The sequence below is a fragment of the Panicum virgatum genome, unplaced genomic scaffold (assembly GCF_016808335.1).
Source record: "Panicum virgatum strain AP13 unplaced genomic scaffold, P.virgatum_v5 scaffold_2465, whole genome shotgun sequence".
Taxonomy (NCBI): domain Eukaryota; kingdom Viridiplantae; phylum Streptophyta; class Magnoliopsida; order Poales; family Poaceae; genus Panicum; species Panicum virgatum.
In genome coordinates, this window is record NW_024376287.1 from 44,610 (window position 1) to 116,698 (window position 72,089).

At 46.8% G+C, this 72,089-nt stretch overlaps 1 protein-coding gene, 3 long non-coding RNA genes and 3 pseudogenes across 4 annotated transcripts; 1 reads left to right on the forward strand and 6 right to left on the reverse strand.

Moving 5' to 3' along the window:
• Positions 1-1,937: 1,937 nt before the first annotated feature.
• On the reverse strand, positions 1,938-3,339 carry LOC120694052 (annotated as a pseudogene).
• Positions 3,340-27,082: 23,743 nt separating this feature from the next.
• On the reverse strand, positions 27,083-28,257 carry LOC120694053. The gene is made up of 2 exons (XR_005683315.1): positions 28,117-28,257; positions 27,083-27,454 (listed from the first exon to the last, which is right to left on the reverse strand). It is a non-coding gene; the product is annotated as an uncharacterized LOC120694053 (long non-coding RNA).
• Positions 28,258-31,889: 3,632 nt separating this feature from the next.
• On the reverse strand, positions 31,890-33,203 carry LOC120694057 (aspartic proteinase nepenthesin-1-like). The gene has a single exon (XM_039977231.1). The coding sequence runs from the start codon at positions 33,201-33,203 to the stop codon at positions 31,890-31,892; it is 1,314 nt and encodes a 437-aa protein (XP_039833165.1).
• Positions 33,204-38,620: 5,417 nt separating this feature from the next.
• On the reverse strand, positions 38,621-40,022 carry LOC120694055 (annotated as a pseudogene).
• A 22,981-nt stretch (positions 40,023-63,003) lies between these two features.
• LOC120694054 lies at positions 63,004-64,179 on the reverse strand. Its single transcript, XR_005683316.1, has 2 exons — positions 64,039-64,179; positions 63,004-63,374 (listed from the first exon to the last, which is right to left on the reverse strand). It is a non-coding gene; the product is annotated as an uncharacterized LOC120694054 (long non-coding RNA).
• A 552-nt stretch (positions 64,180-64,731) lies between these two features.
• Positions 64,732-65,199, forward strand: LOC120694059. Its single transcript, XR_005683317.1, has 2 exons — positions 64,732-64,831; positions 64,920-65,199. It is a non-coding gene; the product is annotated as an uncharacterized LOC120694059 (long non-coding RNA).
• A 2,904-nt stretch (positions 65,200-68,103) lies between these two features.
• LOC120694058 lies at positions 68,104-69,414 on the reverse strand (annotated as a pseudogene).
• Positions 69,415-72,089: the final 2,675 nt, after the last annotated feature.

Here is a 72,089-nt window from a genome sequence, read left to right on the forward strand (position 1 = left end):
GACTTGGGTTCGGAGATGATTTTTGACCCATGGTTTTCGGGTTCGGGGCCCCGAAACTTATCGGGTTTGGTTTTGGGATTGGTTTTTCACCCGTGGATACCCAATGAATAACTGTTTGGAGTAAAAACTCATATTTTATAATATACTTAGCAATAAGTTTATTTACTTAGACTACAAAATTTATTTTAAATTGACTTAGAAAATTATTTACTATTTATTGCCTCTTGTTTATATATGTAAATATTATATATATCTTGTATATGTTTATAAGAAGTACTTATTTCTCTTACTATGTTGTCATACAAAGCGGGTTTCGGTATCCAATCGGATTTCGGGTATCTGCAAGTTTCGGTTTTGGGGATGAATGACCCGAATCGATCTTCGGGTCGGGTTCGGGTTTTAAGTTCGGATTTCAGTTTTGGGTGCCTAGACACTCCACCCAACCCAAACACGACCTGTTGCCATCCTGACTAACGCTAGCCCTCTGAATGGTGCGGGTAGGAGGTGATCCCGTATGTTGAGTAGATTATTGCTCAGGAATATACTGAAACTTCCTGAGTAATAAAAGACATATAATGTTATTAGCTATAGCTAGTTTGCTATCTTGAGACACAACTGGAAACTCGTTGGTTCCCGTGTGCTAGAACCTTTGCCGTGTGCACTATCTCGGGCACACGACAAAGAGAATGTTTGCCGTGTGCCACGAAAGGGACACACGGCAAACTTAACGGCACACGTCAAAGGTCATGTTTGCCGTGTGCCACGAAGAAGACACACGGCAAAGCAGTGGACACATGGCAGTGCATGATGTTTGCCGTGTGCCATGATTTACAACACACGACAAAAAAAAACACACAGCAAAATGCCTTCTTTGATGTGTGCTACGAAGGACACACGGCAAAATGTGGTCTTTGCCGTGTGTTTATTTCTGGCACACGGCAAATTTGTTTAAAAAATTCATTCTGCTTTTGAAACTTTTTTTCTTATCTTTATATTGTATGTGGGACTCTATACTAGGTTTTGGTACTTTTCTCGGTCATTTTGCTATATTTAACATTGTTATTTGATGTAAAGAAATATTAGAGAATAAGTAAATTTTGAACTGCAATAATTCTAAATAAAGTAATAATGAAGCAAAAAAATGATGTTAACATCATGAAGTCCCATGTGAGCCCTTATCTAAAAAATTGATGCAAAATTTGAAAAATTTGCTCATGAGCCATCCCATGAACCATGTGGCCCAACTGTTTTAAAATTCTATAAAAGGCAAACTTTCTCTGAAAAATATAAGATTTGTTATGGTATCATGATTTTATAAGTGGAGGCTATGGAAAAAATTTAAAAATGTTTAGCACAAGTTATCACTTGTACTCCTTATAAACCGAAGTATCTTCAAAGAAGATCTATAGAGTTGAGAATGAGATGTTGATATTTGAAGTGAAAGTGATAGTCGAATTGGGTGTTGACTTCAAAAAATTTTGTACATACAATACACAATCTTAGAATCTTTCGTGCCAAAATTTCATTATTTTTTAGATTCATTTGTTATTTTTTATATTTTTTCCCCATTAAATAATAACATGTGATATACATTGCAATGGAGATGTAACTGCATGAAATAATGATTTTTTCAGTGCAATCATAGAACAAAAAAGGTTGAGTGATTTTTTTTTGTGATATTTATATTGTTGTGAACAAATTTTAGTTAAACACGTAATGGTGATTCAGTTGGTACATATCGGATTCAAATAGCATGAAATAGTACATTTAATCCGCATGTGATAATGAAACAAGAAATATTTATTCTTGCACGAAATGAACGATATATTTTTTAATTATTACTTATTGACTACACTAGTTGAAACACTAATTAAACAATATTTGAAACACTAATTAAACAAAAATTTCGAAGCAAAAAAATAAAATGAGGCTGGTTGCTGTGTGCCATTTGCCGTGTGTGGCACACGGCAAACCTTTTGCTGTCGGTTTTAAGGGCTTCGCCGTGTGCCCCTGGCACACGGCAAAAGGGCGGTGTCCCGTAGTGAGACGATAAACTCTTCCCCTCGCACATATATGATATGCATGGGCAGTTGGGCACACATAAACACGTACGTTCGTGCACAATAATGCACGAATTACATGGAGCTGCAGTCCGCCGGCTGGAAGGAGAGCACGCCATTGCCGAGGTCGTAGAGCAGGTGCATGTCCTGCTGCATGTAGTTGCCGATGATGGTCGTCTCGTTCATCGGCAGTGTCGCGCCCGGCCGCGCCGCGGCGTTGAACAGCACCATGCATTCCGTGGCCGTGTCCACGGGCACCCAGTAGTTCTCCGGCGGCACCACCGTGCCGGCGTCTCCCCGCGCGACGCTCGTTCTGAATGGTAGGCTTCGTCGACGAGGCTCGTGAACGGGGTGCCGGAGTCGATCACCACGCCGCCGGCCCATACCCCCGTCGCGACCTGGCGGAGGCCGAACGCCGCCGCGGCGATGGCGAGCCTGGCGCTGCCCACGCTCATCCCGACCAGGGGCAGGTAGTAGAACGAGCTGAAGGGGTACTCCTTGGGGTTCTTGGCGAACGGCACGGATGTCACCGGCGCGTCGCCGTTCAGGCCGGCGGACGCGGCGACGAACAGGTGGCTCGGGTGGACGGCGTCGCGGAAGTAGGGCGTGAGGCAGTAAGAGAACTTGGTGTCGCCGACCTGGGGACCAGCGAGAGCGCGCCGCGGCCGAGCCCGATGATGCCGGACGCGCCGTCCAGGGAGCCCGGCGTGAGCCTCGACGCGGTGACGCACCCGAACGCGAGGCTCACCTTCTCCGACCGGAACGTGAACACCTCGGTTCCCAGGAGCCCCACGATGTCGCCGGCGCCGTAGCTGACGGCGACGGTGCACGCCCCGCTGCCGCCGAGCGTGCTGCACCGGGTCTCCGGGCTGACGACGGCGCACGCGGCGCCGTCGCACGGCACGGCCTGGGCGGTGCGCGAGCGGGAGGTGTTGTAATGGGGGAGGTACTGGCCGAAGCAGCCGGGGCGGCAGGCGGCGCACTGCGTCCAGATGAGGTCGCTGCCGGTGTCGACGATGGCCTCGGCGCGCTGCGGCGGGTCCCCGATGAGGTACTCGGTGATGTACTGCGTCTCCGACCAGCGGACGGGCGCGGCCACCACGCCCATGGACGCCAGGCGGCGGTGGGTGCGCTCGATGGCGCGGCGCACGCGCTCCTCGCCGGTGCGGCTGTCCTTGGCGTCGATGTGGACGAGCTCGAGACGGAGGCCGGCCGCGGAGGCGGCGAACCAGCACAGGGAGGCGCAGAAGAACGCGAGACAGAGCAAAGGCTTCGCCATTCTTACCTCAAGTGAAAAATGCAGCCAGTCCATAACATATGCTAAGGATATCGGTGGGGGGAATGCAGATTTTTATATATACTAATGCCACTGCAAATATGAGCAATTTCGTTTACTCACGCCCAATTCTACTCCCATGTTCTTTTTGCCATCAAGGTAAGTGTCCGTGAGTTTATTGTGATTTTACCTACTTCCTTTGACTAGAAATTGCTGCAGGCCTCAAGATTTTTGAGAAAGACCATGCTACCCCGAATTGGGATAGTGCATAGTGGTCTTGTGGGATTACGTGGACTTGTGGAGGGATGGTATTCATTCCTCGTTCGACCAAGAGAAATTGACAAAGCTCAGAGTTTTGAATTATGGTCAGGTCCCAATCCTTACTTCTGCTGTACAAGGGCATTCCCAACCATCTGTATGTAATAGTATTCATATTATTAATTAAAAACTTTCATGAACTTTTTAGCCTATGTGGCACTATGATAAATGAAAGAGAATGGAGAGAGAGAGATCGGATCATCCAGTTTCAACATGAAAATCTATGGGCTGGACACTGTCAAATTATGCATTGGGAAAGGATGCACTACTAGAAAACAGGCCAAAGGTCCTGGCCAAAGGTACCAGCTGCTGTTGCAATCGGTACTAATGCCACGCATCAGTACCGGCTGCAAAAACAGCTGGTACCTTTGGCCAGCGGCGATCAAAGGTAAGGTGTTTGGTACCGGGTTAAAGCATCACCCGGTACCAAAACTTCAATATAGAAACCGGTTAGTGCCACCAACCGGTACCAAAAGCACATGGAGGAATAGGTACCGGTTGGTGGAACCAACCGGTGCCTAAAGGGTGGACAATGGCACCGGATTTTGCCATGGCCGGTGCCGCCACCTGCCCACAACAAAGGCATCGGTTAGTAACATCAACCGGTGCCTATGCCTTTTGTTTGGCACCGGTTGTTGAGCACCAACCGGTGCCTTTGAGCCACGCCTATAAATACCCCAACCCCTCCCCCCTCCAAGCTGCCGTGAACTCACTGTTCATGGCAGCTGAGTGAGGGGAGGGGAGGCGATTTTTTTTCTTCAAAAAAGGTTAGTTATTTTTCTCCATAACTTAGCAATTGGTTTTTAGAAGCAGTTATCATTTAATTTATTTGATAAGTGAATAGTATCTATTTATTATAGTTATAAGCATTATCAATTATATATTTGAATTCAAATTTAATATAGTATGAATGTATTATTTGTACACTACAATGATGTATATAAATATATTGTGGACCTAGATGAGTCGGCAATGGATGTACATGGCCGATCGGCGTTCAAAGGAGTTCATTGATGGCGTGCATGAATTCATAGAAGCGGCCGAGAAACACAAGTATGACGGTTTCGTTCATTGTCCATGCAAATTCTGTAAGAATGAGAAGGATTACTCATCATCAAGAACCATCCATAGTCACTTGTTCAATAGTAGTTTCATGCTGAACTACTATGTTTGGACCAAGCATGGCGAAAGAGGAATTGAGCTGGATAATAATGTAGAAGAAGAGGACAGGATTCCTGACTTTGCAGCCAATTATAATTCCTTTTTCAACGACACTGCAATGGGTGAGCCTGAAGAAGATACTGAAGGATACGTTGTAGAAGATGATCTTGGTCAGATGCTGCGCGAAGCTGAGGAAGGTTGCGAAACAGAAAAGGAATCGAGAGATCTGAAGCGTATGTTGGAGGACTACAGAATATTGTTGTACCCTGATTGCAAACAAGACCAAAAGAAGTTGGGTACCACATTGGAATTATTGCAATGGAAGGCATCAAATGGTTTGTCTGACAAGGGATTCGAGGAGTTGCAGAAACTTATTAAAAACTTACTCCATGAGGGTAACACCTTGCCGGAGATAACATACGAGGCAAAAAAAGTTGTTTGTCCTTTAGGATTAGAGGCACAGAAGATACATGCTTGTCCTAATGACTGCATCCTATATCGAGGTGAGTATGAAAATTTGGATTCATGCCCTGTATGCAACGCATGCCGGTATAAGATCCCTCGAGATGATCCAGGCGACGTTGAGGGGATGCGTGTCAAGAAGAGGGTGCCTGCCAAGGTGATGTGGTATTTTCCTCTAATACCACGTCTGAAATGTTTGTTCATGAACAAAACGAATGCTAAATTGATGCGATGGCACAAAGAAGAACGTAAGCAAGACAATATGTTGAGACACCCCGCTGATGGGTCGCAGTGGAGAAAAGTGGACAGAACATTCCCAACATTTGCAAATGAAGTGAGGAATATAAGGTTCGGCTTAAGTACGGATGGCATGAATCCTTTCGGTGAGCAGAGCAGTGGTCATAGTACCTGGCCTGTAACACTCTGTATATACAACCTTCCTCTCTGGTTGTGTATGAAGCGGAAATTCATTATGATGCCGGTGCTTATCCCCGGCCCGAAGCAACCCGGTAACGATATAGATGTGTATCTGAAACCACTGATTGAGGATCTTCTATTGTTGTGGAAAGATGAGGGTGTTCGTATGTGGGATGCGCACGCAGAGGATCATTTTAACATGTGTGCATTGCTTTTCGTAACCACCAACGATTGGCCAGCACTAAGTAACCTCTCCGGATAATCCAATAAGGGTTATAGGGCATGCACCCATTGTTTAGAAGAAACCGACAGCATGTACCTCAAGCACTGTAGGAAGATCGTGTATATGGGTCATCGTCGATTTCTTCCGATCAAGCACCCATTAAGGAGGAGGCATGCTCACTACGATGGAAAGGCAGATCATCGTACCAAGCCTAGGCACCGTTGTGGGAAAATGGTGTTTGAAATTGTCAAGGATATAAAAGTAGTATTCGGAAAAGGACCCAACAGCAAATCAGTGCAGAGTGATGACGGACGTGCACCTATGTGGAAGAAGAAGAGTATTTTTTGGGAGTTACCTTATTGGGAAGTCTTAGACGTCCGCCACGCAATTGATGTGATGCACCTAACAAAAAATCTTTGTGTGACCCTTCTAGGTTTCCTTGGTGTCTACGGTAAGGCAAAGGATACATTGGAAGCGCGGCAAGATCTTCAACGTATGAAACAACGGGCCGCCCTACATCCAGAAAAAAGGGATAAAGGACGTCATTATCTAGGTCCTGCGTGCTACACTCTTAGTAAGGAAGAGAAGCAAAGTATGTTCGACTGTTTGAACAGTATCAAGGTCCCATCAGGCTACTCTTCGAATATAAAGAGGCTACTGAACTTGAAAGAGAAGAAATTCGCACACGTAAAGTCCCATAACTGTCACGTGTTGATGACGCAATTGATTCCAATTGCACTTAGAGGTATTCTACCATCTAATGTTCGAGCAACAATCATAAAGCTATGCGCATTTCTCAACACAATTTCTCAGAAGGCAATCGATCCATCGAGTTTAAGCAGGCTACAAGAGGATGTTGTCCAAAGTTTAGTCAGTCTTGAAATGATATTTCCTCCATCATTCTTCAATATTATGACGTATCTTCTAGTTCACCTGGTCAAAGAGATTGGTATTCTCGGTCCTGTTTTCCTTCATAATATGTTCCCTTTTGAACGATACTTTGCAGTACTAAAGAAATACGTTCGTAATCGGGCTCGTCCAGAAGGAAGCATTGCGAAGGGTTACGTCACAGAGGAGGTCATTGAATTTTGTGTTGACTATGTGGAAGAACTCTGCCCAATTGGGATTCCAGTATCACGTCATGAGGGGCGGCTGATTGGAAAGGGCACACTTGGAAGAAAATCAGTAAATGCCACAGATCATGCCACGTTGAGCAAAGCACATCTCACAGTTCTGCAACAATCAGCCTTTGTGGCTCCATACATGGAGGAGCACATGCAAATTGTGCGAAGTATATACCCTTTGAAGTCTGAGACATGGATTACAAAACATCATAACGATACATTCGCCACCTGGTTGCAGAAGGAAGTCATGGCCAACGATCAAATTCATGAGCAGCTAGCTTGGCTGGCCAGGGGTCCGGCAAATTCAATCCTGATATACCAAGGATATGAAATTAATGGTTACACATTTTATACAAGAGCCCAAGATAACAAGAGCACCAATCAAAATAGTGGTGTCCGTATAGATGCCACCAACTCTAGTGGCCAAACGAACTCATATTTTGGTTACATTGAAGAGATCTGGGAACTCGACTATGGGCCGTTGAAGATACCTCTATTTCGTTGTCAATGGGTTAAACTCACATGAAAAGGTGTCGATATCGACGAGTACGGAATGACAACGGTAGACCTCAAAGAGCTTGGCTATCGAGACGAACCATTCGTCCTAGCTAAAGATGTCACTCAAGTTTTCTATGTGCAGGACATGTCTAGCAAAACGAGAAAGGACAAGTCTAGGAATAAATCAAGTTTTGTAGGTGCCGGAGATGAGGCAAAGCGCCATATTGTTCTGGCAGGAAAAAGAAAAATTGTGGGAGTCGACGATGTCACAGATGAAGAAGAATACAATAAGGTTGAAGATATGACTCCGTTCGCAGTGGAGGTTGACACAAGTATTCTTTTAGCCGAAGAGGAGGCTCCGTACGCACGTCATGATCATAATGAAGGGACGATTGTAAAGCGAACCATTGTTAATATTCCCTTAGTTGAATGATTATGTTTTGTGATATTTTCTGTGAACATTATTAGATTTCTTATGCAATTATTTGATTTATTATGTAATTAAAATAATTAGTTATGCACCTAAATGATTTATTATGTAGTAATTAAAATTAGTGTACATTTAAATGATTTATTATTGTACACCTAAAACCATAGTTAATATTTTCTTAGTTGAATGATTTACTAGGCAGTTAATAAATTTATTGAGCAAATAACAAATTTATTAGACAATTATTTTAACTATTAGACAATTATTTAAATTATTAGATAATTATCTGATTTTCTAGGCAATTATCAGATTTATTATGCAAATATCAGATTTATTACGAATTATGAGGCAATTAATAGATTTACAAAAGAAAAAGAAAGGGGAAAAGAAAAGATAACCTTTGGTACCGGTTGGAAAATCCAACCGGTACCTTAGGGTCCTATTTGGGTAAAAAAAAAGTGGGGCGTCGCGCGGGAGTCGAACCGTGGCCGCGAAGCCCAAATTTCCGCGAGTTACCATTGAGATACTGACGAATTCCGTTCAAAGGGGGTCAAAGAAGATTGAAAAGTGAACTGCAAAAGGCCTAAGGTACCGGTTTTGTTAATCCACCCGGTACCATAGGGGCTTTTCATTTCCCGCCCGTTGGGCCCTAAGGCACCGGGTGTGCGGAGAACCGGTACCTAAGTCTCGCCTAAGGCACCGGTTGGAGATACAACCGGTACCTAAGGCGTACATAGGTACCGGCTGAATTTTTGACCCGGTACCTTTGGCCAGGGGTATAAACCCGTTGCCTTCTTCCTCCCAATTCTCCACTGCTCCTCCATTCCTCCGGTCGACCGCCGCCACCCTCCATCTCCGCGCGCGCACCATCGCATAGTCGTGCCGCCGCTGCCACATTGTCACGCCGCCGCCTCTTCCTCTCTGCACTCGGTCTGGCGTCGTCCGCCCGCGCTGGTGGCCCCCACCCCTCCTCCGCTCTAGCCGCCGGTAAGTGCTCCGCCCGTGAAATTCAACGTCGCCGGCGCGATTCCGACCTCCCTGACCCCTCCACCGGCTTCGCAGCTCGACCCCGAAGCTTCCCGTGGAGCCAAGAGTCCTAGAGGACCCCTGCATCGACTCGTCCACGGGCACCGCACCGCCCTCGCCGCTCGCCTTCGACGCCACCGCCCCTGCACGGCCGCCTTGCTCGATTTCGAGCCTCGGTAAGTCCCCCAAGCCCCCGCCATCCTTTTGCGCCCGGATCCGAGCGCCAAAGCCGCCCAGCGCGTACGCCCCGGCGAGCGCCGCCGCGCAAAGCTGCCACCGCCGTCGAACCCGCCGCCCCGAGCCTTCCCTAGCCCCGCACAGGCCATAGGTGGATCACGCATGCCACGTAGTCCATCATAGACACAAAGCCCGGTCGATTTGACCCCCGGAGGGCCGAGTTCGGCCATCTCCGGTGAGCCTCTGCCGCGGCAGCGTCGTCTCCGGTGACTCGCGCCGCCGCCCCGTGCGCCCAACCGATCTCAGCCGCCCGATCTTGATCCAACGGCAGGAAACACCCGTGCCCGAGTCAATCCAGGCGGATAACGGTCAGCGCCCACGTGTTTTGCTAAAGATCTCCTCAGCTTCTTCAAAATAAACCCGCAGTCCATGCTAGTTGAAAAGTATTTCCAAATCCGCCCCTGCTTTTACGTTTTAGACCCTGATCTTCTTTAAAATTTAACCCACGGTCCACCCAACCGTGGCCCCTGGTCTTTTTGCATCCTAACCCCCGTGTCTACCCTTTAATTATGTATAGGTCCCTGGTTTTGCAGAAAAAACCCCTAGAAACTTAGTTTTTCTTGCAGAAAATCCCCTAGACCTTGTTTTAAGCGAAGTTTTCACGTTCTAGCTCCATTTTAGGCGTTCTTTGTGTCCACGCGATCGTTGTAACGCGTAGAATAGTTCTAGCATAGTTTTGGTTGCTGTTTTCATGTATTGTTGTACTGTTTCTTAGTTTTTGCTATTGTTTGCATGTATGTTTATGTTGTGTATTGTTTTTGGCCATGTGTTCGTGAGAAGACGTTGATCCATCTGATCAGTAGCCCCAGTACCAGTACCCGGAGCAGCCATCTTCTGAGCAGTTTGAGCAGCAGGAGCAGTTTGAGGAAGGCAAGTATAACATGTATTTAAATAGAGAGTGAATAATGCTTGTATTTATGTATTTATCATGTATTTTTGTAACTCATGTATTTATCATGTAACTCGTGTAACGACGACGAGTAACGACGATGAGTAACGACGATGAGTAATTTCGTATTCGCTCTCTAACTCACGCATTCGCCATCCCTCGACCCTCAACTCTAGACCTCGACCCTCAACCCGGTTCCTCGACCCTCAACTCTCAACCCCGTTCCTCGAACCGGTTCCTCGACCCCATTCCACGACACACACACACACACACACTCACACTAACACACACACACACACACACACACACACACACACACACTCACACTAACACACACAGACACACACACACACACTAACTCTCTCTCTCTTTCTCTATCCCTCTAACATACACACACACTCTCTCTCTCAAACACGCATATTCGTTCAAAGAATTGAATTCTCCTACTTCATTTAAGGATGGACACATACTCTAACACATTGTTACGGTTTCAGTTAAGGATGGACCCCTTCGGTGATGAGCAGGCCGCCGGGCAATACATGTTGGACGCAATAGACAAAGATACGAGGACCAACACCACCCAGCCAATCGCTGAAGAAGATGCTCGGACAGCTGATTCGTTCCTGAATATGTCTGGAGATGCCGATGAAGAAGATGATGACTTTGCGCCGCCGCCCAATCAACAGCAGCATGTTCTAGTGCGAATCTTAAAACTATATGCATGGTGTCTTTAGTAGATTAGTTTTGCGATTAACATATCTTTTCTGTAATTTAGTCGACCTCCGCATCGACTTCGTTGAGCCAGTCAAAAGGGAGACGCCGGCCAACCAAGAAAATGGAGGGAAGACAGGTCGTCAGAGAAGTGGACGCAGAGGGCTGTCCAAGTGCTCCAGAGGATGCTAACACAAAATTTGTCAACCAATGTGGGGTTATTGTTCGGGCAAGAATTCCGATCACCACAAGACTATGGAAAACGACCAAACCCGAAGAACAGCAACACGCCGTGCCTACACATCAGAAGGAAATGCTATGGGTAGAACTCAAGGATATGTTCACTCTTTCTGAAGGAGTTGACCAAGAACTTGTGAAGAAATGTGCCTTGAGAAAGATGGCCCTTGCCTTTGCAACTTTCAAGAAGAAGTTGTACACCAATTACATCAAGAAGGATAAGGAGCCGAACTGGGACGATCTTCCTCAGGTTAAACCATACTGGGAGGAGTTCAAACAATACAAACTATCAGAGGAAGCCCAAAAAAAATCCGAACAAGCCAAGGTGAATGCTGCAAATAAGAAGTACAGCCACCACCTTGGGGCTGGCGGGTACAAGAAGTCAGTTAAAAAATGGCAGAAGATGGAGCAGGACCTTATAGATAGAGGCATCAGGCCGACGACTTGGGATTGGCTGGATAGATCCAAGTGGTGGTTATTTGCTAATGGCGTGACACTAAACTAGTTGGATGGAAGTTTGGTCGTGCCCGAGCATATGCAAGAAGTGTCCCGCGAACTAGTCGCTGCAATAGATGAGACTCAACAAGGAACATTCCATGCTCAAAGGGAGAATGATGAGCTAACAAGGGCATTAAAGAATCCGGAACACCCTGGACGAGCCCGCGGCATCGGCGTGGTCCCATGAAAAGTTGCTTGGGCCGGAGATCCCTCTTACAAGACTCACCGAAAGAGCAAAGCCGAACAGGAAGAGAAACTTCGTGCCATAGAAGAAAAGATGAACGAGAAGGTTGCGTCCTTGGAATCTCAGATGGACGCCAGGGTCAATGAGGCAGTGCAGCTAGCTCTGAGCCAAAGGGGCACTGCTCGGTCGCACCCGGATGTTGTGATAAGCCCGGCCTCTCAGCGACGCAGCAGCTGTGCATCCACGGCGGCGCCCGATGTACAAGCGGAACATCAACCCCAGATTGAGCCAATGGCGGTAGATGACCAGAGGTATCCAGTGGATGATGTCACCATGCCGACACCGTGCGAGCTTCATGTGCGAGCAAGAAATATATCCATTCATGTCGCATACGGGTCAGCCATGCCCCTGAATCCTTCTACTACAATTCATGGAAGGCCGATACCTCCTGGCTACACCTCCGTCACAGTCGAGCAGATAGTTGGAAACAATGAGGATCTTAAGCTCGACTTCGTTGGAGGGGATGGAGAGAAGACATTGGGAGACGCACTGCACGGGGTCGTTCTATGGCACAAGGCCGACATCAAACTTACTGCAAGCACAACGGCTCCCGTGCAGACCGATCGCCCGTCTCCGCGGCCTACCTCACCGCCGTCCCCACTACCACCTCCTTCACCACCGTCTCCGCCGGCGCAAAGGGCCACGAGTACTCCAACTCCTCCTACACTAGAAAAGGGAAAGAAAAAGACAGCATCCCTCCCAGCGGCTGGACCCTCAAAGAAGAAGCAGAAAATGGTCGAAAGACAATTAACCTACGAGAAAACCGCTGAGGAGTTGGAAGAGGAGACTGCTCGATATATAAAAGAATAATTGAAGCCTAAAGTCCCCCCGCCGAGGGAAAATGTACCTCTAGAACTAGGGAAAAAGCTTCTCGCAAACCTAGACAACCCACCAAAACCGAAAAGCTTACCCTCGGACTATGATCGTACTCTGACAAAGGCACACAAGGTGAGAAATCTGAAGAAAAAATGTGGCAAGACCATTCCTCAGCTTGGCACACAACAAAAAGAACTCGAGCCCCTCCGGGTGCTAGGGTTGCCACTCCTACACCTGACGGACGTACAACTCCAGGCGGACCTACAGGCCGCAATATTTCTTTCTGAAACTGGATTAACGCTAGAGGAGGCAACGGGGCATGTGGAGGCAAAAATCCCTATCGCTCGCACTATTACTCCATTCCAGCATGGAAAACCGTTTGTCACTGAGGAAGAGGAGAAAAGTCTAGGCACGTTGATGTTCAATTTGCATAGATGGTACCTGCGAATGGCAAAAGACGAAGGAAAAATGTTTGGAGTCAAGTATCGTGACCATGATTTCTTCCGCGGGGAGGACGACTTCTGGGTGTACTTCCAAAATTTATATCACATTTACCATCGACAAGCCCTCGACGCCTCTATCATCACCATTTGGGTTTTGTAAGTATCACTTACCTCTACATTAATACTTTTTGTTAACAAGAACATAATTATATGTGTGCATTATAAAATTTGTATTGCATCGTTTAGACAGGAGATCCAAAGAAGCCGAAAACATGGATGGCACCATCAGATCGGCTTCATGTCTCCTTTGCTAGTCAACCAGAAATTGATCAACGAAAGTTACAAGGAAACGTGCGAAAACATGTACGATTCGTTGACTAGGCAAAGTTACAAATCCTATATATTCATACCATACAACTTTGGGTAAGCCTTGATCGACTCAAACCTCTGTTATATTACTAAATAAATTCTAAGTTGTCTAATACAGTTATGTATATATCCTATCTATATCTGCAGTTATCATTGGATTTTACTCATACTTTCCGTAGAGACCGGCAATCTTATAGTCTTTGACTCAATGAGAAATCCATATTCCGCAATCCAACATATCATAGACCCCTTGAACAGGTAAGTTCAGTTTGCACAATCAAATCTTTTTTCTGTTAATAACAATTCCTGAATATCAAACTTAACTTTGAGCGTAGGGTTTGGAAAAAATTTGTGAAAAATAACAAAGGATGTGGTCAATGGAGGCCCGAACTGAACGTCAACATGGATTATCCGGTATGGTCATTCATAAAGATTTGTCTAGTTAAGTATATAATCCCAAATTGTTCTAAATTGAGTAATTTATTTGTTTCTCCTTAAGTGTGCGAGACAACAACAAGGAACTGATTGGTGCGGGTACTACGTATGCGACTACTTGCACATCATGACTCCATGCAGGAAGGCTACTGATGAAGAAACGAGAGTACGTCCAAACCGTTCACTAGTATATTTTCATAATTGTACTAACGCACAGAATGTTAATGCTTTTTTCCTAAATGATAGATGTCTCAAATGGGGGATGAATGTTACTCTACTGATCGGATCAACGCCGTGTGCGATCAGCTCGCCGGATTCATTTTGAACGAGATCTTGGATCCTAGAGGCGAGTTCTACCACGACGGTCAAATCGATAGAGAACTTTCATCGACATCCTGAGGGGACTAGTAGTTGGACGGCTAACATGACTTGTACATTTGTAAATATTTTTAAACATTATGCCTTGATGTTTGTAAATTTGTAAATATATTAGTTCATGTAATTAGCTTAATTATATGCTCGCATTTCACTTTTAGTTAGTTTCAAATATTCTCTGAAAACGAACACGAACAACCAATGAACGTAGAGTACTGTAGAGCTTGAGTGCGTTTAGCAATTATAAAAGAATAAACAGTAATAAATAGAACAAACAAAACTGGATTTGGGAAAAAAAAGGGAAAATGTCATTGGTACCGGTTGGAAATACCAACCGGTACCAAAGGGGCTGCCACCTTACGTCAGCGAGGCAGCTTCTTTGGTACCGGCTGGTATTTCCAACCGGTACCAATGGAGGCCTAAGGCACCGGTTGAAAAACCCGGTGTCTTAAGTAGAGGCCAATGGTCGCGGTTGCGGGGCACCGGTTGGGAAACCGGTGCCTTTGGCCTTTCTCAGCCGGTGCCCAAGGCCCATTTTCTAGTAGTGATGGTGTCTTTACGATAGAAGTACAACAAATATGATAGGTGGAGGAGAGAGAGTGGGTATAATAGAGATCCACATAGAGATATCATGAGTTGTATAGTGTAGTTTATAAAGGTGGTGCCTTCATGATATGGCAGCATAAACACTACCTATAAATATTATAGATTGGTGGCTGCGCTAACTTGTAAGATGCTATCGCGCTAAGCCCAAGGCAGGGGCATAATTGTCAACTGCCAGGCTCCACCGGGTCAAGCAGTGCCAAAAAGAAAATCCGGTGTACACTTCAAGCTTTATCCAAAAATTCAATTTCAACAAGACTACAATAATTTTTGGATACCATAAATGCAAGATTCTATAAAATGGGTGATGGTTTTCCTTGATCATCCAAGTTGGCATAGCATAGACTTATTCATCTCTTCACGAATGAATCAAGTTGAACAGAACTGAGTTTACCTATATTGATGTTTGTTAAATCTAAAAAACTAAATAGCCTTTAGAGCAGATGTCATTTATTTCATTATTGATATTTATGTAAGTTAACTTTTTCACATATTAGTTGACTTAATGCTGTATCTTTGTGGCAACTAGCAATTGTTGACACGGCTAGGATGATCATGTATATTCTTCTCATCACAAATATAAGTTTATTCAAAGGAGTTCTATATGTGCTTCTGAAACTTTTAAGATGCCTAGCTCGCTTTGAAACAAATTAAGCTTTCTACGGCTATGAGTGGCTTGATGATCCACCTCAATAAAATAACTCAGGATTACTACGTAATACTACGCTTGATGTCAGAACAACCTATAGCAAAATCGAAAAGGCTTCGCTGGAAGGGCCTTTGGGATAATAAATAGAACCGTCTCTAGCTGTGAAATGTAGTTGCATTGTTGCTCTTTACCCACCACGTACGAGTTTGCTCATACCATCTCCGATTTGCTCATGCATGGGATCATTCTTTGTCACGATCATGGCCACTTCAGAAATCCTTCTTCACTGAGCACCCAATTCCAATGAATCGTTACACATTATATTATTCTTAATAAGAAAAATCAAATGTGTAAGCGCTTAAACTAGTTATCCTTAAAATGTGCCTATGATGTTTGTAGTATTCAGCATAAGGGAGTTGTAACAATTGTTAAATGATGTACATGCATAGGCTAATTTTTTCTAGCAACTATCAATTTGATTGGAAGTTTAGCAATCTTGATCTATCTAGTCTTATAAATGTAATAAAAGGATTAGATTAAGTGGGTCGTGGGGTTTAGTTTTGATTTTGGTTTGGATTTGGGTTAATTTTCAATCCAATATCGAGTTTTATACATTTCCACCTCATGTGTAGCGCACCTTGAGCTATGTGATGAGTGTACTTCATATGTGTGTACGAATCAAGTACCAAAAAAGAATCAAGGGCCAATCCACTTTGGAGGCAGGGTGCTCATGCCCCCCTTCCCTCTAACCCAATGGGGCCACCCTATGAAAAATGCCATGATAGTTTTGTAAAATTAACTACTCAAAATATTATGCATTTGTATAGCTCCTATACCAATTCATTTTTTCTATTTTGTAAGGTCTTCAAGTTTCGTGCACCAATAGATTGGAACAAGGGTCTCACCATCCTGTAAGTTGCTAGAAGATTTTTTTCTTCATATACATTGGAGACGACATGCTGGATGAGGATGCCTTCAAAGTATTTCTTCTTAATAACGTGTGTCTTCAATGAGTTTTGACATAATTTTCTCTAATATATCTTTGTAGTTTACATTCTCCGTGAAAGGAACAATGTAATTGTGATTCTCATTTCAAAAACCAGTAGGATGGGCGTCTTCTTCTCACTGAAGGACCCTCCTCAGGTGATTTTTCTAATCCACACATAGCGATGGCAAACCCAAGAATTCACAAATTGAAGATAAAAGATTCCGAAACAAGTAAACATGATTTTCAACCATCTCAACAATAGAATTTCGTATGTGTGTACGAATCAAGGGTCAATCCACTTTGGAGGCAGGGGGCTCATGCCCCCCTTCCCTCTAACCCATTGGGGCCACCCTATGAAGAATGCCATGGTAGTTTTGTAAATTAACTACTCAAAATATTAAGCATTTGTATAGCTTCTATACCAATTCATTTTTTCTATTTTGTAAGGTCTTCAAGTTTCGTGCACCAATAGATTGGAATAAGGGTCTCACTGTTCTATATGTTGCTAGGAGATTTTTTTTCTTCATATACATTTGAGACGACATGCTGGATGAGGATGCCTTCAAGGTATTTCTTCTTAGTAACATGTGCCTTCAATGAGTTTTGACATAATTTTCTCTAATATATCTTTGTAGTTTAGGTTCTCCGTGAAAGGAACAATGGAATTGTGATTCTCATTTCAAAAACCAGTAGGACGGTCGTCTTCTCACTGAAGGACCCTCCTCAGGTGATTTTTTCTCACTGAAGGACCCTCCTCAGATGATTTTTCTAATCCACACATAGCGAAGTCAAACCCAAGAATTCACAAATTAAAGATAAAAGATTCCGGAACAAGTAAACATGATTTTCAACCATCTCAATAATAGAATTTTGTATGTGTGTACGAATCAAGTACCAAAAAAGAATACTTTGGAGGCAAGGGGCTCATGCCCCCATTCCCTCTAACCCAATGGGGCCACCCTATGAAGAAATCCATGGTAGTTTTGTAAAATTAACTACTCAAAATATTATGCATTTGTATAGCTTCTATAACAATTCATTTTTTTCTATTTTGTAAGGTCTTCAAGTTTCGTGCACCAATAGGTTGGAATAAGGGTCTCACCGTTCTATAAGTTGCTAGAAGATTTTTTTTTCTTCATATACATTTGAGACGACATGCCGGATGAGGATGCCTTCAAGGTATTTCTTCTTAATAACATGTGTCTTCAATGAGTTTTGACATAATTTTCTCTAATATATCATTGTAGTTTAGGTTCTTCGTGAAAGGAACAATGGAATTGTGATTCTCATTTCAAAAACCATTAGGACGAGCGTCTTCTTCTCACTGAAGGACCCTCCTTAAGTGATTTTTGTAATCCACACATAGTGATGGCAAACCCAAGAATTCACAAATTAAAGATAAAATATTTCGGAACAAGTAAACATGATTTTCAACCATCTCAACAATAGAATTAGATTAGAATACGGAATAAAAGTAAATTTGTTCGAGATAAGATGAAAAAATAGTTTAGAGATGACTTAAAAAGTTCGAAGGTTTTTATTTTGAAGTCTATTAGTCAAAATTAGCCAACTTGAGTTATGATTATAAATAAAATTTATTTTTATTTTCTTTAAGAAAATTAATGCAATTCATAATCTTAGAAATTGGAACCTGATGAATGAGGGTATAGGAGAGAAAAGAGAAATAGGGGCCAATTCACTATGGGTGCGGGCGAGGGGGGTGTGCTCATGTCCTATCCCATTTGACCCAATGGGGCACCCTGAGTTTAAGGAGCACCCTATCTAATTATTTTTTCCTATAATTTGGGCCATAAAAATAATGATCTAACAAATTAGAATTATTTTGTTTAGTCAATTACCGACTAACTCTATAGTATATAGCATTCTTTATGCTTCATATTCAGGATTTCCATATTAATTTATGAGGATACTTGATTGTATTTATTATAATGAATAGATTGAATTGTTAGTTCAATAATAATGTGATCCCAACAACATTGACAAAAGGCAATTAATTTTAAAATGCATCTGAATACCTATTAGAAATTGTGAAATAAACATCCCAAAAATGTTGTTTCCTTTAAATAATGGAAAAACCTAGTTGGCAGCCTAGAACAATTGAACAAACAAGCAAGGGGAAATTGATCAAAAGTCGGTGTTCTCCAAATATGATTCCCCTAATTCATTTAGGTAGAACCATGATATAAAGTAACTAGTGCTACAAGTACAGCAAAAATAAAAACAAAGACAAAGCAATATTTTTGTTTCTAATTCTTTTAAGAGTAAATTTCACCGGCGGTCCTCTAATTTGCCGCGTGTTCTCATGCAGGTCCCGATACTTGCAAAATGTCCATTCAGCACCTTAAACTTGCTATATCGTGTCACTGCCGGTCCAAACTGCCTCCCCGAGCCGAGCGCCTCTCTCGCTCATCCCCTCCCACCCGCTGTTGGCCATCCTCGATCCACGCACGCGGGAGCAGGCGCTGAGGTGAGCAGTGGCCACCAGCCTCTGCTCCGCGGCGGCGACGGCCTCGGACAGCAGCTACCACGGCCCGGAGCAGAAGCACCACCATCCGGCGGCGGCGCGGTTCATGTCGGCGGCGCCAGTGGAGCAGATCCTGGCGGCGCTAGAGGGGGCCGGCCTGGTGGTGCGCGAGCTGGACGACGGGTCGGTCAACATGGAAGGGACGCGTGAGGGAGAGCACGGCGCGCTGGTGGTGGCCGTGGAGATCTACGAGCTCACGCCGAAGCTGGTAGTCGTGGAGGTGCAGGGCAAGTCCGGCGGCGCCGCCGAGTACGAGGAGTTCTTCCGGGCTATTCATGCATGTTCGCCCGCAGCATCAAGGCATGCCCATGCGTGCACGTTCATCGTCGACCATCGTATGTGGCGTAGTGCCTCGGACAGCAGCGGGTTCGCGGCCAGAGGAGCTTGCCGTCGCCGCTGGCTGCCCGCCCGCCCAACATGGCCGCGCAGCTTCGGTTCCGCCCGACCGGCGCTGGCCTCCTCCGCCCGCAATAGCGCTAGCGCCGGCCTCCGCACGCCCCGCACTGGCACCTGGGAGTAGCAGCGGCGGCGGCGGCGGCGATGGGGCTGCCTGAGAGTAGCAGCAGCAGGCAGAAGTGGTAGAATCGCTTGCTGGTTGTGGATGGCGCAGCGGTGACATGGTCCTCCGGACCTCAATCGACCAAGCCAAGATTTCATGCTCAAATCGACATCCGCTGCGATTGAATTGAAGTCCCGCATGGTGGAATCGAGCTCTGTTGCAACGAATTGGGCCAGCCGCGACCATAGGTAGGAGCAGCGCGAGATGCCGGTGGCCGCGAGCGAGGGAGCGCTCTGCCGGTGGCGTGCAGGGAAGCGTTGCGGGCCACGCCGAGCCGGCTGCGTCGGCGAGCTCCTCCGGCCGCGCGGGCGTGCTCCGCCGGCGTGCGGGCTAGTGCCACCGGACACGCCGCGCTGGCCGCGTGGGCAAGCTCTGCAGCTGGCGGGTGAGGGCTGACGGCCGCGCGGGGCTTTCCATCTGCGCTGAGCCCGCTCTGCCGGCGTGCGGGAGAGTGCCGCTGGCCGCGCCATGCCGGCCGCGTGGGCAAGCTCTGCAGCTGGCCGGTGAGGGCCGCTGGCCGCGCGGGGGAGAGCTCAGCCGGCGTACAGGAGACCGCCGCCGGCCGCGAACCAGCTGCTGTCCGAGGCCATCACCGCCGTGGAGCAGAGGCTGGTGGCTGCTGCTCACCTCGGCGCCTGCTCCCGCGCGCGTGGATCGAGTATGGCCGGCGGCAGGAGGGAGGAGATGAGCGAGAGAGGCGCTCGGCTCGGGGAGGCAGTTTGGACCGGCGGTGACACGATATAGCAAGTTTAAGGTGCTGAATGGATGTTTTGCAAGTACCGGGATCGGGATGAGAACGCGGAACAAGTTCGAGGCCCGCCGGTGAAATTTACTCTTCTTTTAACCCCCATCATCTCTAAAAATGATTTCCAAAAGTAATGGATGACCACGGATGCCGCTTGCACACAAGTTTTCTGGAGGGCTAGTGTCTCTTAGTTGATCCCCCCCCCCCACTCTATACAATTGACAATTGTATGGTGTACATGGTACATATACTTTCTATTTGCTCGTACTCATACACCCTTTGTTGGATCATCTGTATTATCGGGTGCTCTCCTTTAATTCAAGATTAACTATCAAAATTCTGATGCATGAAGTATTCATACTTATGGTGCTATGCATATGTAAGCTCATGGTAGTGTCACCGATTGAATCAAAAATTCTTGGTCCTTCAGCAATCAAATAGGCACATAAACTTTGCTGGTAGTGTAAGGTGAATGCATCTCCACTTGTATGGTGACTTAAAACTATATTCGCCCTTTCAGAAAGATCATAATTTTTTTTAAAAGTTTCGGATCATTTGGTTGAGGATCACATGTGCTCAATTGGAATGTGGGGCTCACATGGCGAATGAATCTGCACCATTCACACTCACGTCAATAGCGTAGGTTCATTCTCTGTTCGCCTGGCCTCCGGCGGCTCTACACGATGACGGGAAAATTCAGGAAACAACATTGGTTCTCAGTAGCGTTGAGCAAATATTACTTCAAATCCATATATTCACAAAAGAACACTGGTTTCACAAAATAGATTAGTAAAATAGCACTCCACATATTCTTTTCCATTCTTTTCTTCTCTTTTGTCATTTCTTCATAGGCAAACTTTGTCATTTCTTCATAGGCAAACTGACTAAATTATTGAAAGATATCTAGGCCCCTAAGTGGCTTTTGGTTTTTGACAACAAAACACATGTACATTTAATATGGTTATCAAGCATGTGTGTAGGTGCTAAGATTGAACAGGTGACACAAATGATGAAGCATGTCCCCCTAAAAAGGAAATAAAAAAGCGGTGTTTGGAATTGACTCAAGGATTAGTGTTTTATTTTGAATTTGAGTATAGGAATGCCGTACTATAAATAGGGATTTTGATCTGCAGGTTGTGACTTGGATCTAGTGCTAAAGAAATCCATGCAAACTCAGTGAGCCACAAAAACCACTCCAAAATCTTACAAGAGTTAGTTTTGAGTGAGCCTGCTGCTAAATCCGGAGTGTCCAGGTTTCAGCCTGAAATGTCCGAGCTCTAGGCCCGAAGTATCCGGAGTTTTACCCAGAGTATCTGGATAACTGTTGGACAACGGCTAGTTTATGTGTGTGGAGTATAAATACCCCCTATACCCCTTAATTTACACCTCATTTTCGCTCATTTTCGAACTGAACAGCCCTAGTGTAGGATCAAGAACACCGACTAGAGGGGGGGTGAATAGGCAGTTTAAAATCTAAAACCAACAACACTAGAGAAATTTAATTAGTAACAAAGGAAAGCCCTATGTCCTGCTACTACTATCTCTAGATGGGTTTGCAACCTAGGGTGACAAGATACAAATTAAGCTCTAGTAAAGTAAATTGCTCAAAGTAAAAACAAAAATTAAAGTGAGCAGGAGAGGTAACCAAGCTTGACACACAAATTTATCCCGTGGTGTCGATGACTTGCCGGTCACCCCTAATCCACGTTGAGGTGGATTCCAAGAATCAACCGCTCCTCTATCAAGAACCTCTTGATCTTGAGCCGGCTTGAATCAAGGAACCGCTCCACACCTCGATTCCACTAGAGTTGCTCTTCACCACTCCGGTGAGGTGAGCACAAGATCTCTCACAATCGAAATCGGGGCTCCTCAACAATCTCCTTGGAGGAGCTCTACGAAATCCTCTTCTCCAAACCGTCTAGGGAGCGGCAACTCCCAAGAGTAACAAGTCGATGACGCTTGCTTGAAGTTTCCCTAGTGCCACAAAGCTCAAACTCTTGATGCAATGCACTAGGAAGCCCTCACACTCTCAAGAATGCAATCTCTAAGCAAGTGTGTGTGAGAGAGGGATGCCTTAGCTCTATAGTATCAAGTATGTAGTCCAAATGGCCAAGAGAGAGACCCAATGGCCGGGCATTGGGTATATATAGACATCCCCTCAAAAACTAGCCGTTACACCCTTTTCTGCGAAGTCGCGGACCGTCCGCTGTTCAAAAACCGGACCGTCCGCCGGTATAAGCCAGTGAGTCAGAGTGCATTTAATGCGTGTCAGAACTAGCCGTTACAGCCCTTGCGGACCGTCCACGCCCCAGGGGCGAACCATCCGCAGTTAAGTGTTCCACACCACCAGAGACGAACATCGTCTCTGGTACAACTTTGAAATTAGCCGGCGGACCGTCCGCACTCCAAGAGCGGACCGTCCTCCATTCATCCTTAGAAATCCACTAGAGACAACAATGTCTCTGGTACAAATTGTCAAATAGTCAGCGGACCGTCCGCGCCCCAGGGGCGGACCGTCCGCAGCACAGATCATTAGCCCAACCAGAGAAAACACCCTCTCTGGTATATTTTGAGTTAGATCGACGGACCGTCCACCCACCTAGGCCGGACTGTCCGCCAGTCACATCTAATTTCCACCAGAGCCAAACATGCTCTCTGGTACGGGTGAGGACCGTCCGCACTCCAGGGAGCGGACTGTCCGCGCTTGTGCAGTCAGCTCTCAAACATGTTCTTTTTCAAATCTTGTCAAAGCGTCGTTAGCCCTCATGTATGCACCTAGACATTTTGAGCAAAATGGCACTAAAGACCCGTCAACCACGAGTACACAACCCCTCTTGATAGTACGGCTATCTATCCAACAAATCCGGTCACTTTTCATCCACTAAACGCCTTGTGACCGGTAAAATACAAAAGCCCTATTTTATACCATTGTCTTGAGCCCGAGCTTTGCATATCATCTCCAAACTTCACACGTTCACAACCAAATCTCTTTCATCCGTGGATCAACCTATCCAACAAATCCGGTCACTTACTCATTTTTCATGAAAATTTCAGAATATGGTATGAATAAATTCACCAAGTTCGATGAGTAGAGAGAACTCCCCCTTGATATGTGCATATAAATTTGAATGAATACCAACAGCACATATATATGAAATTTGAAAATTTTGACGGAGTTTCCCCTATAAGTGGAAATCGAGGCATACAAGATACAAGATATATATATATATATGATATGAATTTTTGCTTAGTTAGCACAACCTCACAACCACAAGATGAACATAAGTAGATAAGAGTAACACAAATCAACATAATTCATCACACATTACAAACCAAATGTTCAAATCCAACCACAAATCACAAACCGAGTTCATGCAAGACACAAATCATAAACATGTAATGCAATAGTTCAACACAAATAAACACGAGTAGCAAGTGGAAGCCGAAAGCGAATGATTTCCATGTGAAGTCCATGAGCTCCCCCTAGATCCAAGCACTCCAAAGCTCCTTCTCCCCCTTTGGCATCAATTTCCAAAAGCGTCAATCCATCGGCGGTGGAGGAGGTGGCGGTGGGTAGAACGGCTGGTGCGAGTAGAACTCTGGAGGCGGCACTGGAGCCGGAAACACTGAGTAGAAGTGGTCAGAAAACCCGGTGAAGGCTGTGTTGAAAGTATCAAAGCGCTGCTCTAGATGCTGCTGCCTCTGCTCAAGCTGCTCAAAAGAAGGCAAATCCTCAAAGCGTGAGTCAAGAGCTGCTATGTCTGAGTGTAAACTCTGATGAACCCCCTACATCTGAGCCATCATGGGCTAGAACATCTGCTGCTGCATGTTCTGGAAGTTGAAGTTCATCTGACTCTGCATCTGGCTAGCCAACCCCGCAATCTAAGAGGACATGCTCTCCTGCATGGATGCAAAGTAAGGGTCAAAGTAGCCAGCTGGAGGAGCCCACTGCTGCTGTACTAGAGACTGTGGTGGTGGCATGGCATGCTGAGCTACAGCTGCTCCCATGTGAGCATCATTATCACTATCATCATCACCATCCTGCCCATGTGCTTCAGCATCCATATCATTTCCAGGGAAAGGAGTCAAAGGCCTCAAAAGAAAAGCATTGTCATTCTTGAATGGCCTGAAAGGAGTGTGCTTGCTCTCACATATCCCTCTGAAGTTAGACTTGACCTTGATGATGGACATAATATATGGAGCAAAATATAAGTTCATCTCCATGTTAAGCCTTAAATCTGCAAGCTGATCCATAATAAGAGCAATGACATTTATTCTATTTCCGTTCATGATATGAGATATCACATTCCAATAGAGCCCTCTAATCTTGTCTTTGTTGCCACTCTTAGGCATGAATGTGACTTTGACAATTTTATTAATCACAGCATGATGATGCCTCATACCATGAATGTCCCAAAGCTTGTAGCAATACCAAGATGTGCAGGCTCATAGTACATGGGGTAGTCATTCTCATCTAGAGGGTTTTCTAACACAACATTCATACTTTGCTCACTAGTGATGAAATCATAATCCTACTGATTAGCCTCAGCAAACTGAGCAAATGTAGCATAATAGGTTCTCTTGCCAGTTGTCCACCAAAATGTTTCCTCAACCATGTTGATCTCTAGGGTGGCATAGAACTGACGTATGACTGTTTCATTCCAATCACACTTATGCTGCAGAAAATTTACTAACCCCATTTGCTCAAATCTATCAACTAGATCAGACATGACTTGTTGTGATCTCATATAGCATAGGTCAATGGTCTGATGTTTGAATACATTCTTCTTAACTAGATGACCAAAGTAAGCATCTTTTTGTACCTCAGTTTTGAAGAAGAGGATATTGATGTCCCGAGGCAAGTTGAACTGATTCACTGCTCTAGCATTGGCATAGCTCACATCACTCCACTGTCGGCTAGGAAGATCCAGCCCCATGAGATCTGTAACATCATCCTCAACTTCCTCAGTCTCTTCCTCTGAAGATTCATCACCAACATCACCCACTGAAGATGCTGCATCCATCTCACTGAGATTGGGAGCGTAGTCCACATCATAAGAGTCATCACTGTCTCTTTGTCTTTTGGAAGACACAACCCTCTTGATTTTGGAAGTAGTGGCCTTGAGGGTCTTCCGGGGTGGCCTGAGATCAATAATCAATCATAAGATTCATATATTCAAGTATAATATCCAAGCCAAGTAAGATCATCACAAGAGAACAAGAATCAGCCATTCTGTGCACTGGCGGACCGTCCGCATGAAGGCCGCGGACTGTCCGTCCATGTGCTGATTCTGCCTAACGGCGGACCGTCCGCCAACCAGGCGCGGACCGTCCGCGATGCATCTATTCATGCGTAGAGAGCCCAAAATCGCCCCAAACTTTGATTCATCCATATTATGAGTTCTAGATCAAATCCACCAACCAAAATTTAACCATAGTACCTCCTCATCACTAGGAACAAGACCCCCCAAATATTATGAGTTTGCCAATGATTTCAGGACCCACGTCACAACACAACCAGCAGGTACCCTGGGGTACCTGGACGCTGAATATTATAACACATCCCGGCTTAGTGAGAAGAGTGACGTGTACAGCTTCGGAGTTGTGCTACTGGAGCTCATCACAGGCCAGCCACCAGCAGTCCCTGTTACTGGCACTGAGAGCATTCACATTGCACATTGGGTGCGCCAGAAGCTCTCAATGGGTAACATTGAGAGCATTGTTGACCCGGCGATGGGAGGAGAGTATGATGTCAACTCTGTCTGGAAAGTTGCAGAATTGGCACTGCAATGCAAAGAGTGGCCATCACGGGAACGGCCAACAATGACTGACGTTGTGGTGGAACTCAAGGAGTGCATGGAGCTGAATGTGCTGCACGTATTGGGATATTACAGCTCGGCGCCGAGCAACACAATTAATCTCAGTGCTGCAAGTGTTGACTTACAGAGTGATGCACCAGGAAGTGATGCAAGACAGGAAACTGTGCTTGAGCTGGAACAGTTAGACAATAGATCATCAACTCAACTAGGTCCTGCACCACGATGAGATGATGGTCTAGAATTCGTGGAGTAAGTCAGATGCATCAGAAAATTGTATTTCATCATGTCGTTTGAGCTGTTAAATCAAGTAACTAGTTCGCAACCCTCCATCTATGAATGGTGTATACTTATGATAGAAACTGAATATGTGATTTCCAAGTGGAGCTAGATATATAGAGAACTTGTTTGATAATAGCTGAAACATTGAAACAGAAAATTTAATGGGTCTGAATCAAGACTCAAAACCCAATCTCATGATTGCTATGGTTCTTGGGTATGTCAACAGCATCTGATGTGAACAAGTTTGCCTATATTATACTTGTTAAGAGCTTTGTTGAGATAGAATCTTATGGAGTGAGTAGCCAAATGTAAATATGGAGGGTGAAATTTAGCTAGTCTGCAGCGAACTAGAGAGCACTCTATACAAGATTGATAAGTATTTTCAACAGTACCCGATATAGAGGGAGTTCATTACCTAATGACACCAACAATTTGCGAATTGTGACCTTGTTACATCGTCCACTCTTTCTATAGCCCATAGTATAGAGTCTCAGAAGTTCTTTGTTGTCACAACCTATAAACTGAATGTAGATCAGATGCTGTTGTCCAATGCTTGCATTATACATACATATTTCTATATTATTGGGCAGCTTTCATATATTGGAGATACAAGAAAGGGCCTGAACTCCCTCATAATCCTCGGTGCTTGGACCATCTAGAAACTTAGAAATGATTGTGTGTTCAACGGTGCTGCCCCTAGCATTCCTGTGGCTCTTGCCCGTGCTAGGGAGGAAGCCCATTTGTGGAGTTTAGCTGGTGCTAAGGGGCTGCCCTTACACACAGCTAGTGTTGTTGTGCCTTAGTGGATGGTGTGGTCAGGTCTTCCTTGAAAAGCACAGGTGATTAAGTTCTTGCAGGGATAGAGTGTGGGTGTGTATTCGGGTCTGTGTATGACTCTCTTCTTCTATTAATACGATGATACGCAGCTCTCCTGCGTGTTCGAGAGGAAAAAAAAAGAACCACAGAGTTGAATCCTTTGACAGAATTGAACTTTCCCTGTCAGAGATATCAGATTACCCTGCAAGACAGAACTCTAGGTATATAATTGTGTCTACACAAAAGGGATTAATCTGACGAAGTATACAATTGAATAAAAATTAAACAGATTGTTTCAACCATTTTGGTTCCTGTTCATATACTGCAACCTCTTCTTTATAAAGGTGAATAACAAAATAATTACTGCAAGGCAATCAAGGTAATGCACCATATGCAGAAGAAACACCAACGAAACTATCGCTACCTAACATTACACCGACCGCACTGCTGAAAATTACAGTAGATCATTAGTCATTACTGACTACATACAACAAACACCTGATCTGATGATGCTATATTATAGCCCTAGAAATTAATTCCTTTCAGATGAAGGGAGCCCTAACCATTAGCAAAAGCATCTTAAGCGAGCAGCCTCTATGAGCCCATAGTAATAAAAATAAGGGGGGGGGGACCGGATAACCAACATGAGATTCCCATAAAAGAGTCAAGCCAATAATGCGGGTGCGACATGACTGATGAAGCAATATCCTAGAGAATTATTAGTTCAACGCACCAGGAAATCATCCTGCTCGCATCACAACATGATATGACGTGACAGTTGTGAAGTTTTCTTTCTTTGTATTCGCAAAGGTTGAGCCGCATGGGGCGGCGAATATCTCTGAGAGGGAGAAAATCAGGGCTCACCGGCGGTGGTGCGGCGCGAGATCGACGAGGAGGCCGACCGCACGGAGGAGCCAGCGCTCCCCGTCCCACGGAGGCGCCGACGAGCACCGGCGCCCGGCGACGAGCCTCCTGGCACAGATCGAGCAAGTGGATCCAGGTCGGGCTGAGCAAGGCCTAGAGATGACCATATTTTCTTCACGGCCCACTCGATGTCACTTGGCCCAAAAGACCAACATGCATGATCCTTAGCATTGCACCGAAATAAAACCAACCGGGAACGAGCCGTAGCTCGTTTGGCAAGTGCTCCGGGTGGTGGAGCTGCTGGTCGTGGGTTCGAGTACTGCTCAACTCACTATTCCCATAGGGGCTTTCCCCCATTTTCTTCTCCTGCAGGTACTGTAGCTGTTGCCTCACGCGTGGATGCACCACAATGGTCAGGGTGACGTGCCCATCACGTTCGAAGCCTGGTGTCGACTTCGGATACCTCTCAGCCACGTGAAGTTTCCTAGGTATAGGTTGTAGGTCTAGCTTACACACAGCATGTGTGCGTGTGGGCGTGAGTGTGGTGGTGTGAGTTTGTGTGTGAGTTCAGATACTACAGCTTGTACTTGAAGGGTTGAGGCATAAAAAAAAGAAATAAAAACCAACCGTGTGCCGCCTTGCTTGCTTTCATCCGACTCCGAGAACCCTTTCCGCGGCTTAGCAATTGCTCGTTTGGCAAGTGCTCCGGGTGGTGGAGCTGCTGGTCGTGGGTTCGAGTACTGCTCAACTCACTATTCCCATAGGGGTTTTCCCCCATTTTCTTCTCCTACAGGTACTGTAGCTGTTGCCTCACGCGTGGATGCACCACAATGGTCACTCACTATTTCCATAGGGGTTTTCCCCCATTTCTTCTCATGCAGGTACTGTAGCTGTTGCCTCACGTGTGGATGCACCACAATGGTCAGGGTGACGTGCCCGTCACGTTCGAAGCCTGGTGTCGACTTTGGATACCTCTCGGCCACGTGAAGTTTCCTAGGTATAGGTTGTAGGTCTAGCTTACACACAGCGTGTGTGCATGGGGCGTGAGTGTGGTGGTGTGAGTTTGTGTGTGAGTTCAGATACTACAGCTTGTACTTGAAGGGTTGAGGCATAAAAAAAAAGAAATAAAAACCAACCGTGCGCCGCCTTGCTTGCTTTCATCCAACTCCGAGAACCCTTTCCGCGGCTTAGCAATTGGCCCGGCGCGTCACGTTTCTTCTGCCTTCCTCTCGAAGCGCCCCCAACAGTGCCCCGAGGCGAAAGAGGGTGACTTCGAGGCGGACGCCGTTCTCCGGCGGGGATTCCGCTGGTCTTCTTCTTCCTCGACGGCCGGTCGGTCGTTGATGAGGGAGATGGACTGCGGAGTCCCCATGCTGTTGTGAATAGGTTAGATACTTACATATCTAGACCTAGATGCTGCTCGTCGCCGTCGAGCGATGGAGCTAGGTTTTGCCGGGGGCCACTTTCCATAGATTTCTTTTGTTGTCGGTTGGAGATGATGGAGGTGGATCCGCTGCGGCTTGTGTTCCTCTTGCTGATGGTTGCCATCGGCGCATCGGCGAGGTGGATTTTGCTTGGGAGTTGGTTGCTGGCAGCGCGTCGCCCTCGGTGGTGGCGGCTTCAGTCGGCCTCGTGTTCTCAGGATGTGGAAGAGGCTGCGGGTGCTGCGGTAGCGAGGAGGATGGATCGAGCTCGAGCTTCCCCTGGCGGCGGTTGTCGTCGGTGGCGAGCTTGGATCCATGGCCGAGGGAACTCGGGGTGCAGCCCCGACCGATGCTTGTTCGGCATTGCCCTCAGCTCGTCCATGGAGGTGAGCGTCTTCTGCGGTTCGTCAAAGCCTTCGTGCGATGGGGTTCTCGTCGGCCTCGGGTTCGGCAGCGACGGCCAGAGCCGGCGTTGTCCGACGGTGGTGGAGAAAGGGTCCAGGGACCTAGTTGTAATTTCTATTTTTAGGGGGCCTTTCTGTTAGTAGAGAAGGACAGTTGTCATCCGTATTCCTGTACGGCATACTCGTATGCGGTTGTGTATTTGTATGCTTCCTTAACTCTTAAAACATGTATGCTTGAATAAAAAAAACTCCGAGAACCCTAAGACGACGCATGACACCATGCTTGAATAAAAAAAACTCGCCTTCGCGCGCGGGCTCTAGCGCTATATGCACTATCAACATATACTTCATGGTGGATTTGATAAAACAAATTTGGTATTGTAGTGTTACTATTTCTTTCTATATGTTTGGTCGAAACTTGTCAAGTTTGATTTATAACAAATCTAATATGACATGTATATAAGAATAGGAGTACAAGTAAATCCAATCACATATAGCCACATATGCATATTACCAATTTGATCAGTATTGGATCGACCACGTTTCCGTGCTTTCATCTGGTTAGTAACGTCGGCAAGGAGAGTTGATCGGATCCATATTGTTAACACAAGGCAGGAACTACTACGTACACAAATCCTACAACAACAAAGAAACCCAAAAACTTTAACTCTAAGCAAAAGAACAACGAACATAATGACGACGAGCGGCAGCGCCAGGGTGAGATTGATGCCGACGGTGTCGGCGACCCTGACCGATCATAGTGAGGCCACCTCCTATAGCTGAGGTGCGCGCCGACGCAGAGCGTGCGAGAGACATTGGCAAGGAGGCCGAAGGCGTCGACCTTTGGACTTTGGAGACCCTGACGACGTCTCATCCCCGGAAAGGCTGACGAGGCCCTGGACGTCGAGCAGATCGTTGGCAGAGTACTTGTCCCCGCAGCGGTCCAGCATTGACATGGAGCATGGCGACGCCGCCTTGAACTCGGCGGCGAATCAGTAGCAGTAGCGATGGACGACGATGGTGTGTGGGAGGAAAATACGTGGATGATTGGAGGCGGGAGGCCGACAATGCAGCGCGAGTGGAGCACGGCGACACCGCCGGGGCGCAGCGTGCGCTCCAACTCGGCGGCGAATCGGTATCAGCTGCGGTGGACGATCGTGCGGTGGATGATTGGATGGAAAGCAACAAATATGGAAAGGAGCATCAACGTCGCTTGTATCAAGATGATTGGATGGAAATAAGCAGCAAAAATATGGAAAGCAGCATTAGTGTCGCTTGCTGATGAGCTCGGAACTAAACAAGGAAACAATTTTGGGTATAGGTGGGCGGGTAAGAAAAAGTTTGATGCAAAAAAAAAGCGCCAAAAAGGCAGAACCGTTTTAGATGTGGTTGTTTTCATCAACGTCTCAAAACTTTTACAATCACCCGCCTAACAAGCAGACCTAGCTGTGAGGGGTATGAGGTAATATTTGAAGTGGATGTGAAATTCAATTGTTTCGGATCCTTATATACTAGATACTAGATAGATAAAGTAGATATGGTATAGATAATGAGTAAAAAGGGCATGTGACCATCTTTTAACCCTAAACCATTCAGTTTCTTTTATTCCGACATGCATGCCTCCTACTGTCTATTTCCTTTTATTTTATTATGTTATTCTGTGTAGTTTCTTTAGGTTATATGGTTTGAAAAAAATCTACATTTCACTTTGATCTTGCCTAAAAGTTGTTATATTTTGAGACGGATAGTATGATATTTTGTAAGAAGATAGATCAAGTACATTGGAAGCATCTATTTTAATTTTATTTAGTTTTGCAGGGAAAAATACATATTTCTTTGTTGAATTCGTATACAACGAATAGAGACAAATACAAATTAGGTAGCATATATATATCAAGTTCCACAAAATGCCTCCATCTGGACGTACGGCGTCATATGCACGTCATCACATGGCGCTGCAGTCCGCCGGCTGGAAGGAGAGCACGCCATTGCCGAGGTCGTAGAGCAGGTGCATGTTCTGCTGCATGTAGTTGCCGATGATGGTCGTCTCGTTAATCGGCAGCGTCGCGTTCGGCCCCGCCGAGTTGAACACCACCATGCACGCCGTGGTGTCGTCCACGGGCGCCCAGTAGTTCTCCGCCGGCACCACCACGTCCGACGAAGCTCCGCCGCCGCCGCTTCCAAAGTGGAGCACCAGCGGCGGTACCAGCTTTCCGGCGTCCCCCTGCGCCACGCACAGGTCCAAGCCGCTTCTTGCCGGCGGCGGCACGAGGCTGGCGCCGAGCTGCCGCACCAGCTCCGCCTTCAGCGCCTGGTACGCCACGTCGACGAGGCTCGTGAACGGGGAGCCGGAGTCGATGAGCGTGCCCGCCCACTGCCCCGGCGCCACCTGCCGGAGGTCGAACGCCGCCGCGGGGACGTCGAGCTTGGCTTTCCCCACCGTGATCCCGGCCAGGGGCAGGAAGTAGAACGTGCCGAACAGGTCATCGCTCGGGTTCTTGACGAACGGCACGGAGGCCGCCGGCGTGTTGCCGCTAAGGCCGGCGGACGCGCCGACGAACAGGCGGCTCGTGTTGACAGCGTCGCTGAAGTAGGGCGTGAGGCAGTAGGAGAACTTGGTGTCGCCGAGCTGGGAGACCAGCGAGAGCGCGCCGCGGCCGAGCCCGATGATGCCGGACGCGCCGTCCAGGGAGCCCTTGGTGAGCCTCGACGCGGTGACGCACCCGAACGCGAGGCTCGCGTTCTGCGACCCGAACGTGAAGACCTCCGTGCCGAGGACCCCGGCGATGGCGCCGGCGCCGTAGCCGGTGAGGACGTCGCACGCCGACCTGTTGCGCGAGCATAGGGTCTCGGAGCCGAGGGCGCACGCCCTGGCGTTGCACGCCACGGGCTGGACGGTGCGTGACCGGGACGGGTCGTAGAAGGAGAGGTTCTGGCTGAAGCAGCCGGGGCGGCAGCCGGCGCACTGCGTCCAGATGAGGTTGCTGCCGGTGTCGATGATGGCCTCGGCCCGCTGTGGCGGGTCGCCGATGAGGTACTCGGCGATGTACTGCGTCTCCACCCAGCGGACGGGCGCGGTCACCTCGCCCATGGACGCCAGCCGGCGGTGGGTGCGCTCGGTGGCGCGGCGCATGCGCTCCGCCACGGTGCGGTTCGCCCTGGCGTCGACGTGGATGAGCTCGAGACGGATGCCGGCGCAGGCGGCGGTGAACGTCAGGGAGGCGCACAAGAGCGCCAGCCAGAGCAAGGGTCTCGCCATTTTTGTCTTGTGGGAGCACTCCTTAGCGTGTATTGTTCGTGTGTGTGCATGGAGAAAGAGAGCGAGGGTGAGTGTATATATAACAGATGGGATTATTGGATGGAAATGAAGCGATGGAGTGCCCAACGATATGTTGACAACGTCATTGCAATTCGCAAGTGGATGTATTATTTGAGAATAATAAAACATTAAAAATTTCAACAAAGAATTGGATAGGATAAGCAACAGATTTTATAAGGATTGATAAAGCTCTAGATACATGATCAACGGGTTGATAATCATATATCAGGCAGATTAAGTCATGCATCATTTCATTTGGTAAATAATCAAATTGACGAGACCTTATAACTGATCTTCTATATACTTTGCTAAATTGTTCAAATAATGGGACAAATTCGGATAGATGATGTATTCTTTTAGTACATGACGTACAGCTGCTATAGACAAATATTGTGGAGCATTGGACATTGGTATCAACGAGTAGGTAGCATTTTATTAGCTGGTATGTTGACTTAGTCATCTATACCTAATGTATGACAAATCTTTGCCAAATAGATCGATGGGGCCAAATGGATCGATGGCAAAACAATTTTGACCTCCAGAGCTTCAAAACAATCTACTTACTCCGTCCGTCCCATATTATTAGTCATTTTGGCTTCTCTAGATACACAAATTTTGTTATACACTTAGACATAATATATATCTAGATGCATAGTAAAAACTATGTATCTAGAAAAGCCAAACTAACTAATAATTTAGGATGGAGGGAGTATATATATCCCAATATTTTTTCCCTTCTCATCACCCGAATTTTGGGCCATTAGATCAAGATCTAACGGTCCCTGCTCACCTTCAACCTTGAGTCATCTTCTTCCTCACGCCCACGCCCCCACCCCCGCCCCCACCCCCGCCTCCGCCCCGCCTCCGACGCGGGGCTCTGGAGAGATCCTCCTTCGCTCGTGGCTCCTCCGCGCGCCCTTCCCGACCCGCGCGCCACCACCGCCATGGCAGTCGTCGCCCCCGCCCCGGCCTGGCCCAACCGCCCTCCTCCACCACCAGCCTAGCGCCGCCACCGCCGCCGGCCTCATCGCCCCCGTGCCCGCTGCCACCATCGGGCCGGCCTGCCACCCCCAACCTTCCTTCTAAGCCTAGCAATGGACATTACCAAAGCCCAACCCCAAACCCTAACCTCGCCGGAGGTGGAAAAGAAGCTAGCTGGGATTGAGGAAGATGAGGTCGGGTGGCGTCTCCTCATTTGTTACAAATTTGAGTGTGGGAAGACTTGAAAATGCTCGGGCATCATATAGCTTTCCCAAAATGTAATGTTCTGTGGTTGGATGGGTATGGCCTGGCAAGTTACAATAACAATTAGGGAAGTGGATACAATAACGAACAAGTCATAAATCTTGAGGGTTGCTTGCATGAGTCGCAATTCTTGTTTGTGGTGCAATACCAACTCTCGTTCTGTGGCACAAACTACCAAATGCTGAAGCTCAAGCTTGCCTGGCAGCTTTAACAGCAATATCGAATCAAGGGATGACAAGAATCCAGCTGGAATGCGACTCGTGTAACTTAGTCTCTGCCCTGAAATCATTTGCCTTTGATCAATCACCGGCTGTTGGTCTGCTTAGGGAGGCAAGACAACTGATCCAATTAGATTTTGTTGATGTTGAGATTTTGTTTACCCCTGATCTTGTAATTTATGTGCTCATGGGTTAGCTTACATGAGTTTTAGTTGGGACTCGGTTCAACCATATGTTTGGCTTGATCCCCTCCCAGAGTTTGTAATCTCCTTAACAGCTTGTGACTTTTCTGAACCCCAAATTGGGAATGAATAAAGCGAGCACTTTAAGTAAAAAAAACTACCAAATGTGGTGACATTTTCAAAAATACTGGATGGAACGGTGTGCCTTCCGGCATCAGCAGGATGCTTTCTATCCTAAAGCAGGTAAGAAACCAGCTTATGACTCTTTGCTTGGTTTCAGGGGAAGAACAAGCTAAGAAAAGGCAGGTAGAAAAAAACCAGCAGACGGATGGACGAAGATGAATGCGGGTGGAGCTATTGACAGTAGAACTGCTGCCCCGGATGACACTATTGTTTTACATTGCTGGGCAAGTGTATGGGGCCATGTAACTCTCTCTTCAACAAACACCCCCCCCCCCCCCCCCTCTTTCTAGAATGATTGTATGCAAAACCTCAAAACAATAAAATTGCTCAGGCTGGCTTCTGGCCCGCCCCAGTTTTCCCTAAAAAAGAACAGTAGACTAGCGATGAAGGCATTATTATTGGTGTGGCTATCAAAGACCATCGGGGATGATTCAACGCACGCTGTGGAAATATCTATTTATGCAAACAACCAACCGTGAGGAGCTGGAAGCAATAGCCTGTACGTAGGGGTTAAGAGCAACTCCAGCAATGACTCCTACTCAAGATCTCTACTTTCTTGAGCAGGGGCTATCCAAACTTTCTGGGGCTTCAAATTTTGCTCTCAACTCCAACAATAGTTTCTACTTTGCAGCCCCTACTTTCATCATAAAAATAGGACCACCTGTCATAGACTATATTATTTTCTCCTATTATTTTCTTCTTTTCATTTCTATTGTCAGCTTCCTCTCTTTTCCCTCTCACTGCACTCGCCGGAGTTGCCGGGGTACATCTATGCACAAGGCCAGAGCGTCTCGTCGTCGTCGAACTCGCTGAGGTAGACGACACACTCGAGCTCCTAAAGTGCGATGCGCACGGCGTGGTCCAGCCCGCGGTCCAGCAGCGTGTCGTGCAGTCGTCCTCACTACTGCAATAATCGTTTCTGAGGCGGTTGAGAAATATTTTCCGAGGCGGGCAAGGGCAACCGCCTTTGAGCAAACACCTCTATAAATGAAGCATTTTCAAAGGCGGTTGCATGCCCGCCTCTATTAATTGAACAAAAAAATAAAAAAGGGATGAGCCTGTCGAGGCCATCACGGCCTCGCCGAGCCCATCCGCACCGCCGCTGCCGCCGCCCCTGCCTGCCGCGTCCACCTCTGCACGCCCCGTCCGCCGTGGCCCGCCGCCGCTCGCACCAATTTGACGAGCCATGGGCTCATCATCCCCCTCCACCCCCTAGGCCTAGGGGCCTCCAGGGAGCCCTCCATTCGTGGGCCCCACTCACCAGCCCCTCTAGATTTGGATGAGAGCTGAAATATGAAGGCTCCTACTGGACTTTGATGCATTATTTGGAGGCTATAAGATGGGGACCAGCCCCTAAAATCTATATGAGGACTATGATTTGGGGGCTATTGCTGGAGATGCTCTCAGTCTATGGGATAAAGGGATCGGGAGAGGAATTTAGGGGCCTTCCTAGAATAGGGACCGGAATAGGGTCTCTGCTCCTATTTTTTGAGTAGGGAATCAGGTAGAAATTTTGTTGGAGATGCTCTAACGCTTAGGGATGGCAATGGTTAGGTTTCGGGTCGGATATCCGCGGGTTTCGGGTCTAGCAGACTTGGGTTCGGAGATGATTTTTGACCCATGGTTTTCGGGTTCGGGGCCCCGAAACTTATCGGGTTTGGTTTTGGGATTGGTTTTTCACCCGTGGATACCCAATGAATAACTGTTTGGAGTAAAAACTCATATTTTATAATATACTTAGCAATAAGTTTATTTACTTAGACTACAAAATTTATTTTAAATTGACTTAGAAAATTATTTACTATTTATTGCCTCTTGTTTATATATGTAAATATTATATATATCTTGTATATGTTTATAAGAAGTACTTATTTCTCTTACTATGTTGTCATACAAAGCGGGTTTCGGTATCCAATCGGATTTCGGGTATCTGCAAGTTTCGGTTTTGGGGATGAATGACCCGAATCGATCTTCGGGTCGGGTTCGGGTTTTAAGTTCGGATTTCAGTTTTGGGTGCCTAGACACTCCACCCAACCCAAACACGACCTGTTGCCATCCTGACTAACGCTAGCCCTCTGAATGGTGCGGGTAGGAGGTGATCCCGTATGTTGAGTAGATTATTGCTCAGGAATATACTGAAACTTCCTGAGTAATAAAAGACATATAATGTTATTAGCTATAGCTAGTTTGCTATCTTGAGACACAACTGGAAACTCGTTGGTTCCCGTGTGCTAGAACCTTTGCCGTGTGCACTATCTCGGGCACACGACAAAGAGCATGTTTGCCGTGTGCCACGAAAGGGACACACGGCAAACTTAACGGCACACGTCAAAGGTCATGTTTGCCGTGTGCCACGAAGAAGACACACGGCAAAGCAGTGGACACATGGCAGTGCATGATGTTTGCCGTGTGCCATGATTTACAACACACGACAAAAAAAAAACACACAGCAAAATGCCTTCTTTGATGTGTGCTACGAAGGACACACGGCAAAATGTGGTCTTTGCCGTGTGTTTATTTCTGGCACACGGCAAATTTGTTTAAAAAATTCATTCTGCTTTTGAAACTTTTTTTCTTATCTTTATATTGTATGTGGGACTCTATACTAGGTTTTGGTACTTTTCTCGGTCATTTTGCTATATTTAACATTGTTATTTGATGTAAAGAAATATTAGAGAATAAGTAAATTTTGAACTGTAATAATTCTAAATAAAGTAATAATGAAGCAAAAAAATGATGTTAACATCATGAAGTCCCATGTGAGCCCTTATCTAAAAAATTGATGCAAAATTTGAAAAATTTGCTCATGAGCCATCCCATGAACCATGTGGCCCAACTGTTTTAAAATTCTATAAAAGGCAAACTTTCTCTGAAAAATATAAGATTTGTTATGGTATCATGATTTTATAAGTGGAGGCTATGGAAAAAATTTAAAAATGTTTAGCACAAGTTATCACTTGTACTCCTTATAAACCGAAGTATCTTCAAAGAAGATCTATAGAGTTGAGAATGAGATGTTGATATTTGAAGTGAAAGTGATAGTCGAATTGGGTGTTGACTTCAAAAAATTTTGTACATACAATACACAATCTTAGAATCTTTCGTGCCAAAATTTCATTATTTTTTAGATTCATTTGTTATTTTTTATATTTTTTCCCCATTAAATAATAACATGTGATATACATTGCAATGGAGATGTAACTGCATGAAATAATGATTTTTTCAGTGCAATCATAGAACAAAAAAGGTTGAGTGATTTTTTTTTGTGATATTTATATTGTTGTGAACAAATTTTAGTTAAACACGTAATGGTGATTCAGTTGGTACATATCGGATTCAAATAGCATGAAATAGTACATTTAATCCGCATGTGATAATGAAACAAGAAATATTTATTCTTGCACGAAATGAACGATATATTTTTTAATTATTACTTATTGACTACACTAGTTGAAACACTAATTAAACAATATTTGAAACACTAATTAAACAAAAATTTCGAAGCAAAAAAATAAAATGAGGCTGGTTGCTGTGTGCCATTTGCCGTGTGTGGCACACGGCAAACCTTTTGCTGTCGGTTTTAAGGGCTTCGCCGTGTGCCCCTGGCACACGGCAAAAGGGCGGTGTCCCGTAGTGAGACGATAAACTCTTCCCCTCGCACATATATGATATGCATGGGCAGTTGGGCACACATAAACACGTACGTTCGTGCACAATAATGCACGAATTACATGGAGCTGCAGTCCGCCGGCTGGAAGGAGAGCACGCCATTGCCGAGGTCGTAGAGCAGGTGCATGTCCTGCTGCATGTAGTTGCCGATGATGGTCGTCTCGTTCATCGGCAGTGTCGCGCCCGGCCGCGCCGCGGCGTTGAACAGCACCATGCATTCCGTGGCCGTGTCCACGGGCACCCAGTAGTTCTCCGGCGGCACCACCGTGCCGGCGTCTCCCCGCGCGACGCTCGTTCTGAATGGTAGGCTTCGTCGACGAGGCTCGTGAACGGGGTGCCGGAGTCGATCACCACGCCGCCGGCCCATACCCCCGTCGCGACCTGGCGGAGGCCGAACGCCGCCGCGGCGATGGCGAGCCTGGCGCTGCCCACGCTCATCCCGACCAGGGGCAGGTAGTAGAACGAGCTGAAGGGGTACTCCTTGGGGTTCTTGGCGAACGGCACGGATGTCACCGGCGCGTCGCCGTTCAGGCCGGCGGACGCGGCGACGAACAGGTGGCTCGGGTGGACGGCGTCGCGGAAGTAGGGCGTGAGGCAGTAAGAGAACTTGGTGTCGCCGACCTGGGGACCAGCGAGAGCGCGCCGCGGCCGAGCCCGATGATGCCGGACGCGCCGTCCAGGGAGCCCGGCGTGAGCCTCGACGCGGTGACGCACCCGAACGCGAGGCTCACCTTCTCCGACCGGAACGTGAACACCTCGGTTCCCAGGAGCCCCACGATGTCGCCGGCGCCGTAGCTGACGGCGACGGTGCACGCCCCGCTGCCGCCGAGCGTGCTGCACCGGGTCTCCGGGCTGACGACGGCGCACGCGGCGCCGTCGCACGGCACGGCCTGGGCGGTGCGCGAGCGGGAGGTGTTGTAATGGGGGAGGTACTGGCCGAAGCAGCCGGGGCGGCAGGCGGCGCACTGCGTCCAGATGAGGTCGCTGCCGGTGTCGACGATGGCCTCGGCGCGCTGCGGCGGGTCCCCGATGAGGTACTCGGTGATGTACTGCGTCTCCGACCAGCGGACGGGCGCGGCCACCACGCCCATGGACGCCAGGCGGCGGTGGGTGCGCTCGATGGCGCGGCGCACGCGCTCCTCGCCGGTGCGGCTGTCCTTGGCGTCGATGTGGACGAGCTCGAGACGGAGGCCGGCCGCGGAGGCGGCGAACCAGCACAGGGAGGCGCAGAAGAACGCGAGACAGAGCAAAGGCTTCGCCATTCTTACCTCAAGTGAAAAATGCAGCCAGTCCATAACATATGCTAAGGATATCGGTGGGGGGAATGCAGATTTTTATATATACTAATGCCACTGCAAATATGAGCAATTTCGTTTACTCACGCCCAATTCTACTCCCATGTTCTTTTTGCCATCAAGGTAAGTGTCCGTGAGTTTATTGTGATTTTACCTACTTCCTTTGACTAGAAATTGCTGCAGGCCTCAAGATTTTTGAGAAAGACCATGCTACCCCGAATTGGGATAGTGCATAGTGGTCTTGTGGGATTACGTGGACTTGTGGAGGGATGGTATTCATTCCTCGTTCGACCAAGAGAAATTGACAAAGCTCAGAGTTTTGAATTATGGTCAGGTCCCAATCCTTACTTCTGCTGTACAAGGGCATTCCCAACCATCTGTATGTAATAGTATTCATATTATTAATTAAAAACTTTCATGAACTTTTTAGCCTATGTGGCACTATGATAAATGAAAGAGAATGGAGAGAGAGAGAGATCGGATCATCCAGTTTCAACATGAAAATCTATGGGCTGGACACTGTCAAATTATGCATTGGGAAAGGATGCACTACTAGAAAACAGGCCAAAGGTCCTGGCCAAAGGTACCAGCTGCTGTTGCAACCGGTACTAATGCCACGCATCAGTACCGGCTGCAAAAACAGCTGGTACCTTTGGCCAGCGGCGATCAAAGGTAAGGTGTTTGGTACCGGGTTAAAGCATCACCCGGTACCAAAACTTCAATATAGAAACCGGTTAGTGCCACCAACCGGTACCAAAAGCACATGGAGGAATAGGTACCGGTTGGTGGAACCAACCGGTGCCTAAAGGGTGGACAATGGCACCGGATTTTGCCATGGCCGGTGCCGCCACCTGCCCACAACAAAGGCATCGGTTAGTAACATCAACCGGTGCCTATGCCTTTTGTTTGGCACCGGTTGTTGAGCACCAACCGGTGCCTTTGAGCCACGCCTATAAATACCCCAACCCCTCCCCCCTCCAAGCTGCCGTGAACTCACTGTTCATGGCAGCTGAGTGAGGGGAGGGGAGGCGATTTTTTTCTTCAAAAAAGGTTAGTTATTTTTCTCCATAACTTAGCAATTGGTTTTTAGAAGCAGTTATCATTTAATTTATTTGATAAGTGAATAGTATCTATTTATTATAGTTATAAGCATTATCAATTATATATTTGAATTCAAATTTAATATAGTATGAATGTATTATTTGTACACTACAATGATGTATATAAATATATTGTGGACCTAGATGAGTCGGCAATGGATGTACATGGCCGATCGGCGTTCAAAGGAGTTCATTGATGGCGTGCATGAATTCATAGAAGCGGCCGAGAAACACAAGTATGACGGTTTCGTTCATTGTCCATGCAAATTCTGTAAGAATGAGAAGGATTACTCATCATCAAGAACCATCCATAGTCACTTGTTCAATAGTAGTTTCATGCTGAACTACTATGTTTGGACCAAGCATGGCGAAAGAGGAATTGAGCTGGATAATAATGTAGAAGAAGAGGACAGGATTCCTGACTTTGCAGCCAATTATAATTCCTTTTTCAACGACACTGCAATGGGTGAGCCTGAAGAAGATACTGAAGGATACGTTGTAGAAGATGATCTTGGTCAGATGCTGCGCGAAGCTGAGGAAGGTTGCGAAACAGAAAAGGAATCGAGAGATCTGAAGCGTATGTTGGAGGACTACAGAATATTGTTGTACCCTGATTGCAAACAAGACCAAAAGAAGTTGGGTACCACATTGGAATTATTGCAATGGAAGGCATCAAATGGTTTGTCTGACAAGGGATTCGAGGAGTTGCAGAAACTTATTAAAAACTTACTCCATGAGGGTAACACCTTGCCGGAGATAACATACGAGGCAAAAAAAGTTGTTTGTCCTTTAGGATTAGAGGCACAGAAGATACATGCTTGTCCTAATGACTGCATCCTATATCGAGGTGAGTATGAAAATTTGGATTCATGCCCTGTATGCAACGCATGCCGGTATAAGATCCCTCGAGATGATCCAGGCGACGTTGAGGGGATGCGTGTCAAGAAGAGGGTGCCTGCCAAGGTGATGTGGTATTTTCCTCTAATACCACGTCTGAAATGTTTGTTCATGAACAAAACGAATGCTAAATTGATGCGATGGCACAAAGAAGAACGTAAGCAAGACAATATGTTGAGACACCCCGCTGATGGGTCGCAGTGGAGAAAAGTGGACAGAACATTCCCAACATTTGCAAATGAAGTGAGGAATATAAGGTTCGGCTTAAGTACGGATGGCATGAATCCTTTCGGTGAGCAGAGCAGTGGTCATAGTACCTGGCCTGTAACACTCTGTATATACAACCTTCCTCTCTGGTTGTGTATGAAGCGGAAATTCATTATGATGCCGGTGCTTATCCCCGGCCCGAAGCAACCCGGTAACGATATAGATGTGTATCTGAAACCACTGATTGAGGATCTTCTATTGTTGTGGAAAGATGAGGGTGTTCGTATGTGGGATGCGCACGCAGAGGATCATTTTAACATGTGTGCATTGCTTTTCGTAACCACCAACGATTGGCCAGCACTAAGTAACCTCTCCGGATAATCCAATAAGGGTTATAGGGCATGCACCCATTGTTTAGAAGAAACCGACAGCATGTACCTCAAGCACTGTAGGAAGATCGTGTATATGGGTCATCGTCGATTTCTTCCGATCAAGCACCCATTAAGGAGGAGGCATGCTCACTACGATGGAAAGGCAGATCATCGTACCAAGCCTAGGCACCGTTGTGGGAAAATGGTGTTTGAAATTGTCAAAGATATAAAAGTAGTATTCGGAAAAGGACCCAACAGCAAATCAGTGCAGAGTGATGACGGACGTGCACCTATGTGGAAGAAGAAGAGTATTTTTTGGGAGTTACCTTATTGGGAAGTCTTAGACGTCCGCCACGCAATTGATGTGATGCACCTAACAAAAAATCTTTGTGTGACCCTTCTAGGTTTCCTTGGTGTCTACGGTAAGGCAAAGGATACATTGGAAGCGCGGCAAGATCTTCAACGTATGAAACAACGGGCCGCCCTACATCCAGAAAAAAGGGATAAAGGACGTCATTATCTAGGTCCTGCGTGCTACACTCTTAGTAAGGAAGAGAAGCAAAGTATGTTCGACTGTTTGAACAGTATCAAGGTCCCATCAGGCTACTCTTCGAATATAAAGAGGCTACTGAACTTGAAAGAGAAGAAATTCGCACACGTAAAGTCCCATAACTGTCACGTGTTGATGACGCAATTGATTCCAATTGCACTTAGAGGTATTCTACCATCTAATGTTCGAGCAACAATCATAAAGCTATGCGCATTTCTCAACACAATTTCTCAGAAGGCAATCGATCCATCGAGTTTAAGCAGGCTACAAGAGGATGTTGTCCAAAGTTTAGTCAGTCTTGAAATGATATTTCCTCCATCATTCTTCAATATTATGACGTATCTTCTAGTTCACCTGGTCAAAGAGATTGGTATTCTCGGTCCTGTTTTCCTTCATAATATGTTCCCTTTTGAACGATACTTTGCAGTACTAAAGAAATACGTTCGTAATCGGGCTCGTCCAGAAGGAAGCATTGCGAAGGGTTACGTCACAGTGGAGGTCATTGAATTTTGTGTTGACTATGTGGAAGAACTCTGCCCAATTGGGATTCCAGTATCACGTCATGAGGGGCGGCTGATTGGAAAGGGCACACTTGGAAGAAAATCAGTAAATGCCACAGATCATGCCACGTTGAGCAAAGCACATCTCACAGTTCTGCAACAATCAGCCTTTGTGGCTCCATACATGGAGGAGCACATGCAAATTGTGCGAAGTATATACCCTTTGAAGTCTGAGACATGGATTACAAAACATCATAACGATACATTCGCCACCTGGTTGCAGAAGGAAGTCATGGCCAACGATCAAATTCATGAGCAGCTAGCTTGGCTGGCCAGGGGTCCGGCAAATTCAATCCTGATATACCAAGGATATGAAATTAATGGTTACACATTTTATACAAGAGCCCAAGATAACAAGAGCACCAATCAAAATAGTGGTGTCCGTATAGATGCCACCAACTCTAGTGGCCAAACGAACTCATATTTTGGTTACATTGAAGAGATCTGGGAACTCGACTATGGGCCGTTGAAGATACCTCTATTTCGTTGTCAATGGGTTAAACTCACATGAAAAGGTGTCGATATCGACGAGTACGGAATGACAACGGTAGACCTCAAAGAGCTTGGCTATCGAGACGAACCATTCGTCCTAGCTAAAGATGTCACTCAAGTTTTCTATGTGCAGGACATGTCTAGCAAAACGAGAAAGGACAAGTCTAGGAATAAATCAAGTTTTGTAGGTGCCGGAGATGAGGCAAAGCGCCATATTGTTCTGGCAGGAAAAAGAAAAATTGTGGGAGTCGACGATGTCACAGATGAAGAAGAATACAATAAGGTTGAAGATATGACTCTGTTCGCAGTGGAGGTTGACACAAGTATTCTTTTAGCCGAAGAGGAGGCTCCGTACGCACGTCATGATCATAATGAAGGGACGATTGTAAAGCGAACCATTGTTAATATTCCCTTAGTTGAATGATTATGTTTTGTGATATTTTCTGTGAACATTATTAGATTTCTTATGCAATTATTTGATTTATTATGTAATTAAAATAATTAGTTATGCACCTAAATGATTTATTATGTAGTAATTAAAATTAGTGTACATTTAAATGATTTATTATTGTACACCTAAAACCATAGTTAATATTTTCTTAGTTGAATGATTTACTAGGCAGTTAATAAATTTATTGAGCAAATAACAAATTTATTAGACAATTATTTTAACTATTAGACAATTATTTAAATTATTAGATAATTATCTGATTTTCTAGGCAATTATCAGATTTATTTTGCAAATATCAGATTTATTACGAATTATGAGGCAATTAATAGATTTACAAAAGAAAAAGAAAGGGGAAAAGAAAAGATAACCTTTGGTACCGGTTGGAAAATCCAACCGGTACCTTAGGGTCCTATTTGGGTAAAAAAAAGTGGGGCGTCGCGCGGGAGTCGAACCGTGGCCGCGAAGCCCAAATTTCCGCGAGTTAACATTGAGATACTGACGAATTCCGTTCAAAGGGGGTCAAAGAAGATTGAAAAGTGAACTGCAAAAGGCCTAAGGTACCGGTTTTGTTAATCCACCCGGTACCATAGGGGCTTTTCATTTCCCGCCCGTTGGGCCCTAAGGCACCGGGTGTGCGGAGAACCAGTACCTAAGTCTCGCCTAAGGCACCGGTTGGAGATACAACCGGTACCTAAGGCGTACATAGGTACCGGCTGAATTTTTGACCCGGTACCTTTGGCCAGGGGTATAAACCCGTTGCCTTCTTCCTCCCAATTCTCCACTGCTCCTCCATTCCTCCGGTCGACCGCCGCCACCCTCCATCTCCGCGCGCGCACCATCGCATAGTCGTGCCGCCGCTGCCACATTGTCACGCCGCCGCCTCTTCCTCTCTGCACTCGGTCTGGCGTCGTCCGCCCGCGCTGGTGGCCCCCACCCCTCCTCCGCTCTAGCCGCCGGTAAGTGCTCCGCCCGTGAAATTCAACGTCGCCGGCGCGATTCCGACCTCCCTGACCCCTCCACCGGCTTCGCAGCTCGACCCCGAAGCTTCCCGTGGAGCCAAGAGTCCCAGAGGACCCCTGCATCGACTCGTCCACGGGCACCGCACCGCCCTCGCCGCTCGCCTTCGACGCCACCGCCCCTGCACGGCCGCCTTGCTCGATTTCGAGCCTCGGTAAGTCCCCCAAGCCCCCGCCATCCTTTTGCGCCCGGATCCGAGCGCCAAAGCCGCCCAGCGCGTACGCCCCGGCGAGCGCCGCCGCGCAGAGCTGCCACCGCCGTCGAACCCGCCGCCCCGAGCCTTCCCTAGCCCCGCACAGGCCATAGGTGGATCACGCATGCCACGTAGTCCATCATAGACCCAAAGCCCGGTCGATTTGACCCCCGGAGGGCTGAGTTCGGCCATCTCCGGTGAGCCTCCGCCGCGGCAGCGTCGTCTCCGGTGACTCGCGCCGCCGCCCCGTGCGCCCAACCGATCTCAGCCGCCCGATCTTGATCCAACGGCCGGAAACACCCGAGCCCGAGTCAATCCAGGCGGATAACGGTCAGCGCCCACGTGTTTTGCTAAAGATCTCCTCAGCTTCTTCAAAATAAACCCGCAGTCCATGCTAGTTGAAAAGTATTTCCAAATCCGCCCCTGCTTTTACGTTTTAGACCCTGATCTTCTTTAAAATTTAACCCACGGTCCACCCAACCGTGGCCCCTGGTCTTTTTGCATCCTAACCCCCGTGTCTACCCTTTAATTATGTATAGGTCCCTGGTTTTGCAGAAAAAACCCCTAGAAACTTAGTTTTTCTTGCAGAAAAGCCCCTAGACCTTGTTTTAAGCGAAGTTTTCACGTTCTAGCTCCATTTTAGGCGTTCTTTGTGTCCACGCGATCGTTGTAACGCGTAGAATAGTTCTAGCATAGTTTTGATTTCTGTTTTCATGTATTGTTGTACTGTTTCTTAGTTTTTGCTATTGTTTGCATGTATGTTTATGTTGTGTATTGTTTTTGGCCATGTGTTCGTGAGAAGACGTTGATCCATCTGATCAGTAGCCCCAGTACCAGTACCCGGAGCAGCCATCTTCTGAGCAGTTTGAGCAGCAGGAGCAGTTTGAGGAAGGCAAGTATAACATGTATTTAAATAGAGAGTGAATAATGCTTGTATTTATGTATTTATCATGTATTTTTGTAACTCATGTATTTATCATGTAAGTCATGTAACGACGATGAGTAACGACGATGAGTAATTTCGTATTCGCTCTCTAACTCACGCATTCGCCATCCCTCGACCCTCAACCCGGTTCCTCGACCCGGTTCCTCGACCCTCAACTCTCAACCCCGTTCCTCGAACCGGTTCCTCGACCCCATTCCATGACACACACACACACACACACACACACACACACACACACACTCACACTAACACACACACACACTCACACTAACACACACAGACACACACACACACACTAACTCTCTCTCTCTCTCTTTCTCTATCCCTCTAACATACACACACACTCTCTCTCTCAAACACGCATATTCGTTCAAAGAATTGAATTCTCCTACTTCATTTAAGGATGGACACATACTCTAACACATTGTTACGGTTTCAGTTAAGGATGGACCCCTTCGGTGATGAGCAGGCCGCCGGGCAATACATGTTGGACGCAATAAACAAAGATACGAGGACCAACACCACCCAGCCAATCGCTGAAGAAGATACTCGGACAGCTGATTCGTTCCTGAATATGTCTGGAGATGCCGATGAAGAAGATGATGACTTTGCGCCGCCGCCCAATCAACAGCAGCATGTTCTAGTACGAATCTTAAAACTATATGCATGGTGTCTTTAGTAGATTAGTTTTGCGATTAACATATCTTTTCTGTAATTTAGTCGACCTCCGCATCGACTTCGTTGAGCCAGTCAAAAGGGAGACGCCGGCCAACCAAGAAAATGGAGGGAAGACAGGTCGTCAGAGAAGTGGACGCAGAGGGCTGTCCAAGTGCTCCAGAGGATGCTAGCACAAAATTTGTCAACCAATGTGGGGTTATTGTTCGGGCAAGAATTCCGATCACCACAAGACTATGGAAAACGACCAAACCCGAAGAACAGCAACACGCCGTGCCTACACATCAGAAGGAAATGCTATGGGTAGAACTCAAGGATATGTTCACTCTTTCTGAAGGAGTTGACCAAGAACTTGTGAAGAAATGTGCCTTGAGAAAGATGGCCCTTGCCTTTGCAACTTTCAAGAAGAAGTTGTACACCAATTACATCAAGAAGGATAAAGAGCCGAACTGGGACGATCTTCCTCAGGTTAAACCATACTGGGAGGAGTTCAAACAATACAAACTATCAGAGGAAGCCCAAAAAAATCCGAACAAGCCAAGGTGAATGCTGCAAATAAGAAGTACAGCCACCACCTTGGGGCTGGCGGGTACAAGAAGTCAGTTAAAAAATGGCAGAAGATGGAGCAGGACCTTATAGATAGAGGTATCAGGCCGACGACTTGGGATTGGCCGGATAGATCCAAGTGGTGGTTATTTGCTAATGGCGTGACACTAAACTAGTTGGATGGAAGTTTGGTCGTGCCCGAGCATATGCAAGAAGTGTCCCGCGATCTAGTCGCTGCAATAGATGAGACTCAACAAGGAACATTCCATGCTCAAAGGGAGAATGATGAGCTAACAAGGGCATTAAAGAATCCGGAACACCCTGGACGAGCCCGCGGCATCGGCGTGGTCCCATGAAAAGTTGCTTGGGCCGGAGATCCCTCTTACAAGACTCACCGAAAGAGCAAAGCCGAACAGGAAGAGAAACTTCGTGCCATAGAAGAAAAGATGAACGAGAAGGTTGCGTCCTTGGAATCTCAGATGGACGCCAGGGTCAATGAGGCGGTGCAGCTAGCTCTGAGCCAAAGGGGCACTGCTCGGTCGCACTCGGATGTTGTGATAAGCCCGGCCTCTCAGCGACGCAGCAGCTGTGCATCCACGGCGGCGCCCGATGTACAAGCGGAACATCAACCCCAGATTGAGCCAACGGCGGTAGATGACCAGAGGTATCCAGTGGATGATGTCACCATGCCGACACCGTGCGAGCTTCATGTGCAAGCAAGAAATATATCCATTCATGTCGCATACGGGTCAGCCCTGCCCCTGAATCCTTCTACTACAATTCATGGAAGGCCGATACCTCCTGGCTACACCTCCGTCACAGTCGAGCAGATAGTTGGAAACAATGAGGATCTTGAGCTCGACTTCGTTGGAGGGGATGGAGAGAAGACATTGGGAGACGCACTGCACGGGGTCGTTCTATGGCGCAAGGCCGACATCAAACTTACTGCAAGCACAACGGCTCCCGTGCAAACCGATCGCCCGTCTCCGCGGCCTACCTCACCGCCGTCCCCACTACCACCTCCTTCACCACCGTCTCCGCCGGTGCAAAGGGCCACGAGTACTCCAACTCCTCCTACACTAGAAAAGGGAAAGAAAAAGACAGCATCCCTCCCAGCGGCTGGACCCTCAAAGAAGAAGCAGAAAATGGTCGAAAGACAATTAACCTACGAGAAAACCGCTGAGTTGGAAGAGGAGACTGCTCGATATATAAAAGAACAATTGAAGCCTAAAGTCCCCCCGCCGAGGGAAAATGTACCTCTAGAACTAGGGAAAAAGCTTCTCGCAAACCTAGACAACCCACCAAAACCGAAAAGCTTACCCTCGGACTATGATCGTACTCTGACAAAGGCACACAAGGTGAGAAATCTGAAGAAAAAATGTGGCAAGACCATTCCTCAGCTTGGCACACAACAAAAAGAACTCGAGCCCCTCCGGGTGCCAGGGTTGCCACTCCTACACCTGACGGGCGTACAACTCCAGGCGGACCTACAGGCCGCAATATTTCTTTCTGAAACTGGATTAACGCTAGAGGAGGCAACGGGGCATGTGGAGGCAAAAATCCCTGTCGCTCGCACTATTACTCCATTCTAGCATGGAAAACCGTTTGTCACTGAGGAAGAGGAGAAAAGTCTAGGCACGTTGATGTTCAATTTGCATAGATGGTACCTACGAATGGCAAAAGATGAAGGAAAAATGTTTGGAGTCAAGTATCGTGACCATGATTTCTTAAGTGTGCTCCTCCGCGGCATCGGCGTGGTCCCATGAAAAGTTGTTTCTCCTTAAGTGTGCGAGACAACAACAAGGAACTGATTGGTGCGGGTACTACATATGCGACTACTTACACATCATGACTCCATGCAGGAAGGCTACTGATGAAGAAACGAGAGTACGTCCAAACCGTTCACTAGTATATTTTCATAATTGTACTAACGCACAGAATGTTAATGCTTTTTTCCTAAATGATAGATGTCTCAAATGGGGGATGAATATTACTCTACTGATCGGATCAACGCCGTGTGCGAGCAGCTCGCCGGATTCATTTTGAATGAGATCTTGGATCCTAGAGGCGAGTTCTACCACGACGGTCACATCGATAGAGAACTTTCATCGACATCCTGAGGGGACTAGTAGTTGGACGGCTAACATGACTTGTACATTTGTAAATATTTTTAAACATTATGCCTTGATGTTTGTAAATTTGTAAATATATTAGTTCATGTAATTAGCTTAATTATATGCTCGCATTTCACTTTTAGTTAGTTTCAAATATTCTCTGAAAACGAACACGAACAACCAATGAACGTAGAGTACTGTAGAGCTTGAGTGCGTTTAGCAATTATAAAAGAATAAACAGTAATAAATAGAACAAACAAAACTGGATTTGGGGAAAAAAAAGGGAAAATGTCATTGGTACCGGTTGGAAATACCAACCGGTACCAAAGGGGCTGCCACCTTACGTCAGCGAGGCAGCCTCTTTGGTACCGGCTGGTATTTCCAACCGGTACCAATGGAGGCCTAAGGCACCGGTTGAAAAACCCGGTGTCTTAAGTAGAAGCCAATGGTCGCGGTTGCGGGGCACCGGTTGGAAAACCGGTGCCTTTGGCCTTTCTCAGCCGGTGCCCAAGGCCCATTTTCTAGTAGTGATGGTGTCTTTACGATAGAAGTACAACAAATATGATAGGTGGAGGAGAGAGAGTGAGTATAATAGAGATCCACATAGAGATATCATGAGTTGTATAGTGTAGTTTATAAAGGTGGTGCCTTCATGATATGGCAGCATAAACACTACCTATAAATATTATAGATTGGGGGCTGCCCTAACTTGTAAGATGCTATCGCGCTAAGCCCAAGGCAGGGGCATAATTGTCAACTGCCAGGCTCCACCGGGTCAAGCAGTGCCAAAAAGAAAATCCGGTGTACACTTCAAGCTTTATCCAAAAATTCAATTTCAACAAGACTACAATAATTTTTGGATACCATAAATGCAAGATTCTATAAAATGGGTGATGGTTTTCCTTGATCATCCAAGTTGGCATAGCATAGACTTATTCATCTCTTCACGAATGAATCAAGTTGAACAGAACTGAGTTTACCTATATTGATGTTTGTTAAATCTAAAAAACTAAATAGCCTTTAGAGCAGATGTCATTTATTTCATTATTGATATTTATGTAAGTTAACTTTTTCACATATTAGTTGACTAAATGCTGTATCTTTGTGGCAACTAGCAATTGTTGACACGGCTAGGATGATCATGTATATTCTTCTCATCACAAATATAAGTTTATTCAAAGGAGTTCTATATGTGCTTCTGAAACTTTTAAGATGCCTAGCTCGCTTTGAAACAAATTAAGCTTTCTACGGCTATGAGTGGCTTGATGATCCACCTCAATAAAATAACTCAGGATTACTACGTAATACTACGCTTGATGTCAGAACAACCTATAGCAAAATCGAAAAGGCTTCGCTGGAAGGGCCTTTGGGATAATAAATAGAACCGTCTCTAGCTGTGAAATGTAGTTGCATTGTTGCTCTTTACCCACCACGTACGAGTTTGCTCATACCATCTCCGATTTGCTCATGCATGGGATCATTCTTTGTCACGATCATGGCCACTTCAGAAATCCTTCTTCACTGAGCACCCAATTCCAATGAATCGTTACACATTATATTATTCTTAATAAGAAAAATCAAATGTGTAAGCGCTTAAACTAGTTATCCTTAAAATGTGCCTATGATGTTTGTAGTATTCAGCATAAGGGAGTTGTAACAATTGTTAAATGATGTACATGCATAGGCTAATTTTTTCTAGCAACTATCAATTTGATTGGAAGTTTAGCAATCTTGATCTATCTAGTCTTATAAATGTAATAAAAGGATTAGATTAAGTGGGTCGTGGGGTTTAGTTTTGATTTTGGTTTGGATTTGGGTTAATTTTCAATCCAATATCGAGTTTTATACATTTCCACCTCATGTGTAGCGCACCTTGAGCTATGTGATGAGTGTACTTCATATGTGTGTACGAATCAAGTACCAAAAAAGAATCAAGGGCCAATCCACTTTGGAGGCAGGGTGCTCATGCCCCCCTTCCCTCTAACCCAATGGGGCCACCCTATGAAAAATGCCATGATAGTTTTGTAAAATTAACTACTCAAAATATTATGCATTTGTATAGCTCCTATACCAATTCATTTTTTCTATTTTGTAAGGTCTTCAAGTTTCGTGCACCAATAGATTGGAACAAGGGTCTCACCATCCTGTAAGTTGCTAGAAGATTTTTTTCTTCATATACATTGGAGACGACATGCTGGATGAGGATGCCTTCAAAGTATTTCTTCTTAATAACGTGTGTCTTCAATGAGTTTTGACATAATTTTCTCTAATATATCTTTGTAGTTTACATTCTCCGTGAAAGGAACAATGTAATTGTGATTCTCATTTCAAAAACCATTAGGATGGGCGTCTTCTTCTCACTGAAGGACCCTCCTCAGGTGATTTTTCTAATCCACACATAGCGATGGCAAACCCAAGAATTCACAAATTGAAGATAAAAGATTCCGAAACAAGTAAACATGATTTTCAACCATCTCAACAATAGAATTTCGTATGTGTGTACGAATCAAGGGTCAATCCACTTTGGAGGCAGGGGGCTCATGCCCCCCTTCCCTCTAACCCATTGGGGCCACCCTATGAAGAATGCCATGGTAGTTTTGTAAATTAACTACTCAAAATATTAAGCATTTGTATAGCTTCTATACCAATTCATTTTTTCTATTTTGTAAGGTCTTCAAGTTTCGTGCACCAATAGATTGGAATAAGGGTCTCACTGTTCTATATGTTGCTAGGAGATTTTTTTTCTTCATATACATTTGAGACGACATGCTGGATGAGGATGCCTTCAAGGTATTTCTTCTTAGTAACATGTGCCTTCAATGAGTTTTGACATAATTTTCTCTAATATATCTTTGTAGTTTAGGTTCTCCGTGAAAGGAACAATGGAATTGTGATTCTCATTTCAAAAACCAGTAGGACGGTCGTCTTCTCACTGAAGGACCCTCCTCAGGTGATTTTTTCTCACTGAAGGACCCTCCTCAGGTGATTTTTCTAATCCACACATAGCGAAGTCAAACCCAAGAATTCACAAATTAAAGATAAAAGATTCCGGAACAAGTAAACATGATTTTCAACCATCTCAATAATAGAATTTTGTATGTGTGTACGAATCAAGTACCAAAAAAGAATACTTTGGAGGCAAGGGGCTCATGCCCCCATTCCCTCTAACCCAATGGGGCCACCCTATGAAGAATGCCATGGTAGTTTTGTAAAATTAACTACTCAAAATATTATGCATTTGTATAGCTTCTATAACAATTCATTTTTTTCTATTTTGTAAGGTCTTCAAGTTTCGTGCACCAATAGGTTGGAATAAGGGTCTCACCGTTCAATAAGTTGCTAGAAGATTTTTTTTTCTTCATATACATTTGAGACGACATGCCGGATGAGGATGCCTTCAAGGTATTTCTTCTTAATAACATGTGTCTTCAATGAGTTTTGACATAATTTTCTCTAATATATCATTGTAGTTTAGGTTCTTCGTGAAAGGAACAATGGAATTGTGATTCTCATTTCAAAAACCATTAGGACGAGCGTCTTCTTCTCACTGAAGGACCCTCCTTAAGTGATTTTTGTAATCCACACATAGTGATGGCAAACCCAAGAATTCACAAATTAAAGATAAAATATTTCGGAACAAGTAAACATGATTTTCAACCATCTCAACAATAGAATTAGATTAGAATACGGAATAAAAGTAAATTTGTTCGAGATAAGATGAAAAAATAGTTTAGAGATGACTTAAAAAGTTCGAAGGTTTTTATTTTGAAGTCTATTAGTCAAAATTAGCCAACTTGAGTTATGATTATAAATAAAATTTATTTTTATTTTCTTTAAGAAAATTAATGCAATTCATAATCTTAGAAATTGGAACCTGATGAATGAGGGTATAGGAGAGAAAAGAGAAATAGGGGCCAATTCACTATGGGTGCGGGCGAGGGGGGTGTGCTCATGTCCTATCCCATTTGACCCAATGGGGCACCCTGAGTTTAAGGAGCACCCTATCTAATTATTTTTTCCTATAATTTGGGCCATAAAAATAATGATCTAACAAATTAGAATTATTTTGTTTAGTCAATTACCGACTAACTCTATAGTATATAGCATTCTTTATGCTTCATATTCAGGATTTCCATATTAATTTATGAGGATACTTGATTGTATTTATTATAATGAATAGATTGAATTGTTAGTTCAATAATAATGTGATCCCAACAACATTGACAAAAGGCAATTAATTTTAAAATGCATCTGAATACCTATTAGAAATTGTGAAATAAACATCCCAAAAATGTTGTTTCCTTTAAATAATGGAAAAACCTAGTTGGCAGCCTAGAACAATTGAACAAACAAGCAAGGGGAAATTGATCAAAAGTCGGTGTTCTCCAAATATGATTCCCCTAATTCATTTAGGTAGAACCATGATATAAAGTAACTAGTGCTACAAGTACAGCAAAAATAAAAACAAAGACAAAGCAATATTTTTGTTTCTAATTCTTTTAAGAGTAAATTTCACCGGCGGTCCTCTAATTTGCCGCGTGTTCTCATGCAGGTCCCGATACTTGCAAAATGTCCATTCAGCACCTTAAACTTGCTATATCGTGTCACTGCCGGTCCAAACTGCCTCCCCGAGCCGAGCGCCTCTCTCGCTCATCCCCTCCCACCCGCTGTTGGCCATCCTCGATCCACGCGCGCGGGAGCAGGCGCTGAGGTGAGCAGTGGCCACCAGCCTCTGCTCCGCGGCGGCGACGGCCTCGGACAGCAGCTACCACGGCCCGGAGCAGAAGCACCACCATCCGGCGGCGGCGCGGTTCATGTCGGTGGCGCCAGTGGAGCAGATCCTGGCGGCGCTAGAGGGGGCCGGCCTGGTGGTGCGCGAGCTGGACGACGGGTCGGTCAACATGGAAGGGACGCGTGAGGGAGAGCACGGCGCGCTGGTGGTGGCCGTGGAGATCTACGAGCTCACGCCGAAGCTGGTAGTCGTGGAGGTGCAGGGCAAGTCCGGCGGCGCCGCCGAGTACGAGGAGTTCTTCCGGGCTATTCATGCATGTTCGCCCGCAGCATCAAGGCATGCCCATGCGTGCACGTTCATCGTCGACCATCGTATGTGGCGTAGTGCCTCGGACAGCAGCGGGTTCGCGGCCAGAGGAGCTCGCCGTCGCCGCTGGCTGCCCGCCCGCCCGACATGGCCGCGCAGCTTCGGTTCCGCCCGACCGGCGCTGGCCTCCTCCGCCCGCAATAGCGCTGGCGCCGGCCTCCGCACGCCCCGCACTGGCACCTGGGAGTAGCGGCGGCGGCGGCGGCGATGGGGCTGCCTGAGAGTAGCAGCAGCAGGCAGAAGTGGTAGAATCGCTTGCTGGTTGTGGATGGCGCAGCGGTGACATGGTCCTCCGGACCTCAATCGACCAAGCCAAGATTTCATGCTCAAATCGACATCCGCTGCGATTGAATTGAAGTCCCGCATGGTGGAATCGAGCTCTGTTGCAACGAATTGGGCCAGCCGCGACCATAGGTAGGAGCAGCGCGAGATGCCGGTGGCCGCGAGCGAGGGAGCGCTCTGCCGGCGGCGTGCAGGGAAGCGTTGCGGGCCACGCCGAGCCGGCTGCGTCGGCGAGCTCCTCCGGCCGCGCGGGCGTGCTCCGCCGGCGTGCGGGCTAGTGCCACCGGACACGCCGCGCTGGCCGCGTGGGCAAGCTCTGCAGCTGGCGGGTGAGGGCTGACGGCCGCGCGGGGCTTTCCATCTGCGCTGAGCCCGCTCTGCCGGCGTGCGGGAGAGTGCCGCTGGCCGCGCCATGCCGGCCGCGTGGGCAAGCTCTGCAGCTGGCCGGTGAGGGCCGCTGGCCGCGCGGGGGAGAGCTCAGCCGGCGTACAGGAGACCGCCGCCGGCCGCGAACCAGCTGCTGTCCGAGGCCATCACCGCCGTGGAGCAGAGGCTGGTGGCTGCTGCTCACCTCGGCGCCTGCTCCCGCGCGCGTGGATCGAGTATGGCCGGCGGCAGGAGGGAGGAGATGAGCGAGAGAGGCGCTCGGCTCGGGGAGGCAGTTTGGACCGGCGGTGACACGATATAGCAAGTTTAAGGTGCTGAATGGATGTTTTGCAAGTACCGGGATCGGGATGAGAACGCGGAACAAGTTCGAGGACCGCCGGTGAAATTTACTCTTCTTTTAACCCCCATCATCTCTAAAAATGATTTCCAAAAGTAATGGATGACCACGGATGCCGCTTGCACACAAGTTTTCTGGAGGGCTAGTGTCTCTTAGTTGATCCCCCCCCCCCCACTCTATACAATTGACAATTGTATGGTGTACATGGTACATATACTTTCTATTTGCTCGTACTCATACACCCTTTGTTGGATCATCTGTATTATCGGGTGCTCTCCTTTAATTCAAGATTAACTATCAAAATTCTGATGCATGAAGTATTCATACTTATGGTGCTATGCATATGTAAGCTCATGGTAGTGTCACCGATTGAATCAAAAATTCTTGGTCCTTCAGCAATCAAATAGGCACATAAACTTTGCTGGTAGTGTAAGGTGAATGCATCTCCACTTGTATGGTGACTTAAAACTATATTCGCCCTTTCAGAAAGATCATAATTTTTTTTAAAAGTTTCGGATCATTTGGTTGAGGATCACATGTGCTCAATTGGAATGTGGGGCTCACATGGCGAATGAATCTGCACCATTCACACTCACGTCAATAGCGTAGGTTCATTCTCTGTTCGCCTGGCCTCCGGCGGCTCTACACGATGACGGGAAAATTCAGGAAACAACATTGGTTCTCAGTAGCGTTGAGCAAATATTACTTCAAATCCATATATTCACAAAAGAACACTGGTTTCACAAAATAGATTAGTAAAATAGCACTCCACATATTCTTTTCCATTCTTTTCTTCTCTTTTGTCATTTCTTCATAGGCAAACTTTGTCATTTCTTCATAGGCAAACTGACTAAATTATTGAAAGATATCTAGGCCCCTAAGTGGCTTTTGGTTTTTGACAACAAAACACATGTACATTTAATATGGTTATCAAGCATGTGTGTAGGTGCTAAGATTGAACAGGTGACACAAATGATGAAGCATGTCCCCCTAAAAAGGAAATAAAAAAGCGGTGTTTGGAATTGACTCAAGGATTAGTGTTTTATTTTGAATTTGAGTATAGGAATGCCGTACTATAAATAGGGATTTTGATCTGCAGGTTGTGACTTGGATCTAGTGCTAAAGAAATCCATGCAAACTCAGTGAGCCACAAAAACCACTCCAAAATCTTACAAGAGTTAGTTTTGAGTGAGCCTGCTGCTAAATCCGGAGTGTCCAGGTTTCAGCCTGAAATGTCCGAGCTCTAGGCCCGAAGTATCCGGAGTTTTACCCAGAGTATCTGGATAACTGTTGGACAACGGCTAGTTTATGTGTGTGGAGTATAAATACCCCCTATACCCCTTAATTTACACCTCATTTTCGCTCATTTTCGAACTGAACAGCCCTAGTGTAGGATCAAGAACACCGACTAGAGGGGGGGTGAATAGGAAGTTTAAAATCTAAAACCAACAACACTAGAGAAATTTAATTAGTAACAAAGGAAAGCCCTATGTCCTGCTACTACTATCTCTAGATGGGTTTGCAACCTAGGGTGACAAGATACAAATTAAGCTCTAGTAAAGTAAATTGCTCAAAGTAAAAACAAAAATTAAAGTGAGCAGGAGAGGTAACCAAGCTTGACACACAAATTTATCCCGTGGTGTCGATGACTTGCCGGTCACCCCTAATCCACGTTGAGGTGGATTCCAAGAATCAACCGCTCCTCTATCAAGAACCTCTTGATCTTGAGCCGGCTTGAATCAAGGAACCGCTCCACACCTCGATTCCACTAGAGTTGCTCTTCACCACTCCGGTGAGGTGAGCACAAGATCTCTCACAATCGAAATCGGGGCTCCTCAACAATCTCCTTGGAGGAGCTCTACGAAATCCTCTTCTCCAAACCGTCTAGGGAGCGGCAACTCCCAAGAGTAACAAGTCGATGACGCTTGCTTGAAGTTTCCCTAGTGCCACAAAGCTCAAACTCTTGATGCAATGCACTAGGAAGCCCTCACACTCTCAAGAATGCAATCTCTAAGCAAGTGTGTGTGAGAGAGGGATGCCTTAGCTCTATAGTATCAAGTATGTAGTCCAAATGGCCAAGAGAGAGACCCAATGGCCGGGCATTGGGTATATATAGACATCCCCTCAAAAACTAGCCGTTACACCCTTTTCTGCGAAGTCGCGGACCGTCCGCTGTTCAAAAACCGGACCGTCCGCCGGTATAAGCCAGTGAGTCAGAGTGCATTTAATGCGTGTCAGAACTAGCCGTTACAGCCCTTGCGGACCGTCCACGCCCCAGGGGCGAACCATCCGCAGTTAAGTGTTCCACACCACCAGAGACGAACATCGTCTCTGGTACAACTTTGAAATTAGCCGGCGGACCGTCCGCACTCCAAGAGCGGACCGTCCTCCATTCATCCTTAGAAATCCACTAGAGACAACAATGTCTCTGGTACAAATTGTCAAATAGTCAGCGGACCGTCCGCGCCCCAGGGGCGGACCGTCCGCAGCACAGATCATTAGCCCAACCAGAGAAAACACCCTCTCTGGTATATTTTGAGTTAGATCGACGGACCGTCCACCCACCTAGGCCGGACTGTCCGCCAGTCACATCTAATTTCCACCAGAGCCAAACATGCTCTCTGGTACGGGTGAGGACCGTCCGCACTCCAGGGAGCGGACTGTCCGCGCTTGTGCAGTCAGCTCTCAAACATGTTCTTTTTCAAATCTTGTCAAAGCGTCGTTAGCCCTCATGTATGCACCTAGACATTTTGAGCAAAATGGCACTAAAGACCCGTCAACCACGAGTACACAACCCCTCTTGATAGTACGGCTATCTATCCAACAAATCCGGTCACTTTTCATCCACTAAACGCCTTGTGACCGGTAAAATACAAAAGCCCTATTTTATACCATTGTCTTGAGCCCGAGCTTTGCATATCATCTCCAAACTTCACACGTTCACAACCAAATCTCTTTCATCCGTGGATCAACCTATCCAACAAATCCGGTCACTTACTCATTTTTCATGAAAATTTCAGAATATGGTATGAATAAATTCACCAAGTTCGATGAGTAGAGAGAACTCCCCCTTGATATGTGCATATAAATTTGAATGAATACCAACAGCACATATATATGAAATTTGAAAATTTTGACGGAGTTTCCCCTATAAGTGGAAATCGAGGCATACAAGATACAAGATATATATATATATATATATGATATGAATTTTTGCTTAGTTAGCACAACCTCACAACCACAAGATGAACATAAGTAGATAAGAGTAACACAAATCAACATAATTCATCACACATTACAAACCAAATGTTCAAATCCAACCACAAATCACAAACCGAGTTCATGCAAGACACAAATCATAAACATGTAATGCAATAGTTCAACACAAATAAACACGAGTAGCAAGTGGAAGCCGAAAGCGAATGATTTCCATGTGAAGTCCATGAGCTCCCCCTAGATCCAAGCACTCCAAAGCTCCTTCTCCCCCTTTGGCATCAATTTCCAAAAGCGTCAATCCATCGGCGGTGGAGGAGGTGGCGGTGGGTAGAACGGCTGGTGCGAGTAGAACTCTGGAGGCGGCACTGGAGCCGGAAACACTGAGTAGAAGTGGTCAGAAAACCCGGTGAAGGCTGTGTTGAAAGTATCAAAGCGCTGCTCTAGATGCTGCTGCCTCTGCTCAAGCTGCTCAAACTGCTCAAAAGAAGGCAAATCCTCAAAGCGTGAGTCAAGAGCTGCTATGTCTGAGTGTAAACTCTGATGAACCCCCTACATCTGAGCCATCATGGGCTAGAACATCTGCTGCTGCATGTTCTGGAAGTTGAAGTTCATCTGACTCTGCATCTGGCTAGCCAACCCCGCAATCTAAGAGGACATGCTCTCCTGCATGGATGCAAAGTAAGGGTCAAAGTAGCCAGCTGGAGGAGCACACTGCTGCTGTACTAGAGACTGTGGTGGTGGCATGGCATGCTGAGCTACAGCTGCTCCCATGTGAGCATCATTATCACTATCATCATCACCATCCTGCCCATGTGCTTCAGCATCCATATCATTTCCAGGGAAAGGAGTCAAAGGCCTCAAAAGAAAAGCATTGTCATTCTTGAATGGCCTGAAAGGAGTGTGCTTGCTCTCACATATCCCTCTGAAGTTAGACTTGACCTTGATGATGGACATAATATATGGAGCAAAATATAAGTTCATCTCCATGTTAAGCCTTAAATCTGCAAGCTGATCCATAATAAGAGCAATGACATTTATTCTATTTCCGTTCATGATATGAGATATCACATTCCAATAGAGCCCTCTAATCTTGTCTTTGTTGCCACTCTTAGGCATGAATGTGACTTTGACAATTTTATTAATCACAGCAGGATGATGCCTCATACCATGAATGTCCCAAAGCTTGTAGCAATACCAAGATGTGCAGGCTCATAGTACATGGGGTAGTCATTCTCATCTAGAGGGTTTTCTAACACAACATTCATACTTTGCTCACTAGTGATGAAATCATAATCCTACTGATTAGCCTCAGCAAACTTTGCAAATGTAGCATAATAGGTTCTCTTGCCAGTTGTCCACCAAAATGTTTCCTCAACCATGTTGATCTCTAGGGTGGCATAGAACTGACGTATGACTGTTTCATTCCAATCACACTTATGCTGCAGAAAATTTACTAACCCCATTTGCTCAAATCTATCAACTAGATCAGACATGACTTGTTGTGATCTCATATAGCATAGGTCAATGGTCTGATGTTTGAATACATTCTTCTTAACTAGATGACCAAAGTAAGCATCTTTTTGTACCTCAGTTTTGAAGAAGAGGATATTGATGTCCCGAGGCAAGTTGAACTGATTCACTGCTCTAGCATTGGCATAGCTCACATCACTCCACTGTCGGCTAGGAAGATCCAGCCCCATCAGATCTGTAACATCATCCTCAACTTCCTCAGTCTCTTCCTCTGAAGATTCATCACCAACATCACCCACTGAAGATGCTGCATCCATCTCACTGAGATTGGGAGCGTAGTCCACATCATAAGAGTCATCACTGTCTCTTTGTCTTTTGGAAGACACAACCCTCTTGATTTTGGAAGTAGTGGCCTTGAGGGTCTTCCGGGGTGGCCTGAGATCAATAATCAATCATAAGATTCATATATTCAAGTATAATATCCAAGCCAAGTAAGATCATCACAAGAGAACAAGAATCAGCCATTCTGTGCACTGGCGGACCGTCCGCATGAAGGCCGCGGACTGTCCACGTCCATGTGCTGATTCTGCCTAACGGCGGACCGTCCGCCAACCAGGCGCGGACCGTCCGCGATGCATCTATTCATGCGTAGAGAGCCCAAAATCGCCCCAAACTTTGATTCATCCATATTATGAGTTCTAGATCAAATCCACCAACCAAAATTTAACCATAGTACCTCCTCATCACTAGGAACAAGACCCCCCAAATATTATGAGTTTGCCAATGATTTCAGGACCCACGTCACAACACAACCAGCAGGTACCCTGGGGTACCTGGACGCTGAATATTATAACACATCCCGGCTTAGTGAGAAGAGTGACGTGTACAGCTTCGGAGTTGTGCTACTGGAGCTCATCACAGGCCAGCCACCAGCAGTCCCTGTTACTGGCACTGAGAGCATTCACATTGCACATTGGGTGCGCCAGAAGCTCTCAATGGGTAACATTGAGAGCATTGTTGACCCGGCGATGGGAGGAGAGTATGATGTCAACTCTGTCTGGAAAGTTGCAGAATTGGCACTGCAATGCAAAGAGTGGCCATCACGGGAACGGCCAACAATGACTGACGTTGTGGTGGAACTCAAGGAGTGCATGGAGCTGAATGTGCTGCACGTATTGGGATATTACAGCTCGGCGCCGAGCAACACAATTAATCTCAGTGCTGCAAGTGTTGACTTACAGAGTGATGCACCAGGAAGTGATGCAAGACAGGAAACTGTGCTTGAGCTGGAACAGTTAGACAATAGATCATCAACTCAACTAGGTCCTACACCACGATGAGATGATGGTCTAGAATTCGTGGAGTAAGTCAGATGCATCAGAAAATTGTATTTCATCATGTCGTTTGAGCTGTTAAATCAAGTAACTAGTTCGCAACCCTCCATCTATGAATGGTGTATACTTATGATAGAAACTGAATATGTGATTTCCAAGTGGAGCTAGATATATAGAGAACTTGTTTGATAATAGCTGAAACATTGAAACAGAAAATTTAATGGGTCTGAATCAAGACTCAAAACCCAATCTCATGATTGCTATGGTTCTTGGGTATGTCAACAGCATCTGATGTGAACAAGTTTGCCTATATTATACTTGTTAAGAGCTTTGTTGAGATAGAATCTTATGGAGTGAGTAGCCAAATGTAAATATGGAGGGTGAAATTTAGCTAGTCTGCAGCGAACTAGAGAGCACTCTATACAAGATTGATAAGTATTTTCAACAGTACCCGATATAGAGGGAGTTCATTACCTAATGACACCAACAATTTGTGAATTGTGACCTTGTTACATCGTCCACTCTTTCTATAGCCCATAGTATAGAGTCTCAGAAGTTCTTTGTTGTCACAACCTATAAACTGAATGTAGATCAGATGCTGTTGTCCAATGCTTGCATTATACATACATATTTCTATATTATTGGGCAGCTTTCATATATTGGAGATACAAGAAAGGGCCTGAACTCCCTCATAATCCTCGGTGCTTGGACCATCTAGAAACTTAGAAATGATTGTGTGTTCAACGGTGCTGCCCCTAGCATTCCTGTGGCTCTTGCCCGTGCTAGGGAGGAAGCCCATTTGTGGAGTTTAGCTGGTGCTAAGGGGCTGCCCTTACACACAGCTAGTGTTGTTGTGCCTTAGTGGATGGTGTGGTCAGGTCTTCCTTGAAAAGCACAGGTGATTAAGTTCTTGCAGGGATAGAGTGTGGGTGTGTGTTCGGGTCTGTGTATGACTCTCTTCTTCTATTAATACGATGATACGCAGCTCTCCTGCGTGTTCGAGAGGAAAAAAAAGAACCACAGAGTTGAATCCTTTGACAGAATTGAACTTTCCCTGTCAGAGATATCAGATTACCCTGCAAGACAGAACTCTAGGTATATAATTGTGTCTACACAAAAGGGATTAATCTGACGAAGTATACAATTGAATAAAAATTAAACAGATTGTTTCAACCATTTTGGTTCCTGTTCATATACTGCAACCTCTTCTTTATAAAGGTGAATAACAAAATAATTACTGCAAGGCAATCAAGGTAATGCACCATATGCAGAAGAAACACCAACGAAACTATCGCTACCTAACATTACACCGACCGCACTGCTGAAAATTACAGTAGATCATTAGTCATTACTGACTACATACAACAAACACCTGATCTGATGATGCTATATTATAGCCCTAGAAATTAATTCCTTTCAGATGAAGGGAGCCCTAACCATTAGCAAAAGCATCTTAAGCGAGCAGCCTCTATGAGCCCATAGTAATAAAAATAAGGGGGGGGGGGGACCGGATAACCAACATGAGATTCCCATAAAAGAGTCAAGCCAATAATGCGGGTGCAACATGACTGATGAAGCAATATCCTAGAGAATTATTAGTTCAACGCACCAGGAAATCATCCTGCTCGCATCACAACATGATATGACGCGACAGTTGTGAAGTTTTCTTTCTTTGTATTCGCAAAGGTTGAGCCGCATGGGGCGGCGAATATCTCTGAGAGGGAGAAAATCAGGGCTCACCGGCGGTGGTGCGGCGCGAGATCGACGAGGAGGCCGACCGCACGGAGGAGCCAGCGCTCCCCGTCCCACGGAGGCGCCGACGAGCACCGGCGCCCGGCGACGAGCCTCCTGGCACAGATCGAGCAAGTGGATCCAGGTCGGGCTGAGCAAGGCCTAGAGATGACCATATTTTCTTCACGGCCCACTCGATGTCACTTGGCCCAAAAGACCAACATGCATGATCCTTAGCATTGCACCGAAATAAAACCAACCGGGAACGAGCCGTAGCTCGTTTGGCAAGTGCTCCGGGTGGTGGAGCTGCTGGTCGTGGGTTCGAGTACTGCTCAACTCACTATTCCCATAGGGGCTTTCCCCCATTTTCTTCTCCTGCAGGTACTGTAGCTGTTGCCTCACGCGTGGATGCACCACAATGGTCAGGGTGACGTGCCCATCACGTTCGAAGCCTGGTGTCGACTTCGGATACCTCTCAGCCATGTGAAGTTTCCTAGGTATAGGTTGTAGGTCTAGCTTACACACAGCGTGTGTGCGTGTGGGCGTGAGTGTGGTGGTGTGAGTTTGTGTGTGAGTTCAGATACTACAGCTTGTACTTGAAGGGTTGAGGCATAAAAAAAAGAAATAAAAACCAACCGTGTGCCGCCTTGCTTGCTTTCATCCGACTCCGAGAACCCTTTCCGCGGCTTAGCAATTGCTCGTTTGGCAAGTGCTCCGGGTGGTGGAGCTGCTGGTCGTGGGTTCGAGTACTGCTCAACTCACTATTCCCATAGGGGTTTTCCCCCATTTTCTTCTCCTACAGGTACTGTAGCTGTTGCCTCACGCGTGGATGCACCACAATGGTCACTCACTATTCCCATAGGGGTTTTCCCCCATTTCTTCTCATGCAGGTACTGTAGCTGTTGCCTCACGTGTGGATGCACCACAATGGTCAGGGTGACGTGCCCGTCACGTTCGAAGCCTGGTGTCGACTTTGGATACCTCTCGGCCACGTGAAGTTTCCTAGGTATAGGTTGTAGGTCTAGCTTACACACAGCGTGTGTGCATGGGGCGTGAGTGTGGTGGTGTGAGTTTGTGTGTGAGTTCAGATACTACAGCTTGTACTTGAAGGGTTGAGGCATAAAAAAAAAAGAAATAAAAACCAACCGTGCGCCGCCTTGCTTGCTTTCATCCAACTCCGAGAACCCTTTCCGCGGCTTAGCAATTGGCCCGGCGCGTCACGTTTCTTCTGCCTTCCTCTCGAAGCGCCCCCAACAGTGCCCCGAGGCGAAAGAGGGTGACTTCGAGGCGGACGCCGTTCTCCGGCGGGGATTCCGCTGGTCTTCTTCTTCCTCGACGGCCGGTCGGTCGTTGATGAGGGAGATGGACTGCGGAGTCCCCATGCTGCTGTGAATAGGTTAGATACTTACATATCTAGACCTAGATGCTGCTCGTCGCCGTCGAGCGATGGAGCTAGGTTTTGCCGGGGGCCACTTTCCATAGATTTCTTTTGTTGTCGGTTGGAGATGATGGAGGTGGATCCGCTGCGGCTTGTGTTCCTCTTGCTGATGGTTGCCATCGGCGCATCGGCGAGGTGGATTTTGCTTGGGAGTTGGTTGCTGGCAGCGCGTCGCCCTCGGTGGTGGCGGCTTCAGTCGGCCTCGTGTTCTCAGGATGTGGAAGAGGCTGCGGGTGCTGCGGTAGCGAGGAGGATGGATCGAGCTCGAGCTTCCCCTGGCGGCGGTTGTCGTCGGTGGCGAGCTTGGATCCATGGCCGAGGGAACTCGGGGTGCAGCCCCGACCGATGCTTGTTCGGCATTGCCCTCAGCTCGTCCATGGAGGTGAGCGTCTTCTGCGGTTCGTCAAAGCCTTCGTGCGATGGGGTTCTCGTCGGCCTCGGGTTCGGCAGCGACGGCCAGAGCCGGCGTTGTCCGACGGTGGTGGAGAAAGGGTCCAGGGACCTAGTTGTAATTTCTATTTTTAGGGGGCCTTTCTGTTAGTAGAGAAGGACAGTTGTCATCCGTATTCCTGTATGGCATACTCGTATGCGGTTGTGTATTTGTATGCTTCCTTAACTCTTAAAACATGTATGCTTGAATAAAAAAAACTCCGAGAACCCTAAGACGACGCATGACACCATGGAAGAGGAGGCGAGGCCGAGCAAGAAGGCACGCGGGAGCGCTGGCTCTGGCCTGACGACGTTCGCGCTCCGCCTGGCGAAGCGCCTCGCCGACGGTGGCGGCCAGAACCGGAACCTCGTCTTCTCGCCGGTGTCCATCTACACCGCGCTGTCCCTGGTGGTGGCCGGGGCACGCGGCACCACCCTGGACGAGCTCCTCGCCCTGCTTGGCGCGGCGTCGCGCGACGACCTCGCAGTGTTCGCCCGCGACATGGCGGAGCGCACCCTCGCAGACCAATCCGGGCTCCCGCGGCGGCGGCGGCCCGCTCGTCGCCTTCGCGCGCGGGCTCTAGCGCTATATGCACTATCAACATATACTTCATGGTGGATTTGATAAAACAAATTTGGTATTGTAGTGTTACTATTTCTTTCTATATGTTTGGTCGAAACTTGTCAAGTTTGATTTATAACAAATCTAATATGACATGTATATAAGAATAGGAGTACAAGTAAATCCAATCACATATAGCCACATATGCATATTACCAATTTGATCAGTATTGGATCGACCACGTTTCGTGCTTTCATCTGGTTAGTAACGTCGGCAAGGAGAGTTGATCGGATCCATATTGTTAACACAAGGCAGGAACTACTACGTACACAAATCCTACAACAACAAAGAAACCCAAAAACTTTAACTCTAAGCAAAAGAACAACGAACATAATGACGACGAGCGGCAGCGCCAGGGTGAGATTGATGCCGACGGTGTCGGCGACCCTGACCGATCATAGTGAGGCCACCTCCTATAGCTGAGGTGCGCGCCGACGCAGAGCGTGCGAGAGACATTGGCAAGGAGGCCGAAGGCGTCGACCTTTGGACTTTGGAGACCCTGACGACGTCTCATCCCCGGAAAGGCTGACGAGGCCCTGGACGTCGAGCAGATCGTTGGCAGAGTACTTGTCCCCGCAGCGGTCCAGCATTGACATGGAGCATGGCGACGCCGCCTTGAACTCGGCGGCGAATCAGTAGCAGTAGCGATGGACGACGATGGTGTGTGGGAGGAAAATACGTGGATGATTGGAGGCGGGAGGGCCGACAATGCAGCGCGAGTGGAGCACGGCGACACCGCCGGGGCGCAGCGTGCGCTCCAACTCGGCGGCGAATCGGTATCAGCTGCGGTGGACGATCGTGCGGTGGATGATTGGATGGAAAGCAACAAATATGGAAAGGAGCATCAACGTCGCTTGTATCAAGATGATTGGATGGAAATAAGCAGCAAAAATATGGAAAGCAGCATTAGTGTCGCTTGCTGATGAGCTCGGAACTAAACAAGGAAACAATTTTGGGTATAGGTGGGCGGGTAGAAAAAGTTTGATGCAAAAAAAAAAGCGCCAAAAAGGCAGAACCGTTTTAGATGTGGTTGTTTTCATCAACGTCTCAAAACTTTTACAATCACCCGCCTAACAAGCAGACCTAGCTGTGAGGGGTATGAGGTAATATTTGAAGTGGATGTGAAATTCAATTGTTTCGGATCCTTATATACTAGATACTAGATAGATAAAGTAGATATGGTATAGATAATGAGTAAAAAGGGCATGTGACCATCTTTTAACCCTAAACCATTCAGTTTCTTTTATTCCGACATGCATGCCTCCTACTGTCTATTTCCTTTTATTTTATTATGTTATTCTGTGTAGTTTCTTTAGGTTATATGGTTTGAAAAAAATCTACATTTCACTTTGATCTTGCCTAAAAGTTGTTATATTTTGAGACGGATAGTATGATATTTTGTAAGAAGATAGATCAAGTACATTGGAAGCATCTATTTTAATTTTATTTAGTTTTGCAGGGAAAAATACATATTCTTTGTTGAATTCGTATACAACGAATAGAGACAAATACAAATTAGGTAGCATATATATATCAAGTTCCACAAAATGCCTCCATCTGGACGTACGGCGTCATATGCACGTCATCACATGGCGCTGCAGTCCGCCGGCTGGAAGGAGAGCACGCATTGCCGAGGTCGTAGAGCAGGGCATGTTCTGCTGCATGTAGTTGCCGATGATGGTCGTCTCGTTAATCGGCAGCGTCGCGTTCGGCCCGCCGAGTTGAACACCACCATGCACGCCGTGGTGTCGTCCCACGGGCGCCCAGTAGTTCTCCGCCGGCACCACCACGTCCGACGAAGCTCCGCCGCCGCCGCTTCCAAAGTGGAGCACCAGCGGCGGTACCAGCTTTCCGGCGTCCCCCTGCGCCACGCACAGGTCCAAGCCGCTTCTTGCCGGCGGCGGCACGAGGCTGGCGCCGAGCTGCCGCACCAGCTCCGCCTTCAGCGCCTGGTACGCCACGTCGACGAGGCTCGTGAACGGGGAGCCGGAGTCGATGAGCGTGCCCGCCCACTGCCCCGGCGCCACCTGCCGGAGGTCGAACGCCGCCGCGGGGACGTCGAGCTTGGCTTTCCCCACCGTGATCCCGGCCAGGGGCAGGAAGTAGAACGTGCCGAACAGGTCATCGCTCGGGTTCTTGACGAACGGCACGGAGGCCGCCGGCGTGTTGCCGCTAAGGCCGGCGGACGCGCCGACGAACAGGCGGCTCGTGTTGACAGCGTCGCTGAAGTAGGGCGTGAGGCAGTAGGAGAACTTGGTGTCGCCGAGCTGGGAGACCAGCGAGAGCGCGCCGCGGCCGAGCCCGATGATGCCGGACGCGCCGTCCAGGGAGCCCTTGGTGAGCCTCGACGCGGTGACGCACCCGAACGCGAGGCTCGCGTTCTGCGACCCGAACGTGAAGACCTCCGTGCCGAGGACCCCGGCGATGGCGCCGGCGCCGTAGCCGGTGAGGACGTCGCACGCCGACCTGTTGCGCGAGCATAGGGTCTCGGAGCCGAGGGCGCACGCCGTGGCGTTGCACGCCACGGGCTGGACGGTGCGTGACCGGGACGGGTCGTAGAAGGAGAGGTTCTGGCTGAAGCAGCCGGGGCGGCAGCCGGCGCACTGCGTCCAGATGAGGTTGCTGCCGGTGTCGATGATGGCCTCGGCCCGCTGTGGCGGGTCGCCGATGAGGTACTCGGCGATGTACTGCGTCTCCACCCAGCGGACGGGCGCGTCACCTCGCCCATGGACGCCAGCCGGCGGTGGGTGCGCTCGGTGGCGCGGCGCATGCGCTCCGCCACGGTGCGGTTCGCCCTGGCGTCGACGTGGATGAGCTCGAGACGGATGCCGGCGCAGGCGGCGGTGAACGTCAGGGAGGCGCACAAGAGCGCCAGCCAGAGCAAGGGTCTCGCCATTTTTGTCTTGTGGGAGCACTCCTTAGCGTGTATTGTTCGTGTGTGTGCATGGAGAAAGAGAGCGAGGGTGAGTGTATATATAACAGATGGGATTATTGGATGGAAATGAAGCGATGGAGTGCCCAACGATATGTTGACAACGTCATTGCAATTCGCAAGTGGATGTATTATTTGAGAAAATAAAACATTAAAAATTTCAACAAAGAATTGGATAGGATAAGCAACAGATTTTATAAGGATTGATAAAGCTCTAGATACATGATCAACGGGTTGATAATCATATATCAGGCAGATTAAGTCATGCATCATTTCATTTGGTAAATAATCAAATTGACGAGACCTTATAACTGATCTTCTATATACTTTGCTAATTGTTCAAATAATGGGACAAATTCGGATAGATGATGTATTCTTTTAGTACATGACGTACAGCTGCTATAGACAAATATTGTGGAGCATTGGACATTGGTATCAACGAGTAGGTAGCATTTTATTAGCTGGTATGTTGACTTAGTCATCTATACCTAATGTATGACAAATCTTTGCCAAATAGATCGATGGGGCCAAATGGATCGATGGCAAAACAATTTTGACCTCCAGAGCTTCAAAACAATCTACTTACTCCGTCCGTCCCATATTATTAGTCATTTTGGCTTCTCTAGATACACAAATTTTGTTATACACTTAGACATAATATATATATAGATGCATAGTAAAAACTATGTATCTAGAAAAGCCAAACTAACTAATAATTTAGGATGGAGGGAGTATATATATCCCAATATTTTTTCCCTTCTCATCACCCGAATTTTGGGCCATTAGATCAAGATCTAACGGTCCCTGCTCACCTTCAACCTTGAGTCATCTTCTTCCTCACGCCCGCCCCCCCCACCCCCCCCCCCACCCCCGCCTCCGCCCCGCCTCCGACGCGGGGCTCTGGAGAGATCCTCCTTCGCTCGTGGCTCCTCCGCGCGCCCTTCCCGACCCGCGCGCCACCGCCGCCATGGCAGTCGTCGCCCCCCCCCGGCCTGGCCCAACCGCCCTCCTCCACCACCAGCCTAGCGCCGCCACCGCCGCCGGCCTCATCGCCCCCGTGCCCGCTGCCACCATCGGGCCGGCCTGCCACCCCCAACCTTCCTTCTAAGCCTAGCAATGGACATTACCAAAGCCCAACCCCAAACCCTAACCTCGCTGGAGGTGGAAAAGAAGCTAGCTGGGATTGAGGAAGATGAGGTCGGGTGGCGTCTCCTCATTTGTTACAAATTTGAGTGTGGGAAGACTTGAAAATGCTCGGGCATCATATAGCTTTCCCAAAATGTAATGTTCTGTGGTTGGATGGGTATGGCCTGGCAAGTTACAATAACAATTAGGGAAGTGGATACAATAACGAACAAGTCATAAATCTTGAGGGTTGCTTGCATGAGTCGCAATTCTTGTTTGTGGTGCAATACCAACTCTCGTTCTGTGGCACAAACTACCAAATGCTGAAGCTCAAGCTTGCCTGGCAGCTTTAACAGCAATATCGAATCAAGGGATGACAAGAATCCAGCTGGAATGCGACTCGTGTAACTTAGTCTCTGCCCTGAAATCATTTGCCTTTGATCAATCACCGGCTGTTGGTCTGCTTAGGGAGGCAAGACAACTGATCCAATTAGATTTTGTTGATGTTGAGATTTTGTTTACCCCTGATCTTGTAATTTATGTGCTCATGGGTTAGCTTGCATGAGTTTTAGTTGGGACTCGGTTCAACCATATGTTTGGCTTGATCCCCTCCCAGAGTTTGTAATCTCCTTAACAGCTTGTGACTTTTCTGAACCCCAAATTGGGAATGAATAAAGCGAGCACTTTAAGTAAAAAAAACTACCAAATGTGGGACATTTTCAAAAATACTGGATGGAACGGTGTGCCTTCCGGCATCAGCAGGATGCTTTCTATCCTAAAGCAGGTAAGAAACCAGCTTATGACTCTTTGCTTGGTTTCAGGGGAAGAACAAGCTAAGAAAAGGCAGGTAGAAAAAAACCAGCAGACGGATGGACGAAGATGAATGCGGGTGGCTATTGACAGTAGAACTGCTGCCCCGGATGACACTATTGTTTTACATTGCTGGGCAAGTGTATGGGGCCATGTAACTCTCTCTTCAACAAACACCCCCCCCCCCCCCCCTTTCTAGAATGATTGTAAAAAACCTCAAAACAATAAAATTGCTCAGGCTGGCTTCTGGCCCGCCCCAGTTTTCCCTAAAAAAGAACAGTAGACTAGTGATGAAGGCATTATTATTGGTGTGGCTATCAAAGACCATCGGGGATGATTCAACGCACGCTGTGGAAATATCTATTTATGCAAACAACCAACCGTGAGGAGCTGGAAGCAATAGCCTGTACGTAGGGGCTAAGAGCAACTCCAGCAATGACTCCTACTCAAGATCTCTACTTTCTTGAGCAGGGGCTATCCAAACTTTCTGGGGCTTCAAATTTTGCTCTCAACTCCAACAATAGTTTCTACTTTGCAGCCCCTACTTTCATCATAAAAATAGGACCACCTGTCATAGACTATATTATTTTCTCCTATTATTTTCTTCTTTTCATTTCTATTGTCAGCTTCCTCTCTTTTCCCTCTCACTGCACTCGCCGGAGTTGCCGGGGTACATCTATGCACAAGGCCAGAGCGTCTCGTCG

Excerpts from the sequence above, each read along its gene's own strand:
- LOC120694057 (XM_039977231.1), bottom strand. The coding sequence starts at position 33,203 with ATGGCGAGACCCTTGCTCTGGCTGGCGCTCTTGTGCGCCTCCCTGACG.